At 41.3% G+C, this 72,089-nt stretch overlaps 3 protein-coding genes across 4 annotated transcripts; 2 read left to right on the top strand and 1 right to left on the bottom strand.

Moving 5' to 3' along the window:
* Positions 1 to 33,424: 33,424 nt before the first annotated feature.
* LOC141647903 (putative inactive leucine-rich repeat receptor-like protein kinase At3g03770) lies at positions 33,425 to 50,938 on the top strand. 2 transcript variants are annotated; one of them, XR_012545889.1, is made up of 8 exons: positions 33,425 to 35,183; positions 35,555 to 35,688; positions 35,768 to 36,008; positions 36,097 to 36,290; positions 36,377 to 36,426; positions 36,592 to 36,703; positions 36,835 to 37,276; positions 50,814 to 50,938. XR_012545889.1 is itself a non-coding variant. In XM_074456270.1 (7 exons), exons 1-7 carry the CDS (start codon positions 33,851 to 33,853, stop codon positions 37,084 to 37,086), a joined length of 2,316 nt encoding a protein of 771 aa, XP_074312371.1. In that variant the 5' UTR covers positions 33,601 to 33,850; the 3' UTR covers positions 37,087 to 37,287. The 2 variants fall into 2 exon arrangements, 1 of the variants encoding a protein (XP_074312371.1); XM_074456270.1 differs by lacking the exon at positions 50,814 to 50,938 and having other exon boundaries at positions 33,601 to 35,183; positions 36,835 to 37,287.
* Positions 50,939 to 58,917: 7,979 nt separating this feature from the next.
* LOC141647902 (tetraspanin-6-like) lies at positions 58,918 to 60,367 on the top strand. The gene is made up of 2 exons (XM_074456269.1): positions 58,918 to 59,498; positions 59,831 to 60,367. The coding sequence occupies exons 1-2, from the start codon at positions 59,007 to 59,009 to the stop codon at positions 60,146 to 60,148; spliced, it is 810 nt and encodes a 269-aa protein (XP_074312370.1). The 5' UTR covers positions 58,918 to 59,006; the 3' UTR covers positions 60,149 to 60,367.
* An 875-nt stretch (positions 60,368 to 61,242) lies between these two features.
* Positions 61,243 to 61,812, bottom strand: LOC141649568 (secreted RxLR effector protein 161-like). The gene has a single exon (XM_074458253.1). The coding sequence runs from the start codon at positions 61,810 to 61,812 to the stop codon at positions 61,243 to 61,245; it is 570 nt and encodes a 189-aa protein (XP_074314354.1).
* Between the last annotated feature and the right edge of the window lie 10,277 nt (positions 61,813 to 72,089).

Below are 72,089 nucleotides of genomic sequence, written 5' to 3'. Positions count from 1 at the left end.
AGAATGATAAGGGCAAAGGAAAGATGGAGGAATACCCCAAGTCTTTATTATTATTTACTATTATTATTATTGTAATAAGAAGGTGGGGTTTTTAGAATCCTAGCCTATTTTTATTTTTATTTGGCATTATTATTATTATGTGACGTATTATTATTATTATTAGAAATGAATGAAATAAAAGAGGTTAATTGGTTATGAAACCGTTGTCATCTTCTATTTATCATTCTTGTCGAATTCCAAATGCAATTGCAAATGTCCTTCTATTTACATTTTGAAATTAGTGGGTTGTATCCCGTGAAGGATTGCCTACGTATTCATTTAAAAATGAAATCAAACCCTTGCGCGTAGTTCGAGTAAATGTAAAAGAATAATTGTTCTAAGCAAGAGCTTGAAATCAAACCCTTGCGCGTAGTTTAGTTTATTTGATGATATGAGGATGACGATTTGTCAAAATGCAAGAGTAGAGTGATATTGGCTTATTTCAGCTTGTCCAGGGGCCGTTTATTTAGTGCCACAAGAGCGACACGTGAGGTTACGCGAGGCGCGTTTTTTGTTCCTATTCTAGGCATAATACCATTTTAGTTGGTCAAGGTTTGTTGGGTTGGCAAATTCATTCCCATCTAGGTCTGTGATTCTAACCGTACCCCCTGGAAGTATGGACTTGACTAGAAATGGTCCGGTCCAATTAGGTTTGAATTTTTCCCGTGGATCGACAGGTAAAAGAGCTCTAACTGACTTGAGTACTAAGTCTCTTTCCTTGATGTTCCTTGGTTTGACCCTTTTGTTGAAGGCTCGTTTGATACGTGTTTAATAGGTTTGGACATTATGCAATGCGCGTAGCCTACGTTCATCCAAGAAGATGAATTCTTCGTATCTATCCCTCTTCCAATCGGCTTCCGGGATTTGACTTTCGAGTAGGATACGCAATGATGGTATTTCTAACTCGACTGGTTGTACAGCTTCCATGCCATAGGTCAAATAGAAAGGGGTGGCCCCAGTGGGCGTCCTTACAGATGTGTGATATCCCCACAAAGCAAAGGGTATCTTGCTTGGCCAATCTCGATAGTTGTCAATCATTTTCTTGAGAATTGTGACAACGTTCTTGTTCGCCGCCTCTACCGCGCCATTAGTCTGTGGTCTATATGGCGAAGAGTGGTGATGCCTAATTTTGTACTTGGCTAGCAATTGCTCAGTCTCAGCTTGGAAATGTGATCCACTATCGCTAATGATCTCATGTGGGAAACCGTATCGACAAATGATGTTGTTTTGTATGAACTTTGCCACGTTTTTAGCCGTGAGGCTAGTGTAGGAAGCCGCTTCTACCCATTTGGTGAAATAGTCGATTGCCACTAAGATGAAACAGTGACCTCCTGTTCCGGCTGGAGTTATCTTCCCGATTATGTCAATTCCCCAGGCAGAAAATGGCCAAGGAGATGTCATCATATAGAGCAATGAAGGAGGGACATGTTGTACATTCCCGAAGATTTGGCAGTTGTGGCAATGTCTTACATATTTGATGCAATCGGATTCCATTGTGGTCCAATAATACCCCAAACGTGTGATTTTCTTTGCCATCATGAGCCCACTCATGTGAAGACCGCATTCTCCATCATGGACTTCTTCCATCACTTTCCGCGCTTGTGAATGATCAAGGCAACGTAGGATTACACCAAGAGGTGTTCGTTTGTATAATTCCCCTTGCATGAGAACGTATTGGGAAGCTAGTAGGCGTATAGCACGTTGTCCCCTTTTGTCCATATCCGGTGGATAGGTACCGTTGAGCTTGAAATTTAGGATTGCTTGGAACCATGGTTCTTCTGCGATTTCCTCTTCATCGGTGATTTGGTGGACATAAGCTGGCTCCGACCGTCGTTCGATGCATAAAGGCATTTTCACCATGGCATCTGGCATATTAATCAAAGATGCAAGTTTTGCAAGAGCATCTGTAAATTGATTTTCTTCCCGAGGTAGGTGTAGATAGGTCACGTGATCAAAGAATTGGGCAACTTGGTCTATCCTGGCTTGATAAGGTGCTAGGCTTTCGCTCCAGATTTTCCAAGATCCCGTAACTTGATTGATGACCAGGGATGAATCCCCATGTACTCGGAGGTTTTTAATGCCTAAGCTCACTGCCGCTTGTAGTCCAATGAGACAAGCTTCGTATTCCGCCGCATTATTTGTCACCTTGAAGTCGAGTTTGACAGAGATCGGTGTATGCTCGCCTTCAGGAGAAATGAGCAACACTCCTATTCCAAATCCTCTTAAGTTTGATGCTCCATCAAAGTAAAGGTCCCAAGAGTCTACATCGGTTTGGAGTATATCCTCGTCTGGAAATGACCAAGTATCTATTATTTGTGCATCATTGATGGGATTTTCTGCAAAGAATTCGGCAACGGCGCGCCCTTTTATAACTTTTAGAGGCACGTATTTGAGATCGAACTCTGAGAGCATCAAAGTCCATCTTGCTAGGCGTCCGTTGAGGACGGGTTTCTCAAAGAGATATTTGACTGGATCCATTTTGGAGTATATCTTGACAGAGTAGCTAAGCATGTAGTGGCGTAGCTTCTTCGTTGCCCACACAAGAGCGAGGCATGTCTTTTCGAGTTGTGAGTATTTGCACTCGTACTCCAAGAACTTCTTACTAAGGTAGTAAATAGCCCTTTCTTCCTTTCCTACGGTTTGAGCTAGCATGGCGCCCATGGCTGTTTCGGTTACTGTGAGATACAAACCAAGAGGTTGATCTCGTTGAGGTGGCATGAGCACTGGTGGTTTAGCTAATATCTCCTTGATTCGGTCGAATGCCTTCTGACAGTCATCATCCCACATGGTGTGATCCGTTTTCTTGAGCTTATTGAAGATAGGTTCACAAATCATGGTGAGTTTCGATATGAATCGACTTATATATTGTACTTTTCCCAAGAATCCTCTGACTTCTTTTTCTGTTTGAGGTTGTGGCATTTCGATCAGAGCCTTGATTTTGGAAGGGTCTATTTCTATACCTCGTTGGCTAACGACATATCCTAGGAGTTTGCCAGATGTTACTCTGAATGCGCACTTCTGAGGATTGAGCCTCATATTGTACTTTCGTAGCCTTGCGAAAAATTTGCGAAGGTTCGCAATATGCCCTTCTCTATCCTTGGACTTGACAATCATGTCGTCTAGGTATACCTCAACTTCTTTATGCATCATGTCATGTAGGAGTGTGGTTGCGGTGCGTTGATATGTAGCTCCGACATTGATTAACCCAAACGGCATGACCGTATAGCAATAGGTTCCCCATTGAGTGACAAAGGCGGTCTTATGCATGTCTTCTATGGCCATTTTGAATTGGTTATAACCCGCGTACCCATCCATGAAGGATAGTAACGTGTGGTCTGCGGTATTGTCCACCAATATATCGATATGTGGTAAAGGAAAGTCATCTTTAGGACTTGCTTTGTTTAAGTCTCTAAAATCAACACAAACACGGATTCTTCCATCCTTTTTGGGTACAGGTACTATGTTGGCTACCCAGTCAGAGTACTCAGAATCTTTGATGAACCCGGCCTTGAATTGCTTATCGACTTCTTCCTTAATCTTGAGAGCCCATTCTGTTCTCATTCGACGAAGCTTCTGTTTCACGGGCTTGAAACCTGGCTTAATTGGGATTCTATGTTCGGCGATATCTCTGTCAATCTCTGGCATGTCTTTGTAGGACCAAGCGAAAACGTCTTTGAACTCGTGTAGGAGGTCTATGAAACTGGCCCTTTCGGTGGGGTTCAGGGTAGTCCCTATCCTAAGTTCTTAGGGTTCTAGTTCAGTTCCTACATTGATGGGTTTGGTGTTCTCTATTACTGGTCCCCCTTCCCCCTCTTGTAGTATTTCCTTGGCTACGTAGGGAGGTATCTCAATTGAGTCTGGATCTGGGTCATCCTCAGTATCATCGTAAACAGAATTGCACTCAAGATAACACAAAGAGTAAGCAGAACCTGATTTATTCATATTAAAGTTTGAGAAAAGTTGAAACAAAGAAGTCATCTGATCTGTGGTCAGTGGCAGTAAAGGGACAGTTGTTGGGACATTTCCCTAACTACTGTTACTATTTGAGACTAAGCTAGGAGAAACAAAGGGAATGGGGATGACGACAGGAGGAGACTCCTTAGTGACTTCTCTAGACTCAGACTCTGACTCTGACTCGAATTCATCGTCTTCTGGTTCTCCTGTGAACATCTCTCCTTTTCCAGTGGTGAGCTTGAAGAGTCTTCCTTGATTGTTGGTCCACTTGATTGACTTTCTCCATCCTTTCTGCTGGTTTGCGTTTGCTTCTGTGATTAACGCGGTAGGGTTGAAGTGGTTGTCTAGAAGTATCATGGTAATGATCTCATCCTGCGCAGCTCTAACAAATCGATCTTCTCCAAGCAATAGACTAACAGCTTGTTCGTCCAAGCAAGGTGCTTGACGAGCTTTGACGGTAGGAACCGTTTCTGGAGGAATGAAGTAGCAATCGTGGAAGATCTCGATTCCGGCTAGCTTTATTTCGAGATAGTGCCAAGGTTCGGGAAATCCGTGAAAGAGTTCTAGACTTCCTTCCTTAACAAAGTATCCATTTAGGGTAGGTAGATAGGGTCGCATTTGGACTCCTACGTGCTTACGGTTTTGAACTTGAGCGAGCATCTCGAGAACTTCCTCTTTAGTGGATTTGTAGCCTAGTCCAAGTGGTATTCTTTTTTAGTTGCCTTCCTTGTAGGGTGCGAAGGTGTTTCTTCGGATAGGGTTCAAAGGCATTCCAGGGAAGTATCCCTGGGATTTGAGTATGTGGTTGACCACCAAGTTGGAGTAGGGATCATAGTATAGGGGTGCCAATTCACTTTCTATGACACTTATGCTTTGAAAGCCCCCAAGTTCATATACTGGATCCGCAAGGACTTGATTATTCGACTTCTTTTCGATTATCGCCTTGATGGGTGACGAAGTGATCGTCACCACTTTGTCATTTAGTGGAATTTTGATCTTTTGGTGAAGGGTGGATATTACCGCTTTGGAAGCGTGAATCCAAGGTCTTTCCAGAAGTATGTTGAAGGAAGCTTCAATGTCCACTATTTGGAAGTTAACCTTTTGCTCAATTGGCCCTGTGGCTATGGTTAGGTTGATGAGTCCTACGACCTTTCGTCGTGTACCATCATATGCGCGAACACCTTGATTGGTGGGGGTCCAATCCGACTCTTTCATGCCTAGTTTGTATGTCGTTTTCAGGGGTATGACGTTGACCGCGGAGCCATCATCAACCAAGGTCATTGGCACATTCTTCTTTAAACAAATGACAGTGATGTAAAGAGCCAAGTTGTGACTAGCACCAAAGGGTGGCAAATCTTCATCTAAGAAAGTAATAGGATTACTTAGCTTCGGTGAATCTTGGAAGAGCAAGTTGACTACATCTTCGGGTGTGGAATTATGTGCTACATTTAGTTTGGCCAAAGCTTGCAGTAAAGCTTGGCGATGTGGGAATGAGCTTGCTACTAGTTGCCAGACTGAAAGATCAGCCTTTGTCTTCTGTAATTGCTTGAGCAAATGATCAGTGGAGTCATCTTCGTTATCATTTGGTGTGACAACGTTGGTTGGACCATTTTGAGTAGTACTTTGATATGGGCGCCCCGAACGAGTTAGGTGGTCCACATCTTGGTCTTCACCATTTTCGACTATTTCCTTGACTTGGGAGTGTTCAATGAGATACTCGTCTTCATCATCATCGGCCCATACTCCATTGACCATAGCTAGTTCCCTCATTCTCATGATCTCGTCCTCTAATTGTGTGATTTGGTCGACTAGTTTATCAACCACGGCGACTATTTCTTGCATAGTAGCATTTTGAGAGAAGATTAGTGGCGCATGTTCTTTAGGTGTTGCATTAGGGTTACGTAAAGTCGTCACCACGTTTTCCAATTCCCAAACTTGCCTATCCACACTCCTTGCCCATGCGATGAAGTCAGCGATGGTAGGGGAAATGGTAGAGTAGAATCCTTCATTCTCGATTGCGTGGATTTTATTTTCAACTGGAGAAATGAGGTGTGAACAATCTAAGGTAGATTCTTCACTTGTGATCACTAGAATTCCAAGAGGATTCTGAGTGTTGTTGGGTTTGCCTCCCGGCGGTATTGGTAGTCGACCATCCTCGATCATATCTTGAAGCACATTTTTCAATTTGTAGCATTTTTCCGTGTCATGTCCCTTACCCCTATGATATTCACAGTACGAGTTCTCGTCCCAGAATTTGGATTTCTTTTCTTGTTCGGAAGTAGGTCCTATGGGTTGGAGTTTGCCTTGTTTCATTAGCCTTTTTAGAGCATTGGAGTAAGTGTCCCCAAGATTTGTGAATTTCCTTGGTGGGGTACTCTTCTTGGATGGCTCGAGAAGGTTAACCTCATCGGTCTTGCTAGTGGAGCCGTAAGAACGACTTGTTGAGCCTTGATATCCTCGACCTACCGTTTTGGACAAGAGCCCTTTACGGATGTCATCTTCAATTTTCGTCCCTAGTACGGTTAAGTCCTTGCAAGTTTTGATGTTTTGGTATCTCAAATGGTTGGCATAAATGGGCTTTAAGTTGTCCACGAATTTCTCCACAAGGGTAGCCTCATCTGGGCATTCAACTAGTTGGGCACTAGTCTTCCTCCACCTACTTAGGAAGTCGGTGAAACCTTCTTTGTCATTTTGGGTAAGAACCTCTAGAGTTCGCATGTTAACTTGGATCTCAGCATTATCCGCATATTGCTTAGCAAACTCGATCGCGGCATCTTCCCAAGTAGCGATCTTCTTGTGTTCTAGAGAGTAGAACCATTGCTTTGGGATGGTGTCAAGAGATGAAGTAAAGATCCTCAAGAACATCTCGGGTTTGATGCCTTTGATAGACATGTAATCCTTGAAGGCACGGATATGGTTCAAAGGGTTTTCATGCCCCTTGAATTTAGGGATATCCGTCATGTTGAAGTTAGATGGTAACTTGGAATTTACGGCCTCATACTTGCGATTATTCTCCCTATAAATGTCATCCCCTTTAAGATACATCAATTGCTCCTCTAAGTATTGGAGTCTTTTCTCAGCTACAGTCATTCCCATGGGAGGGTTTTCGTCCCTGAAGTCATTCACGAAGTCATCAACGACTTCACTTTCTCGAGGAGGCAACCTTGCTTCTACGTCATAGATCCGGCCTTCGATGGTGTCAAGGCGATCATACACTTGGTCTTGGGTAACTTGGATTTGAGCTAGCGCAGTTAGGATTCTATCATTACCATCTTGGAGTTGATTGAAGTTCACGTCGCTTGTTTCAGGCATCTTGGAAAACTGGATAAGAGATCGACGACTAATCAAAACACGATCGGCCACTCTAACACACTTACTAAGAAAGAAATGTTTTGACTCGTGAAGTGGGTGTGTGCCACTTGTGTTGGTGAGCTTTTGAAGAAATGACAAAGTTTGAAAAATGTTGGTCCTAGTCAACTATAGTATAGTTGTAGAAGTGGACTCGAAGTGAGGTTTTAAAATGGGATTGGGCCCGAAATTTGACTTGACAAATGGACAGAGTTTTGACTTGGTTTTGCGGTAATCATGGGCCTTTTTCGAAATTTACGTTTTAAAAGGGGTTTTGATTTTACAAAAATCGTCATGGTTTCGTTTAGAAATGGTGATCACGTAAGATACAAACATTTATACAAGCATTATAATGGGATGCTGAGTGCATTTAAAAGGGTTTTAGTTTAAAGGGTGGGTTGTCATACCGAACAATCAAACCCGAAGTCTGTGCAGAGGCTCGTACCAAACAAGAGTAAGGCCGATTCCTAGTCCATTTCCTCAAGTAGTGAAGGTCCTTGATACAAAAAAGAGTAAGCATCATGGTATGGATGACGTCAATCGCTATCCATCCTTAGGCCCAAATAAGAATTAGGACCGTTTAGACGGGACGATTGGTCGAATAGGTTGGGTTGGGTTGGGCCTAGAAAGGCCGAATGAAACGATCTAGGAAGACCGAGTTATGAAAACCGACAATTGTCTTGTACAAACTATTCCCTAACCTTGTTCAAGTTTCACCCTTTTGGCTACACGTAAGTGTATTATCCCCAGCGGAGTCGCCAAACTGTGGACATGGGGGCCACGGGGGCGCTTGGGAAACAATCGTTTGCATTTGTGGAGTCGCCACCAATTTTTATGGGAAATTGGAACCGTTCGAATACCTCGTGTCATGTCAAGACACAAAGTAGTGACATGAACACCAAGAACTCGTTACCCTTAGAATTCTATGTCTAGAATGACTCTCGTGGATGCCAATGAACACGGATGTTCACAGAGATCTGGAGTAAGGGGTGAGGGTACGTATTAGGAAGCTCTTTTGATCGAACACCTAATCCCACCCGCCTCGATAGCGGCCTCTACTAATGATTAGGAAAATTGTCTATACTCGATATATCGTCGATTATATGCATGCAATGCAACATCCAAGTTTTGTTCCTAGCATGTGAAGATTAACTAAGTCGGTGAACAATTAATTTAGCATACAATTGGGTCGAAGTTGGGATTAAGGTTCAATTACATGTGAAAACATACAAATGATACAAAATAATCATAAATAAAAAAAATTACAATAAGAAAAATTACAATAATTACATCGGGTTTAGCGATTTATGTCGAAAATACTTCCAAAATGGATAATTTGAGAAAAAGAATAAAGGAATGAATTAACGAACAAATCAATAGGCGATAATACGGTTAATAGTTAATTATACGTAAACTAATTAATCAAGTCAAGGCAGAACGGAAGTTCAGAGACAGAAGTCAACCTGGAACAGGCGCAGCAGGACTGCGCCTTTTGGAAGAGGCGCAGCAGTTGTTGCGTCTGTTCCAAGGGTGAGTTCTGGCTGTGAAGCCGGAACTGCAAATCGTTAATATTAATTGATGAATTTTAAGGATTTATTATGATAACTAACTCGGATGGAAGTGATTTAATTCATTAATTACATATGAATGAATCATAAAGGCAGTAGAACATGGATGAAACGAATGTGAACGAATTATTTACATGGATGAAAGATTGATTAGTGACATAGGTGAACTAAATAGATTAAACATGACGAATTAATGACGAACTAATGACGAATATGACAATAGACAGATGAAAATATATCAAAGGTCGAATTCCAGAAACTCAATATGAATGAATCGAATCTCTACAACCCGGATTGATTTTAATGACGAAAACCCGCAAATATTGGATTATAAGGGATTTAAGTCGAGATTAATGACTAAATTACACGCGTTAATGAATGATAAATAGGGTACATGTGAAATTATTATGCTATTGTATCAAAGAATTGACGAAAACAAACGAAAACAAATAAAAGCTAACGAATTTACAGAGGACGAAGGAAGAAGAAAGGAAGCAGGAACTACGGCAGCCTCACGAAGAGGCGCAGCAGGTACTGCGCTCCTTCGAAGAGGCGCAGCAGTTGCTGCGTCCTTTCTCCACGGTTATCTTCTGGTAATCCGTAAAAAGGGTTTTAAACGAGGTTTTATAAATCGGTTTTAACAAGTATTTTCGACATAAATCTTACATTAATGGTACACAAAGTAAAGAACAATAAATAAAAGAGAGATTTACACCCTCAGACTTACATGTTTGACGAAATGAGATGAACTAAGTTAACGTTTAGTGATGCTCGACTCGAATGTAACAAAAGTGCCCTCGTAGGAGGAAAACGATTAAGATTAATTAAGTTGATTAATTGTGGAGTTAGTCAAATTGGTCGGTCATGCAAACGAGACTGGTACTCAGAAGGATCCGAGCTTACGTGGTCGAATGTTCAAGCACGTAGACGCCAAAAAGTAAGAACGTAGTCTAGAATGCAAAGGGAGAAGAGAAGGGCGGACACTCGCATGAGAAATATGAGGAGCGAAGGCTCCTATTTATACTAATCACGTGAAGGCATAGGGTTTTCGGAGAGACTTTGGAAGTGAATCTCGAAAAGATATGAAAAAGATACGAAAAATACACGAAAAGGACACGGAAGAGGCGCAGCGATCATCGCGTCTCTTGGAAGAGGCGCAAAGACTGCTGCGCGTCTTTCCCCAGTGGTTTCCTCCTGCGGAAGAAAGATTTCCATGTTTAATTTATGGAATAACGGAATAATCTTATTTTCCTTAATATTTTGTATGAATATTACGGGAAATTGTTCACCAAAGATTAAAAGATTGTGAAATATTTATAAAATATGGAATAGAAATATCCGGAACATTCCAGAACATTCTGACTCGGGATTTAACGGTTATAAGAAAATGAAGATGGTTTTAGGCCCGGACTCCAAATGTACTCTAATTACTGTCAAAACGACCGTATCGGCGCGTAGATGATAACTAAGAGGTAGACATAAATGTTTGAGCAATCACTTGATGATAAACTTGCGAACTATCACAAATCGTTCCGCGTACCAAACATGCGGCCCAATCATCACCGGGTGGTTTGCGGGAGGTGCAGAAATGAGGTATCTACAACGGCGTGGATCCAGGGACGTCCCAGAAGCATGTTGAAATAGCCGTCAATGTCAACTACCTGGAAACTGGTTTGCCTTTCCAGTGGTCCGGTTGCGACGGTTAGAGTGATAAGCCCTGCGACCTTACGACGAGTGCCGTCATAAGCGCGTACTCCTTGATTGGTTGGGACCAAATCAGCTTCTTTGATTCCCAGTTTATGAGCTGTTCTGAGGGGAATGACATTAACCGCGGATCCGTCATCCACAAGAACCATGGACACATTCTTTTTTAGGCACTGTACGGTGATGTACAGGGCCAGGTTGTGGTAGACTCCGAAAGGAGGGATATCCTCATCAGAGAAGATGACCGGGTTGATCAGGTCGGGGACATCCCTTGTCATGTGTGCTACCACTTTTTCACGGGAGGAGGTAGAGGGCACAGTCAGTTTTCCCAAGGCTTGTAGTAGAGCTTGCCGATGCTCGAAGGATGTAGTAATCAGTTGCCAAATCGAAATTTTGGCTTTTGGTTTCTGCACTTGTTTGGGGATCGAATTCTCGGGAGCCTTTGGTTGAGTGTCCATGTCTGGCACAGTTTGGTCATTCGTTGTTGGAATTACTGTCGAATTGTTCGGGTTTTGATAGGGGCGTCCGGACCGGGTAAGATGACCGATCTCCTTTGCCTGTTTCTCTTTGCCTGGGACTATATAGATATCCTCAGCATCATCTCTCCAGATACCATTGACTTCGGGATCCCGAGGGTACCTTGGAGGGGTATTCCTCGGTGGGCGGTTTTTGTGAGGGAAATTTTTATGAGGGTAATTTTTGTGAGGATAATTTTTGTGAGGGTGATTATTGTTGGGGTGATTATTGTGGGGTGCGTGCCAGAATGGTCGTGGGAGTAATCTGTGGGGTAATATCCGTATAATACCCTTAAAAAATAGGACTATAACGCAAATTTTATATGTGATTATTGTCATAAAACAAAATTACAAGAGAAAAACGATAAAGCATAAGAATTAACCTCGGGTCCTTTGAAATGCGGCCTAAGATAGAAATCAACGTAGATTTCCTCCTAATCGTTGCACCCAAGACCGTCTGAGACTATGCCCTTGTGCTAGAATGTATTCTCTAATTGCCTTGCAATATTGAGAGAATTGTTGTGAGTTTTGCTAGATGTGAGATCTAGGTTTTTCAGAGAAAAATGCTCTCAAAAACCCTAGTTTATTTGCAAATGAAATGCTTAGGTTACAAAAGAGAGAGAGCCTCTCTTTTGTTTGTTCATTCGGCCAGCCGTGAGCCATGGGGGGGAAATGGGCTTTCATTTCCTCTTAATTTTAACTCGTGGTCCGGCTCGAAAATGCTAAATGTATATGACGCGATTTTATTATAAATCGTCATCGGTTATCGGTTATTAAAACATCAACTAATAACACGGATTAGTCGAAATATTAATACATGTCCGACAAAGACAATATTGTATAATTAATTCAATATACATCAATTAAATATAATCGTTTATATTTAATTTACGAATTAACCGCTTAATTCGTCTTAGCCATTATTATTTAATCCGTATTAAATAATTATCTCAACATCGCGTTTGACTAATTATTAGTCAATGACTCCGACTAACTGCTTAGTCAACTTTGGCATCAACATGACTGTATTTTCATACCGTCACATCTCTCAAACGTATCCTATAGGTGTGACTTTTAGGGACCAGTTGATCACCGTCATCTGTATGACAATAACGTCAAACTTATCTAGCAAGCCAACCGTTATTGATAAACGTGGACCAACTGATAATAATACAAAAGTATACCCTTTGATCCTTTTAGAGATTTGAATGTTATTGCACTAACTGTAGAGGACACCAGCCCCAACATAATCCTTCCTGGTGAGGGTAGATTTGGGTGCTTGGGGGACCCTCCCTCAGGCGTGGTGTTGGAGGATTGAAAATCAGTCGTCCAGTCGAGTAATTCGTTCGGAGAGACTGGCTATAGCCTCCTCAACTTGTTGGAATATGGCAAGCATGGTTGCGGCGCTGAACACAAATACCCCATCCGAGAGACCCTTCTCCAGGGCATTCACCTCGTCATCAATTGGTAAGATGAGGTGTGAGCAGTCCAAGGTCGGCTCATCATCGGAGATGGCATGGATTCCCAAAGGTTTTGTCTTGTTGTTTGGTTTAGTTGGTGGAGGCAAAGGCAATTCCCCTTTCTCGATCATGTCCTGAATGACGTGTTTGAGCTTGAAACAGGTTTCCGTGTCATGACCCTTCCCTTGGTAGTATTAGCAGTAGGCATTAGGGTTCCAGAAGCGGGATTTCTTAGCATCAGACGGATCCGGGGTGGGTCTGATTGGTTGTAATTTCCCTTGGTCCATAAGCCTTTTTAGGGCGCTTGCATAAGTTGACCCTATGTTGGTGAATACTCTTTGAGGGCACTCATCTTGGTGGTTGGCTCGAGGAGGTTGACCTCGTCAATTTTGTTTGTCTGACCATAAGGGCGAGATCCGGTTGATGTGGATCCCTAGTAGCCTCTACCGGTGGTTTTGGCAGAACACCCTTTCGGAGGTCGTCTTCAATGCGTGTTCCGAGGATTTGCAGATCCTGGAATGTCTTGATGTTTTGGTATCTCAGTAAATTGGCATATACCGGGCGGAGATTGTTGACAAACTTTTCCACCAAAGGTGACTGACTCGGCTTGCTGACCAACTGAGTGCTTACTCTCCTCCAACGAGTTAAGAATTCGGTGAACCCCTCCTTATCATTTTGAGCTAGGACCTCAAGAGTACGGGTATTGGCTTGGATTTCGACATTGTCGGCATATTGCTTAGCAAATTCAACTGCAACCTCATCCCAGGTAGTGAGATTCTTCGGGTCAAGGGAGTAGTACCATTGGCGAGGAATCGGTTCCAAGGATGATGGAAAGATCTGGGTGAAGAGTTCTTGTTTGACCCCTTTTATGGCCATGTAATCCTTGAAGGCTCGAATGTGATTGAGTGGGTCCTCCACTCCGTTGAATTTGGGCATATCAGTCAAGGTAAAGTTGTCGGGTAGTTGATCCCCAACGGGTTCAAACCTTCGATTGTTCTTAAGGTGGATGTTATTACCCCGGGCTAGGAGTTGTTCTTCCAAGAGCTTGAGCCTTTTCTCAGTTTCAGTCAAGGGCGGAGTGTTGTGTTCTCCAGTTTCCTTGATTTCCAGAGTGTCGATACGGGTCTCGACACGGTCCAGGGTGACCTTAAGAGCACTGAGCAGGCTGGCTAGCTGAGCAGTCGTGACATCTCTGTTGTCGTTGTTGTTGGAAGAAGTTGAAGACGGGGCCATGGTTTTGAGGCAGAAAAACGGCTCACATTACAACTCAATCTGACACGGTTCGAAGACTGAACGCAGACAACACAAAGGACGGAACAAAGATCAGACTCAATAAGACGAGGGTGACCATGTGTGGTACCTCGATGCTGACTCGATTTATAACGTGACGGTGTTGACCGGACTTTGACTCGAATCCAACGTAGCAGCGTGACGCTGTTGGATGAGTCTCGTGATGAGACGACTCGTAAGTAAAGACCCACAAGTACGTTTGTTTCGACTCGATAGACACGAGGCGGAATTGCAATGGTGGACTGAAGTTTTGGAAAATAGAGATTTTCAAAAAGATTTGTTTGTTGCTTTATGGACGGCTTCCGAAGATAGGGATCTCCGCAAGTCGGTCAGTTGAAAGGGTCGTCTTAAGTTTGTTTGCAAAAGACGGTTTGAGTTTGAGTCGGCTCGGAAAACAATGTACTGTTTCCCAAGGCGGTTTTTTGAAATTCAAAATTGTATGTTTTGAAAATCGGGTTTTGAAATGTTTGGAAAGGTCTCGGGGACGGTGTGTGGTCCTCGGGATCTCGAAAGTGTCTCGAGAAAAGAGTGTGTGTTTTTCTCGGGTTTTGAAAGAGCCATTGTCGGCGCGAGACGGGTTTAAATCCGTGTCTTGAAGCGGCAATTATAACGGCGTAAAAGGTGTTTTGAAGTGGTTGTAAAAAAACCGAGTTTGAAAATCGTCATTACGACGGCCTAGAAAGGCGTGTTGAAATGGTTATAGAAAACCGGGTTTGAAAATCGTCATTACGATGGCCTAGAAAGGCGTATTTGAAATGGTTGTATAAAACCGGGTTGGAAAATTGTCATTACGACGGCCTAAAAAGGCGTGTTGAAATGGTTGTAGAAAACCGGGTTTGAAAATCGTCATTACGACGGCCTAAAAAGGCGTGTTGAAATGGTTGTAGAAAACCGGATTGGAAAATCGTCATTACGATGGCCTAAAAAGGCGTGTTGAAAAGCAACGGCCGGCGAAAGACCGAGGTTTGAAACGGCCATTAAAACGGCGCAAAAAGGTGTTTTTGAAAGTTTGAAAAATGACACGAAAGGACTTATGATCACATAGAACATAAGCACTCACAGTTTCATTATATTATACGTAATGCTGACACGGGTTTTAGCTTAAAAGGGTGGGTTACACACAAAGCAATCAAACCCCGATTTGCGAGAGGGATACCAATCCAAACAAAATGTGTAAGGAGGGTGCTCTAGCCTCGTGCTCGAAGGTGATGAAATCTCTTTGACGAAACAGAAATGTGTAACGTCAATGATATGCTTGACACAATCGGGATTCGAAACGCGGGAATGAGAAAACTCACGCCGACGTGACGAGCCAATTGGTCGAAAAGGGTTAGGTTATGGGCCCGGACAAGGAACCCGACCGTGACCGTAATATCAATTAATGCATTTCAACCAAGACCTCGTTCGAGTCTCACCATCTAGGGATCACAAAGACACAAGTGTCCTAGTTATCCCCAGCGGAGTCGCCAATCTGTGGACATGGCCCACCTACACGCCAAGCCGATCTGTTGGGGGTATAGCGGTCTTTTGAAAGCCACGCTCGGCGGCGTAAAAATGCTTTCGACCGGATCGTTTTAGATCGGTCGGTTTCTTCTCGGCAAGGGTCTCGAAACGATTAGAGATGTTCGGAGTCGCCACCAAGCATTTGTGGGATGCTTGCAACCCGTTCGAATCCACTTTATACCTCGGTCAAACGAAGGACAAAGCATGGTTTGACATAGGTACTAAAGATAAGGAATCGTGCCTCCTTAGCATCCTATCTCTAGAATGACTCTCGTACGCTCTGGATAAGGTCGTCCACTATCCGAAGTTTCTGAGTAAGAGGTGAAGGTACGTATTGGGAAGCCCTTTAATCAGACTCCCAATCCCGCCCGCGGTAGCGGCCTCTACTGATCGATCATGGTTGGTTGAATGCAAAAGTTGATAAAACGGTTTAAATGCATGAATGCGCATCCGTTGGTTTAAACCTAACATGTGAGAGCTTTCTATATCGGTTAATTTAATCCAAGTATCAAGTATAAGATGTTGAGTTGAATTTAATGTTGATTTGCATGCAAGACGGAAATTAAACATCCATTTACTAAATTAGGTTTATGGTGCATAACGTGATCCATTTGTCTTAGTAAGGCGTTTCGCAAATACGGTGTTTAAATGAGCAAAATAGTCATCTGATCCGTCCTTTATTCGGGTTAACTGAAGTTGGGATCGTCCTAGACTAGTGCTGGAAAGGGAACAGACCCTGCATCAGGCAGCCAGAAGAGGCGCGAGCTTATTGGCGATGCAAGAGGGTCTCATTGTTTTGACAATATTCGATGTCGGGTTCGATTTTGCAAGCTTGACATGAATAGTTTTGAAAATGATTATGAACTAATTGTTATAAGTTCATTTGAATATAATTAGTCAATATTCACCATCGTACTCGGGTTAAAATCCGACATGGTATGTGGAACCAAGGATGACTTTGAATTGGTGACTAATGCATTTGTTTTGAAAATGTAAATAAATGATGAAAGGCTTTAAAATACCCTCCAAAATGTAAAGAAATGAAATAAAAGGTTTTAAAATACCTTTTAAAATGTAATTAAACAAATATTATCACCGAAACACGGATTAAACCGTCATGGTATTAAGAACCAAGGGTGAAAAATGTTTTATAGTTAAAAACTTGTAAAAGTGATTTGAAAATACTTGAAATGGTAAAAACCGATTACAAATATGAAAATGAAAATAAAGGAGATGAAGAGACCAAACACGGTTTGGACTTAAGGCTGGGCAGGGTCCTTTAGGCGCGAGCCTATCTGCTACGTAAGTAGCCTCTGCCTCAACCAAAAGTCCGGTTTAGCTCATTCTTCCCATGTTTTGGACCATGTTATGCATGATTTAGCATGTTATAGTCATGAAACAAATGAAAACATGATAAAAGAAGATTTTTACACCCTCATACTTACATGCTAGGCTTATGGCGAGAAATCGACGTAAGTGTATCAACCCGTTTGGTCGGAAAACTCGGTTTAAAACCATTTTGGTAAGTAAAAAGAATGTTTTGTTAAACTTAGTGATGGTGTAGTGGTCGAGATGGTCGATCAAGTGATGTACTGCACGATGACGGTACCAAACAACGTGTAAGGCTTGTGTTTACGATCGGTAGGTCGTAAACACGTGTCGGATTGTGACTTAGGAAGTCGAGTCGAGAAATTTAAGGGAGAAAAGAGGGGACGGACACTCGCGTAACTCTCAAATGGTGGAATTTGAGGGGTATTTATAGGAAAATGAGTGGTTGTGTGAGTTTTGAGCGACGTGGCCACTTGGGCTGCTCAAAGAGGCGCGAGCCATGTCGCACGTCTTCGAGGTGTCTTGTCACTATCACACGAACGCAATCATGATTTGTTCTATCCTAGGATTTGGATGAACATGTTTGGTATTTGACTATGTAAGATTCCGGGAAATCTTAACATAGAAGCATTTGAATGGTTTGTTTTTTGTGTTTGACTCGGTTTGACTCGTTGTTGGAGTCGGGATTTGAATTTTGAGTCGGTTTTTGGTCCAGTGTCGGTTTTGACTCTAGTTAGTGTCATTGCGACCCCGTCGTCATGTATTAAACACTCCAGGTACTTTTGAAAAGTTTTGAAATGTTTTATTTTCGAAATCATTTTAAGTTTTCCGACGTAAAGTTGTACACAAACTGTCGATCAAACGCTGCGATTCCTAAGCATGTTGTAGTCCGATAATCATCGGGTGTTTGTTGGAATATCAGTAGATACTGGGTATCTACAATATGGGAAAGGTGGAAGTCATCCAAACCTTACCCTATCCCAATAATACTCGAGATATGAAGTCGTTCCTTGGACATTCGGGTTTTTATCGTCGTTTCATTAAAGATTTTTCGAAGATTGATTACCTCATGTGTAGGTTGCTTCATAAGGATGCGGAATTTGTATTTGATGAGGAATGCAAGAAGGCCTTTGACACATTGAAGGAGAAGCTAGTGTCGGCCCCAATCATCCGAGCTCCTAATTGGAATCTCCCCTTTGAGATTATGACGGATGCAAGTGACTATGCTATTAGAGCCGTGTTGGGACAAAAAGAAGACAAAGCTTTCTATGTTATCCAATATGCCCCCTCCCTTCTTAATGATGCTCAAAAGAACTAAACCACAACCGAGAGGGAATTCTTGGCGGTGGTGTACGTCCTTGAGAAATTTCGTTCCTACTTATTGGGAGTTAAAGTAATCGTTTACATCGACCATAAAGCCATCACTCAACTCGTGGGAAAGAAAGATACAAAACCAAGGCTTATGCGGTGGGTCCTCCTCTTGAGTGAGTTCGATATTAAAATAAGGGAAAAGAAGGGATTAGCTAATGTGGGGCCGACCATCTTAGCCGGTTGAATCTTGAACAAAAGCAACTAAAGAGGATGGGAGTAGTGGATGAGAGCCTACCACATGAATCACTTTATGCATTGAAAGCAATGGAACCTTGGTATGCTAATTTGGTAAATTACTTGATGACTAAGAAGTTCCCTACTTCTTTATCATCAAGTCAACGCAACAAGATCAAAGCCGATGCTAGGTTCTCCATTTGGGATGACCCCTATTTATGGAATATGTGCAAAGATCAAGTCATTCACCGTTGTGTGCCGGATGTTGAAATACCCTCAATTCTCAAGCATTGTCACGAGTATGCATATGGAGGTCACTTTGGACCTCAAAGAACGGCAAGGAAGATATTAGAGTGTGGGTTTTATTGGCCCAAAATATTCATGGATGCCCACATCTTCACCAAAACTTGTGATAGATGCCAAAGGTTTGGCAACATCTCAAGGAGGAATGAAATGCCTCAACAACCAATGATATACTTGGAAATTTTCGATGTGTGGGGAATAGATTTTATAAGGCCATTTTCCAACTCCAATGGGTATCTTTACATCCTTCTAGCGGTGAATTATGTATCCAAGTGGGTGGAAGCCATCCCCACAAAAAGTGATGATGCCAAGACGGTGAGTGCCTTTGTCAAAAGCAACATATTCTCAAGGTTCGGATTCCCCAAGGCCATTATTAGTGATAGGGGACGCATTTTTGTAACAAAGTGATTGAGGCGTTGCTTCAAAAATATGGAGTCATCCATAAGATTTCCACGACCTATCACCCACAAACAAACGGCCAAGCGAAAGTATCCAACCGAGAGATTAAGCGAATATTGGAGCGAACGGTCAATCCTGACCGGAAAGATTATATTGGAGCAAAAGACTTGATGATGCTCTATGAGCTTATAGGACGGCCTATAAGACCCCATCGATATGTCCCCATATAGGCTCATTTATGGGAAGGGTTATCACCTCCCCGTAGAAGTTGAACACAAGGCCTATTGGGCGATAAAAGTCTTCAATCAAAATATCGATGAAGCGGGATTGCACCGGAAACTTCAAATTCAAGAGTTAGAAGAGCTTAGGCAAAACGACTATGACAATGCAAGTATATATTTACAAAGAAAAGCACGAACATGGCATGACAAGATGATGACTCGAAGAGTTTTTGAAGAAGGACAAGAGGTGTTGGTCTTCCAAAGCCGTTTTAAGAATTTTTCGGACAAGTTAAGGTCAAGATGGTATGGACCTTACAAAGTTAGACAAGTTTTTCCACATGGAGCGGTGGAGGTGGAAGACCCAACATCGGGAAAAGTGATCAAAGCCAATGGACAAAGATTGAAACACTACAAAAGTTGGATGAGAGAGAAAGTAGAGAGATAAACGCTCTATAATTCTTAGGGTTTTCTTACTGCGCAAGCAATGGCACGCAATCAGAAAAACCACAAAAATCCGCAGATTTCTTCGCAATCAATTCATAAAAACTAAACAAAAACATGTTGATTTACATTTACAATCGAATAATAAAGGTAAATCGCATCAAAGGCAATTGAATTTTTCGTCTCAGGAATTTGAAGATGACTTAGAAGTAATCCTAGAGGAGGAGGAGCTTGATCTAGGGGCGCCTGCGATGGAATGTCCAGAATCTCTGCCGTCGATCAAAATCCCACCGGAGGATGTGGCGGGTGAGATACAATTCTGGTCTTCTTCTGTTTTTTGCTATGTTCTTGGCGCAAACCCTCCGAGCTCTGTTCTTACAGGGTTTGTTAAGAGAGTATGGCAAGCTCAGAGGGTAGATAAGATTTCTTTCCTACCTAATGAGATTTTTCTAGTCAGATTCAAAACTAAAGAACAGCAACAATTTGTTTTTCAAAATGGGCATCTGCTCTTTGATAATAAACCTGTGATTGTCAATTAGTGGACCCCTGAAACTGAGTTGGTTAAGCATGATGTCAAACGTATTCCTCTGTGGATGAAATTGTTTGGTCTGGATGTTAAATTCTCGGGTAATGAATGTCTTAAAAAACTGAGCAGTGCAGTGGGAACATTCATACGCTGTGATGAGAATACCCTGCACAGGAATTTCCTTCGTTTTGCTCGTATCATGATTGAGGTGGAAATTGGCCAGGAATTTCCTACTCGGATTTAGTTTTTGGATGATCAGGGAAAGACCCAGAAGATAAAAGTTGTTTATGACTGGTTACCCTTGATATGTTTCACCAAATGTAAAGGGATGGGCCACCTTGCTGAAAACTGCAGGAATGGTGGTCCTCAACTTATGCCTAGGAAGGTCTGGAAGCCTAAAGTGGTGGCTCAGAAACCTGCCCCAAAGGCTAGGCATCCCCAAAGGTGGTTGCACCACCCCCCCCCCCCCACGAGGAAACCAGTTGTTCCACAAACTCCTGCAAATGTGGTAGCTCAAACTTCTGCTAGTGTAGTGGTTCAAACTCCTGTGATTGTACCACGTACCCCACTGATAGAGAGCTCTATGCCAAGAAGGTTTCTGACCAGAATGATGAGGCATGACAATGGAGAGAAGAGAACCTTCACACCTGGTTGGCTCTCTTTCATGGAATCCCTAACTCAATCATTGTAGAAAACTCGACTGGGATATTGGATCAGAGAGTTGTGGAGAAAGGTGAGACTAGTAAGGCCAAGTCTCAATATGGGTAGTTGTTGTCTATGGAATATTAGAGGCATGAATAACCCTAGCAAGCAAAAAGAAATAAAGCGTTTGTTAGGGCAGAATAATGTAGGTTTGTGTGGTCTGTTAAGGACAAAAATAAAAGTGAATAATGGCAATAATGTAAGGATCAATTTTTGTGATGAATGGTCTGTTTGCACAAACTCTAGCTTGCACAAAGGAGGGAGAATTTGGCTTATGTGGGATCCTTCTTCCTATGATGTTAATATCTTTGACATTCAAGTTTAGAGTATTCATACAAAAGTGTTTGATAAAATGAGGAGAAAAGAGTTCTGGTTCACTGTGGTGTATAGCATGAACAAACTGGATGAAAGAGAACCTCTCTGGGACAGCTAGAGGAAATATCACAGTGGCCTCAATGGACCTTGGCTTGTTGGAGGAGACTTCAATGCTATTATGGCCAGTAATGAGAGGATTGGTGGGGCCCTAATTACCAATGCTGAGATGAGACCTTTATCTCAGGTGACTCATGACTATCAGCTGACTGATTTAAGTGCAAAGGGCTCATTTTACACTTGGAACAACAAGCATGAGTGTGGTACAAAAGTGTATAGTAGGTTGGATAGAACTCTTATAAATGCTGACGGGTTATGTAGCTTTCCTGATAGTTTCACTCACTTCTTACCTGAGGGGATGTGTAATACTACGGTTTTATGTGTCTCTGGGTACTCTATTGAGTGGGCCTTACTCTGTCGAGTAAGGGTGTTTTGATTTACGAAACAGTAGTCTGTCTTTAGGGTACTCGATCGAGTAGCCTTGGTACTCGATCGAGTAAGTGGCACTCGATCGAGTACGTTAGTTACTCGATCGAGTAGGTCGGTTAACGGGCATTATTTTGACAAGTTTTGTTAATAACACGGATTAGTATATAATTCATACCGTCATCTTTGTTAAACACTTTTACAAACCTAATAATCTTAAAAAGGAGATTGAGACTACGTTATTCGCATCATCCGTGTTATTGGCAAATCCCGGAGCTTGAGAGGTCGGATTTCATCATTCTTTGTGTCCTTGTGATCCTTGCGTCGAGGGTAAGATCTACATACCAATTTTATAGCGTTTAATGAACTTTGTTTAAACCCTAATTTGGGGGATTGGGGGTTTTGATGGTTAATTGTGACTGTTAGTAATTATATGATTATGTGAATAGGAGGAGGATTCGTAGAATAGCGTTTTTGAGACAGCTGTTAGATCGTCTGCTGCTTGTGATTGCATTTCAGGTAGGGTTTTCCCTACTCAGTATTAGTTACATGATATGTGTGGTGAATTGAGTTGTATTGTGATTGCTGATTATCTGTCCGTGTTCTTCGGGGCGTGTCCCTGGCTGAGTGGAGTCACTTGCGGGAGTGGCTTTACGCCCATGATTCCCCTTCTATGGAACCCGCCACAGAAGGGATGTGCACATTAATGGACGTGGGTTTATCGCTCGATGGAGATGAGCGGGGATTTGGTGGGTACGGCTGCGGTCGCCCACTGGCGGTGTGGAGTATCTATTGCGATGGGTACTCTGGCAGGACTACACACTTTAGTGTGTAGTCAGTTACGTGGAGATTGCTCATGGAGACCGGGGTTTGATGTGACGATTGTGATGTTTGGTAATTGTTGTATTGTATCTTGTTTTGTGTAATTAGTACTGACCCCGTTTAATTGTTTTAAAAACTGTGGTGATCCATTCGGGGATGGTGAGCAGTTATTGAGCAGGTTTGACTAGAGGCATTTGGGCTAGCTGGGATGTGTCACCATGAGCTAATTAGAGTCTTCCGCTGTCACACTTTAGTTGTTTAAACCTTTGGTTTTTTAGAATATGTATTGTACCTTTTATCAGTTTGGTTTTGGACTTGTATTTTTTTTTTTTTTTTTTTCGATAAAATGTAAGTATATATTAATAAACGGAAACGTAACCATACATCCATCGTTATGGGATAAAACCCATAGTCGGATACAAAGCAACTGTGAGCCCAAGAAAAAGAAAATACAGAGAAGCACCCGGCCCAACTTAAAAGCAATACTCATCAAACAAAATCAGAAAACAAAATCAGGGATAACCCTAATTTAGACAACAAACCCAGATCATCAAACCCCGATTCTCATCATCTTCATCCTATCTCCACGATTTCCTCCTTTTACATCTCCTTCACTTTATCATCTTCATCCTGAAGGTTCTCTCACCTTAATTCATTAGCCTCGTCATAAGAATTCGATCCTGAACCCCTTGAGGTTTGGGTTGGACACCCTTAATTCGAAGCTTCAGATCCATAGTCATCATTTGCATCAGCTTCCTCGGAGTAAGAAGAGTAGCCTCATGCTTGCTAAGGTTACGCTGCTTCCAGATATGGTAGATGACTGCATTATAAATGGCGTTGATAATATTCTTTCCCAGTTGGAGTTTGCCATATTGATTCTCCAATTGAGCGGGTGGTGGTCGCAAATAAGTCCCAACCCAATCTCCCATCAATCAAGTACAGCTCTGCTGTAGGAGCAATCGAAAAAGAGATGATTGATGGATTCAGTCTCCCTTCTGCAAATGCAACAGGTATCCGAGTCACTAATACCCAATCTGAATAATTTTTCATTGATGTTCATATTTCTATGATGATATAGCCAGGCGATAAAACCATGTTTGGGTACAGTTAGGGAATTCCACACTAGCTTAGACCAATCAACCTTATCCCCTTTATTTCTGATCATATCATAGCCCCTAGCAATCGTGTATTCCTGCCCTTGTATATTCGACCACTTATGCTGCTGATAAGACTCATAGAAAAGAGACTTGACCTGGCAAATCTTCCTCCATGCCCAACTAGAGTTGTTGGTAGGAGAGTAGTTCAGCCAGTCCCCTCCCTTTATATAAGTGTGATTGACCCATTTAACCCAAAGATGGTCAGATTTGGATGCAATCCACCAAACTAACTTACCCACTGCAGCTCTGTTCCATAAGATATCATCCTTCAATCCCAACCCCCCTTCATCTTTTGGCTTGCATATTTTTTCCCATGAGACCAGAGGAGACCGTAGATAGTCCACTCCCCCATCCCATGGACTTGTAATCACTTTAAACAGTTTGGCTATTTAAATTATGTTTCTTTATTGTCATTTGATTATCATTGTCTCGGGAAACCAAGATGGTGACGTTCTTATACCTGAGTGGTCCTGTTAAGACACTTGGAGTATGAGGGTGTCACAAAGAGAACAATCAAGACTCTTGAAGATATGTTACGAGCTTGTGTGATGGATTTTGGTGGTAGCTAGGAGCAAAGGTTAGATTTAATCGAGTTTTCCTACAATAACAGCTATCACACTAGTATTGGCATGACGCCATTTGAGGCCTTATATGGGAGGAGATGTAGGAGTCCGATTTGTTGAGACGACAGTGCTGAGGCAGTGGTTTTGGGACCAGAGATGGTACATGAGATGGTTGAGCAGATTAAGATGATCAGGGAAAGGATGAGAGTAGCTCAGGATAGGCAAAAGAGTTATGCAGATCTACATCGCCGGGATGTAGAGTTTCAGGTTGGGGACAAGGTTCTTCTGAAAGTGTCTCCTATGCGTGAAGTCATGAGATTTGGGAAGAAAGGCAAGCTGAGCCAGAAGTTCATAGGACCATATGAGATCTTAAACCGGGTTGGAGAGGTTGTTTACCGTTTGGCTTTACCGTCTTCTTTGGATAGGGTACATAATGTGTTTCATGTATCTCAGCTGCGGAAGTATGTGAGTGATCCGTCACATTTGTTAGAGGCAGAGAACATAGAGCTAGATGAGTCCTTGTCTTACCTTGAGGTGCCTAAGCAGATTCTTGACCGGAAGGTTAGGAAAACTAGAAATGGTGAGACGGTCTTGCTTAAGATTCTTTGGTCTAATCATGAGGTTGAGGAGGCTACATGGGAGGCAGAGGAGTCCATGAGAGAGCGTTATCCGTTTCTTTTTTATCAGGTATGTATGGTTACGGGGACGTAACCTTGTTTCTTTTAGGGGGGGTAGGAGATGATCGCGAAGAGTTTTTGCATCTTTTTATGTTGTTTTAGGGTATAGTTAGTAGTGAGTTGCGTCGGGTTGAGTTTGGGTTGGTAGCATGTGTCGGAGTTTTGTGTTGAGTTTTTTTTTTGGTTGTAGTGTCGGGAGTATGGTATTATGTTTTTATTTTGTTGTGGTTTGAACTTCGGGGACGAAGTTCTTTTTAAGGAGGGAAGACTGTAATACTACGGTTTTATGTGTCTCTGGGTACTCTATCGAGTGGGCCTTACTCTGTCAAGTAAGAGTGTTTTGATTTACGAAACAGTAGTCTGTCTTTAGGGTACTCGATCGAGTAGCCTTGGTACTCGATCGATTAAGTGGCACTCGATCGAGTACGTTAGTTACTCGATCGAGTAGGTCGGTTAACGGGCATTATTTTGACGGGTTTTGTTAATTACACGGATTAGTATATAATTTATACCGTCATCTTTGTTAAACACTTTTACAAACCTAATAATCTTAAAAAGGAGATTGAGACTACGTTATTCGCATCATCCGTGTTATTGGTAAATCCCGGAGCTTGAGAGGTCGGATTTCATCATTCTTTGTGTCCTTGTGATCCTTGCGTCGAGGGTAAGATCTACATACCAATTTTATAGCGTTTAATGAACTTTGTTTAAACCCTAATTTGGGGGATTGAGGGTTTTGATGGTTAATTGTGATTGTTAGTAATTATATATGTGAATAGGAGGAGGATTCGTAGAAGAGCGTTTTTTAGACAGCTGTTAGATCGTCTGCTGCTTGTGATTGCATTTCAGGTAGGGTTTTCCCTACTCAGTATTAGTTACATGATATGTGTGGTGAATTGTGCTGTAGTTAGTATTGTTGATTGTTTCAAACGGTTGTTGAGTTGTATTGTGATTGCTGATTATCTGTCTGTGTTCTTCGGGGCGTGTCCCTGGCTGAGTGGAGTCACTTGCGGGAGTGGCTTCACGCCCATGATTCGCCTTCTAAGGAACCCACCACAGAAGGGATGTGCACATTAATGGATGTGGGTTTATCGCTCGATGGAGATGAGCGGGGATTTGGTGGGTACGGCTGCGGTCCCCCACTGGCGGTGTGGAGTATCTGTTGCGATGGGTACTCTGGCAAGGCTACACACTTTAGTGTGTAGTCAGTTACATGGAGATTGTTCATGGATACCGGGGTTTGATGTGACGATTGTGTTGTTTGGTAATTGTTGTATTGTATCTAGTTTTGTGTAATTAGTACTGACCCCGTTTAATTGTTTTAAAAATTGTGGTGATCCATTCGGGGATGGTGAGCAGTTATTGAGCAGGTTTGACTAGAGGCATTTGGGCTAGCTGGGATGTGTCACCACGAGCTGATTAGAGTCTTCCACTGTCACACTTTAGTTGTTTAGACCTTTGGTTTTTTAAAACATGTATTATACCTTTTATCAGTTTGGTTTTGGACTTGTAATCACTTTAAACAGTTTGGCCATTTAAATTATGTTTCTTTATTGTCATTTGATTATCATTGCCTCGGGAAACCGAGATGGTGACGTTCGTATACCTGAGTGATCCTGGTAAGGCACTTGGAGTATGGAGGTGTCACAGGATGTTTGACCACTGCCCTGGCATTGTAAATTTTGAAATGCAAAGTCAGAGGAGAGGGCAACCTTTTAAATACTTCAACATGTGGTCACTAGGTCCTGGGTATAAGGCAGTTGTGAAATCTGGTTGGGATCAGGTGTATCATGGCTCCCCTATGTACTGTGTGGTAAAGAAGTTGAAGGCTCTAAAATATGGCCTGAAACAACTTAATCGTGAACAGTTTGGGGACATTGAAAACCTCACCCATGTAGCTGAGATATCTCTGGGTAAATTCCAGGAAATTCTTATCCTGGATCCTATGAATCCTGAGATTTATCAGGCTGAAAGAGATTGTGCAAAGGAATTGGAGGAACTGAGACAGGCTAGGGACCAATTTCTGAGACAAAAAGCAAAGATGGATTGGCTGAAGTTGGGAGATGATAATACAACTTTCTTCCATGCTAGTATTAAGAGTAGAAGTGCGAAAAATAGGGTGTTTCAGTTGAAAGATATGACTGGACAGTTGTGTACTAATTCTGAGACAGTCCAAAAAGCTTTTGAAAACTACTACATCTCTCTGCTGGGAACCTCAAAAGCTGTGAGTCCTATTAATAGGAGAATTGTTCAATATGGGAAATGCCTTAATGATGTTCATTGTGAGGCTTTGCTTGCTCCTGTAACTGGTGAGGAGATTAGAGCTGCTATGTTCTCCATTCCTAGGAACAAAGCCCCTGGCCCTGATGGGTACAGTAGCCAGTTTTTTAAAGATAATTGGGAGCTGGTTGGAGGGGACATCATTGATGCTATAAAAAATTTCTTTTGTTTTGGGAAGCTACTTAAACAATGTAATGCCACTACCATCACTCTGGTGCCTAAAGTAAATGTCCCTGAAACTGTACAGCAATTCGGACCTATTGCTTGCTGTAATACAGTGTATAAATGCCTCTCTAAGGTCCTTTGCAATAGAATTAGTAAAGTGTTGCCTGACACTATTAGCCCTTCCCAGGAAGCTTTCATAAAAGGGAGGGATATTGTTGGAAATATCTTAATTTGTCAAGATTTGATCAAGTTGTACAAGAGAAAGAGTTGCTCTCCCAGAGCTATGATGAAAATTGACCTACAAAAAGTCTATGACTCTGTTGAATGGGAGTTTGTGCGTCATATGTTGGAAGCTTTGGGGTTCCCTGAGAAGATTTGCAGATTGGTGATGCAATGCATAACTACCCCTTCTTACTCGATTTCTCTGGATGGGGAGTCTTTTGGTTTTTTCAGGGGTCAAAGGGCGCTCAGGCAGGGGGACCCTCTTTCCCCCCCCCCCCCCCCCCCTCCTATTCACAGTGTGCCTTGAGTATTTGAGTAGGGTGCTTATGGTGGTGCAAAAACATCAGAATTTTAAGTACCATCCTTTGTGCTAGAGGATCCAGTTATCTCACTTATGCTTTGCAGATGACCTCATTCTTTTCTGCAAAGCTGAGAGGGGTTATGTGGAATTGATGATGAAAGCTTTTGTTCTTTTCTCCAGGGCTACTGGACTTGTGATGAATACTAGTAAGTCTAGCATGTATTGCAATGGCATTGATAATCAGGTGCTCAGGGATTTGGAACATATAAGTGGGATGAAGAGAGGAACAGTTCCCTTCACTTACCTTGGGGTCACTGTCTCCCCTAAACGCCTGTCTGTTATGGACTGTAATAGCCTTGTGGACAATGTTGTGGATAGAATTCGTGGGCTTGGCTCCAGAAGGTTGTCTTATGCAGGGAGGACAATCCTGATTCAGTCTATGTTGAGCACTCTCCACAGTTATTGGGCCGGGATCTTTATCCTTTCCAAGACTGTGATTTCAAAGATTGAAGCAATCTGCAGATCCTACCTGTGGCATGGCAATGATCCAAAAGAAAACCCTACCCTTGTCTCCTGGGAAAACACTTACAAACCCATAAGACAGGGAGGGTTGGGGCTTAAACATCTACATTTCTGGAATGTTGCTGTTATAGGGAAGTATGTCTGGTGGGTTGCCCAAAAAGATGACCATTTGTGGGTGAGGTGGGTTCATGCTATTTACATCAAAAATTGTCATTGGATGGACTATGAACCAGGTAGTGGAAGCAGCAGGGCTTGGAGGAAAATTTGCCAAGTTAAGCATATTATTAAACCTTATTTATTATCTTTATCTGGTTTGGAGCAATACACTATCAAAGCAGGGTACCAATGGCTCAAACCTGATGGAAATTTGGTGTCATGGTACCCCTGGATGTTGATTAAGTGGCTTATTCCTAAACCGTCTTTTATAGTCTGGTTGATTGCTCATCAGAAGCTATTGACACAAGACATACTGGTCAGGATGAAGATCATCTCTGAAAACTAGTGCTTCTTATGTGGGTTGCAGGAGGAAAATCTGAACCACCTCTTCCTTGACTGCCTGTTTAGCAGAAAATGTAGTAGCTTGGTATCTGACTGGTGTCGCCTGCTGTTCCCTTTGCAGCATCTCATCAGTTGGTGGATTGGCTTACAATAAGCATCTGCATGTAAAAAGAAAGTTATTGTTGTGATTCTGGCTAGTCTGATGTACCATATCTGGCATAGCAGGAACTGCAGCAGAATTGATGGTTATGTGTTCAGCCCTCAGGTTGTTGCAGCTCGGGTGAAGACTGATGTTAAAAGTCGTCTAGGACAATGTAATATTCGCAGTAAAAATGCCTCAGTCTTAGAATGGGTGGATTTTATTCGATGTAATTGAGTCTATTAGTGCATCACGTATGACTCCAACATGGTTTGTATGGGACTTTTGATTTGATCTAATGAGAACTTACATTTTCCCAAAAAAAAAAAAGATTAAAACACTACTTCAAAAGAATTGAGTTGCATGGTGAAGAGGATCTTGTTGTGGAAGATCTGATTTACCAAGATTAAACCTCTCCAACAAGCACTAAGTCGAGCCATCGACGTTAAATAAACAGCAAAAGTTTGTACATACTCTATCCTTTAGAATAGACTTTACATGCTTTGATAGAATAGTTTCCGCACATTTACCGCTTTCCTAGCTGGTATGTACCTTTCTCATATTTATAAGCATCAAATTCAGAACCTTTTGATGGTTTGTAGAAGTGTGAAGGGAATCGAAAAAATATTCTTTGGAAGCGTGTTAAAGTGGAGATGAGAGTTGAAATGACTCGGAATATCAACTACATGGGTCATATGAGGGAAAGGCACGAAAAAAGGCAAGAAAATTTAACAAGATTAAAACTTGGGACTCGGAGTTGAAGCACGAAATCCAGTCCAAAGCGCAGCATGCGTCTTAAAGCGCAGCCTGCGCAAAAAGGCGCAACCTGCGCACAATTGCGCAACCTGCGCTCTGAGCTGCCATGGGTTGAGTCTTAAGCCTATAACACGAACAATTTACCTTATTCTCTCATAATTTTCGACAACCATTCATCCCAAACACCATTTCCTACCAACCCCAACATCAACTCGTAGTGCTTTAACTACTCCCTCTTTTTAATAAATCAGCCCATTGATTTCTTAAATATATACTACATAATAAATAAAAAGGATAGATACTAATATCGTCTATTTAAGTAATCTCTCTGTCTCATTCATATAAGCAGGGGCGGATCTAGCTATTGGGATATATGGGCTACAACCCAACCTAATTTTAGATATAAAATCAAATAGATTACAATATAGTCACTGATGGAAAGTAGCCTAGATGGTATAAACAAACTAATTGAGGGTTTTTTTATCTAATGCACAGGTTCAACCCTTGTTAGAGCATGTTTTTTTTCTTTTTAAAACATTTATGTATTGAACACTTTTTATCTTTTTGTTTTTTTTTCCACAAACTATATATGCGAACATATTTTCGGTTTTTAACAACTATATGTATTTAATATATTAGTTGTTCATCACACATGTTGCCAAATGTAAATTGTTAGTTGCTCCTTAATTAAATCAATAGTTATGTTTCTTCAAAAAAAAAATCAATAGTTATGAAGGACGATTTTATACTATGAGTCAATCACATTGTATAAAAAGATCATTTATTTATTATCATTAAATGAATATTTTTCTTACAAATATGGACCGTTTCATAGTATGAGACAGTCTTACTCTATAATTTGTACAATTAAATTGTTCGTCACATTACAAAATGTAAACGCGTAGTAATGATGAATAGAAATATGAATTGCATTGTAAAAAAATTTATACGAGCATATAATTTGTAATATTTACTCATGATATCCCGTAGGTTCAATATTGTATCATTCTTAAAGAAAAAATATTTTATACGCACAAATTTACGACTTCGCATAACTAATGACCACCGACTTCGGTCTAGCCCAACATACTTTTAATTCCTGGATCCGCCCCTGCATATAAGTCCATTAAAATTTGAGTTTTGACGTCGAGTAATTAAAATGTAACTTGTAAACTTTAAAAAGTTCGAAAAAATACACGTACACTCAGTTGATTTATGGTTGTACAATGCTATTGTACAATAGGAGGTATAATCGAAGTGATTAAACATGAAGAGATAGATAGTATGAGAAATCTAATTTGCTACTAAATGGAAGAGAGGACAATAAAAAGGGATACTATATCACAAGTTTTAAAAGATCAAACTTCTAAACGACAAAGTGAGTAAATTTATAATTATTATTCTTCTTTTACGTCATCTAAACTCAAATACGCACATTGTGATCCTTCACATTAATTATATCTTTCAGGCATACTTATGCTAGACTGTTTATAATTGTACACTATCCAAATTCTAGATGAAGTTTTATCTTCCATTAGCTTTTTAAGGTTTTCTATTGTTGTCTAACTGTTAGAGAATAAAAATTAATCTTGAGACTCCAACTATCAGCTTAAACTTAGTTTCTAGTTGAGTTGGTTTTTTTGACATTAACCACACATTGCAATCCTTCACATCATATTATCTATACACTCCTATATAATCTTTATAATCCGTCAAAGCTTGTAAGTGAAATACTACTATTAGCCAATTCATAAAAAGTTCGGTAGTTTCATGCACAATAATACAACCCATCTATCAATCGAGTGAAATACTCCTACTTAAAGAAAATTGATTTAATAAAGTTGCTAATAATTTTTTTTCGTTAAATTATATCCAATAATTCTTTTAAATAACTTATTTACAAATACAAAAAGAAGTACTCACAACACAAATTATATGGATATAAATTGAATGAACTCGATCCCAATACAATCATTGTATAATATGCATCTCATATCAGTGCAATGTTCCAAATTATTTGGAATGAAAGGAGTAATGTTTGTGACCAATATAAATTTAATACCATCTTTCTTATTTTAAAACATGACATAGTATCATATAAATTCGAAAAAATTACAAATTTGTAAGTATCTATGAAATAATGCTTTTTTGAAAATGCAAAATATTTTATAAATCAGGAAAAAAAATTATGTTTTAAGTATAATGCTTATACAATAGTATAAATTTGCAGATGAAAGTGAAGTAAAGTAGAACCTGGATCAATTTTTTTTTTGTAATTATAATTTATTATTTTGTAATTTATTCATAGTTTTGTATTGATTTCGTTGAATGTATGTAAATTGCAACATTTATGTAAATTGTAGCATTTTAATGTATGTTTTAACATAAGTAATTGGAATAGGAAATAGGAACATGAATTGAGTTGAGGAGAGAAGGTAATTAATTAGAATAGAAAACGTGACCGGGGGGCGGGGGGAGGGGGGGATTTCTTTTATACTCCCTCCATACCAGACCAATGGTAACATTGACCGTTTTGCCACTATTCATGGTCGTAGGGAATCTTCGATAATATTCTTAATCTATAAGACAAAATATAGTCATGTGAGATCTTGTTTGATTTATCGTCATGAATGCTATAAGAATATCAAATTTTTATAATTTTTAATAATGTGTAACAAAAGATATTTACGTTACAAAACGTGTCTCGACAAGTGTGAAAAAGTCAATGTTACTATTAGTGTGGTATGAAGGGAGTACTATGTAGATTAGTTGATTTTTTATTAAGAGACTGAAAAATGAGATACCAAGTGAGTTGAAGTTAAGGGTAAAGTGGTAAGAATGACGAAAAGTATCGATGCCACAAAGTAAATTGTAGACAACTTTTAGCGATAATTGGCTAAGTAAAACAAAGGCGGGATAATTTTGAAATAAGAGACAAAAACAGTAGACGAGACAAAAAGATAATGTAGAAGGATTAGCAAAAACCTTATCCTATATAGAGTCGTATGTAAGCGTGGATATATTTGGCTCGTTTGTTTTCTTAAGACAAATACTGTCGTCTAAATAGAGATCTATTGTCGAAAGAAAAGCGGTGTTACACTGTTATAGACTTAGGCCCTATTCTTTTGGACTATAACTTATCGAACTGAACTAGACGAATCTGAGCTGAACTGAACTGAATTGACCTAAACTGAAACTGAATTGAACTGAACTGAACTGAACTGAACTTCTAAGCAATACAAAATTAAACTGAAATGAACTGAGCTAATCTAAACTGAGCTGAACTGAAATGAATCAATCTAATTCTATACTGGATTGAATAAACTAAATTTATAAAAAAAATCAAAATTAAGTGCAAAAGAACAAAAGCCTATGGTGAAGCCAGTAAGTTGAAAGCACTTGAGAGAAACTCAACTATTTCCCTCGTGAACTAGAATGAGTTGATGTTACCGCCAAATAAACAAAACTACAAAAGACTCTCAAAAGGTGAATATGACTTCCAGCCTTTTTTTTTAGTAGCTTTATGGGAAATCTACATAATCTATACATCACTAATTTATTAGATTTTTTTTTTTTCTTTTAGCTTTCACGATGTCGATCACATTCTGGCAAATGGTGGTGCTGGATTCACAGGTCTCTCTTACAAATCTGCACTAAAAGAGTCCCCATTTTCTGACACATCCACACACATGTCTCAGAAACTCACCATCATTCATATACTTCAAATAAAAAAAAAAAAAAAAATTATTGGGATGCGTGTTCAAGTATCGGACTCAATTATTAAACAAACCACAATTTATCGTTTTTTCCTACAGTCATATTAGTAAATTGCCCATGTCCATATCTAAGGGTTAGAGTATCGAACGCGAGTATGCAAAGTCGTTTGATGATTTGAAGCAACACTAGTTTTTCAGTCAACATTATTCATTTTGTCATTATCTTCTGCACAGTTTAATAACTTTTGTTTTCTTCAATGATCATACAAACTCTACAGCTAGAATACTTCAGTAAGCATTTCAAATATTTCAATGCAGTTTTTTAACCCAACTAATATCAACATATCACCCTAACACATAGAAACCTGCAAACTTTTAGTTACTGAGATGGCTAAACCCTATAAACCATCAATTTCTCTTTTAATCTTAGTAATTTTGATGGTAACCCAGTTATCAAATCAAGTGGAAGATTCACAGTTACAAGCATTTTTCACCATTCAACAGATTCTTAACTACCCACCAAGCTTAGACAGTGTAGAAAGAACCACTGATTTTTGCAACATTGAACCAAACCCTTATGTAAGCATAGTATGTTATGAAGAAAATATAACTCAAATTCATACTAGAGGAAATGATATGGTTGGTCCAATATCAGGTAATTTCTCCATGGAAGCTTTATTTACTGCTTTTACTGCATTACCCGGGTTAAAGGTGTTATCTTTGGTTTCCTTAGGGTTATGGGGCCCTCTCCCTCATACTATAGCTAATTTATCTTCACTTGAGATATTGAATCTTAGTTCAAATCAATTGAATGGAACTATTCCTGTTGAAATGTTAGCATTGAAAAATCTTCAGACTGTTGTGTTGGATCATAATAACTTGGTTGGAGAAGTGCCATTTTGGGTCGGATCGCTTTCGGGATTAACTATTCTTAGTTTGAAGAATAATTCATTAAGTGGGTTGTTACCAAAATCATTGGCATTGTTACAAAATTTAAGGATTCTTCAGTTGTCAATGAATCAGCTGAATGGTGAAGTGCCTGATCTTCGTAACTTGACGAATCTTCAAGTACTTGATTTAGGGAACAACTCTTTAGGACCAAAGTTTCCTTCTTTACATAACAAGTTGGTCACTTTGGTTCTTAGAAAGAACAGGTTTAAGTTTGGTATGACAGATGATTTGAACTCCTTTTATCAGCTTCAGAAGCTGGATATCTCTGGTAATGAGTACTTAGGGCCATTCCCGTCGTTTTTGCTCTCGTTGCCATTGATTGGGTATCTCAATATTGCTGGGAACAAGTTTCATGGTATGCTTCTAGGGAACATGAGTTGTGGTTCCGAACTGAATTTTGTGGACTTGTCTTATAACTTTTTGACTGGGGATTTGCCTGCTTGTCTGAAATCGGGTGGTAAGAAACGAGTTGTCAGTTATAGAGGAAATTGTTTGTCGAATGGAGGTAAAAGGCAAAGGCAGAAGCCATATACTTTCTGTCTTAATGAAGCGTTAGCTGTGAAGATATTGCCTCATGGAAGGAATGGAAATCGGCCAAGTTCTAAAGTTGTGGTGGCCATGAGCATAGTAGGAGGATCATCTCTTGCAGGACTTCTGGTACTAGGTGTTGGACTTGCATTTTCCAAACATGCCTTTAAGAAACCTCAAACGAGAACCATACTGGAGAAGGCAGCAATTATGAATCCTTCGAAGCTCTTTACAGATGCAAGTAAGAAGTTCCACTCACTCTTTTACTGATTTTTTTTTTCCATAGTTGAGCATTCAAATAAGTTGCTTTTATTATGTTGATGTTGCTATGTTGAGTTTGCAGTGGTGCTTTGCAATTATACATGTCGAAATCTGGCCTAGACTTTGTTTTTACCCTTTGTAACGGGTATGAACACATAAAGATTGACCTGTGACCCGAATGATTCAAAGGCAAAATGACCCGTATTTTGAACCTTACCTGGCATATACCGGTATTATGACCTGAAAAGTGAAAACCAGTCCTGTATTTTGTCACGAGCTGTTCCCGACTAGCCAGACTCGTTGATAGAGACAACATTAAGTGTCGAACATCATTGCAAACTGATTTTGCAGGAGAAATCTGTCAAATGGCAAAGTTAGGACCTCTTGGTCTTCCTGCTTATAGGAACTATCATTTGGATGAAATTAAGGAGGCAACAGCAAACTTCAACATTTCCAATCTAATCGGAGAAGGTTCCCATGGTCGGGTATGTCCCTTTTCGCACCATTTAATAAATTAATGCCACAATTGTTTCTTGCTAAACTTGAGCATTAAATGTTTCTCAGGTATACAAAGGCATAATTGGTAATGATAACGTTGCAGCCATACGCAGCTTAAAACTGAGGAAACGACGTGGAGTTCAAGCATATACTCATCACATTGAGCTTTTATCAAAGCTCAGGCATGTCCACTTGGTCAGTGCTTTAGGACACTGCTTTGAGTATCACCCAGAAGACTCGACTGTAAACAGAGTGTATCTTATCTTTGAGTTTGTGCCAAATGGGACTTTGAGAGATTTCATTGCAGGTACCTTTATATAATTATATAGGATAGTAACATTATTTCTTAACACCTTTGCAAATGGGCTTTATATATGATGTGCATTCATTCATAGGACAAAAGGCTTCCTGGTCGCAGAGAATAGCAGCTGCTGTCGAAGTTGCAAAAGGAATTCAGTTCCTCCAAACGGGGATAATACCGGGGTTATATTCGAACAATATCAAGATTACTGATGTCTTGTTGGATAATAACTTTCATGTGAAACTAAACAGCTATAATCTGCCTTTGTTAGCTGAAAACAAAGAAACGGTTAGCCACGATTACCTTCTTTTAAGTTTTGATCATCCGTTGATGAGAATGTCTAAAATTAACACCATGAACTTTATTTCCTCCAGGTTGATATGGGTCTCACACCCTCTGGATCTAAAGAAAACTGCAGAACGCCGTAAGTACTTAACTTGGGTCTTAAGCTACCTAATATTGTTCCGAGTAATTTTCTGCTCAAAGAGGATGCTATTATGTTTTCTATGTTTCTCACCTTATAACTTCCATTCGTCATCACCTTTAAACGAAAGAAATGATTAATGTAGAATGTTTTTCATGTGTGAAGATCAAATCAACAAGAGAGGAGTGATGTCTATGATTTTGGAGTCATTCTCATGGAACTCATATCCGGAAGAGCAATCATATCACAAAATGAAGTTTCTGTGGTAAAAGATCTAGTAAGTCCTACCCTCTTACACGTGTTTCGCTAATTCCACTTGGTACTCGGAGCTATGTTCAGTGAGTCTGGCGACCTTGAGTAAGGTCTGATAAATAAATGTTAAGTTTTAATATTTCCTGGGTTGTACAGTTTGAAGTGGGCATAAACGCAGACAAGATAGCCCGAAAACAGATTGTAGATGCTTCAATACTCAAGGAATATTCAGACAACTCAGTGAAGATACTAATGGAACTCTGTGTAAGATCAGTCTCCATGGAACAAAACGAGAGACCGTCCATCGATGATGTACTCTGGAATCTGCAGTTTGCAGCCCAGGTGCAAGATTCAGGTCAAGGAGACTGTCCAAGTGACCGATCATCGCCCATTTTCACTTCCCAGTGAGACAACTCTAATGGTTGTTACTGAAGCATTCATCCTTCATATGATGCATAATGCATAAATCCTGAGGTGTATATTGAACACTAGTATAGTACTCCGTAGTATGGTACTTACTATATAACATAGTGTAGAGAAGTGAAGTTGCACAAAGGGGGACAATAAAAGTAGAAATAATTAGCACCTAGCACTATTTGTTGCTGAAGAGTAAAGAACGATTAACACCTAAGAGGGGGAGGGGATGAATTAGGTGTACCTTTTAAAAATTTTATCCTTAACTTGGTTAATTAATTACTTTAAGCTAAGAATATTGAAGTACAAGACTTGAGAAACTTAATTGAATGTAAGTTCACAAGAAGGTTTGAGCGATTCTATGTCACAAAGATATAGGTGACTGTGACACATAACTTGATTAGGTACATGCGAGAAATAGCAAAGTAGAAGAACGTAAAAATAAATGAACAAACAAACGACATTTTAAAAATTGGTTCAGCCTCTACTCCGAGGCCTACGTCCAACCATTATTTTATTGCTTGTTTAGAAATTTACTCAAACTTACTAAACCCCTTACAATGAAAATAACTCGCCAACCTACTCCGGTTGCACTCAAACTTAAAGCTACTCTGCTTCAAGAGTTTATGGGTTCTATCTCAAGGTATTACAGAATCTTGAATCTCAAGAGTTCACTAAATGAACATGGAGATCACAATGAAGATCTAACACGAGAATCATGGAACAAACTCATTATGTCACAAAGATCAAATGACCGATACTTGGAGGTTTTACAGCTTTTTCGAAAACAATTTGAAGACTTTAAAATCAGAAAAACGTTTTGCAAACACTTGAAGAACAAAGCTTTAAATGCACAAATGATTTGCAAAGTTTTTACAATAAATGTTTTGGAAGTCTTGAGAAATAAATGTGACTAAGACACTCTATTTATAGTGGATTTAGTCTTAGGTAAGTACAACTTAGAAAGATTAAATCCAATATTAAAATGATAGCTTTGACTGATGGTAAGTGTTAGACTATAGGCTTGGGGCTTAAGAAATCAGAAAACTTAAGCTACTACACTCAACATGTGACATTTTACCAAAATGGCAAAAAACTTTTCTTACTTTAGAAGTTTGACAAGTCTTCTTTGCCATTTTAGGAAAAGGTGTTTGCACAAATCTAGAGGCTTAGTCAAGTGGGTTTGTGACTCCAAAATTTCAGATTATTTTCAAGCTTTTGAAAATTCAAATGTTTAAGATTTAAAGTTTGCAAAGTTTTGACACTTAAAACATTTGGTCGAAATTCCTCCTCCGTATGATAGTACCAGAAACCACAGTACATCGTACTGTTGCATGGTTTTGCCATTACTTGACTTAAATGAGAATGTTACACTTACTCTTACATTTTTCGACTATGGCTAGGAAAATATCATTGTCTTGACTTCCTTGATTAGCTTGATCATCTTGAATCATTGTTGAAAGTCCATTTGATTGCTTCAATCACTAATCATTTCAACTAAGAGAAAACAATCAAATAACAAAGGGACTTGGCATCATCAACCCAATGTGTTCTAACAAATTCCCCCTTTGATGATGACAAGTCCAAACATGTGTGATATTCCCCCTTAGCCCATGGTTAGTCGGTCTTTGGTTATTTCAACATAAACATAATTTATGAACATGATCAAGGTAGTCGAAAGGTGCAATATGCTTGGCTTAGGTAAAACTTCTAATCATGAAAGTTAAGACATAATTAAGGTGGACGTTAGCCTAAGAGTTAGAAGATCACACATAAGCATGGTTAATTACTTCCCCCTATTGACATCATCAAGGGAGGAGAAAACATGTCCAAAAGTTGAGCAACACGATTTAAACACACACAAATAGTTCAAGCAAGATAAAAAACAAACATCTGAAAGTGCAAAATAGTCTTTAAAACAACAAAGAGCCGAAGTGCAATAAGAGATAAACGGGTTAGGAAGGCATGAGCTTAGAAGGAATTCGGCTTGTTAGCCTCAAGACGTTCAAGTAGATCTTCATTCATAGTGCGAAGATCACCCACCTCATCCCGTAACTTGCCATGTTCTTTGACCAACCGATTGACAATTCCAAGAAGTTCATCCAACTTTGCTAGCACCACACCCAATTCAACAGTAGAACCTGCTGTAGAACCCGACTGATTTTTCCTTTCCAATTTCCCATCCTTAATCTCCAAGTTCATCCGAGAAAGAAGACCCGGTGTCATTTCATCACTCAATTTTTCAATTGCGGGGCTTCCCTTCAACACTAACCCCTCCTTCATAAAAATAATAGAGAGCCACATACCATAAGGGACTACGACATTTTTGTCAAAGTTGCCACTTTGAAATTCAGTGGACATCTCAAGAATTCGGTGAAACATAAGGCGAGGAAGGTTTATGGGTTTGTGTTTGACAATGTGATGAATAAGGAGCATATCAAGGAGAGAGCATCTCCCATGGCTATTGTTGCTAGGGACTAGGTTGCGAAAAACAAGGTTAAAGATGAACCTAATGGGTGCGGTTAGTTCGAGGGCATAGATGTTGGTTGGGCCATTGTCATCATGAGGTCGGTCGAAGAACCTTCATGACATGGGTAGAGGTGACCTCGTCAACTTCACCCCAATCACGTTTGGGAAAGGAGGTAAGCCCGACATCACATATGTCCAGATGGGCAGCAAGTTGGTCGATTGTAAGGACAAAGGGTTTCTGATTTATGTAGGCAGAAAGAGTTCCAGATGCAACGTCTACTTTGACTGTTGCATAGAATTGGATGATTTCTGACAAGTACATGGGACTATACTTGTCCAACAAATTCACCCAACCCTGTGCATACATAGCTTCTTTGAAATATTTGAAAGCAAGAGAGGTGTCATACCAAGATTTCTTATAACGCCTTCCACTGTGGAAGCAACAGATCAGCATACCGTGGCATAGTTTGAGAGTCTCATCCGGAAGATCGAGAGAATTAAGATGGTTGAGGACATCATTTTTGAATGAATCGCCAAAAGGAGCAATGACAAGGTCCATGCATGTGTTGAGAGGAACCTTCTCCTCAATAATCTCATTCTCATCTATACTTGGCAAATCCCGATGATAACGAGGCCGTTTGGGTGCTTTGGTCTTTGAACTGGATCTCCTTTACCTTTGAGTGACCTTGGGTTTTGGAGGAGATGCCTCCGGTGTCACATCATCATCATCACCGAAGATCTCAAGCATCCTTCGCCTGGACCGAGTTCTTGATGCGGGTTTTGAAAATAATGGGTCAAGCCCATCATCAAACACCTCCTTGGCATCACCATGATTCTCAACATAAATTACCTCTTCAACATACGCCGTCTTTGTTGAATCAATTTTCGGATTTTCATCAATTTCTTCAACATTAGGACCGATTTCTCTTTCAACAGTGGAAGCCACAGTTATATCTATTTTACTCATCTCATCCTTCTCCAAACTTTCACTCACTAAATCTTTTAAAAGCACATCATTCTCATCATTCTTTTCCTTATCAACTGCATCATTTTCATCACCACTCTTCTCCTCCTTTTCCTTTTCTTTTGAATCTCTCTCATTCTCTTTTTCTTTATTTAATTTTTCCTCACTTTCTTTTGATTTTTCTTCGTCTCCCTCTGATTTTTCTTCACTTTCATTACCCTCTTTTGATTTCTCACCTTCAAGTTCCCCCTCTTTCATCTCACTTGGTTGATCTTCTTTTTCATTTGTTTCGGCAACATCATTTAATTTTTGAATGCCTTCATCCTTTTTTGTTCCCTTAGAACCGGAGTCTTCTTCATCGGTGTCAAAGTCCATCTCAGCATCTAACTGTAGAGAGATGGGAGGATTCCTACTTCTACCTCCTCTGCCACGACCACCGCCTCTTTTGGCGGTTGTCTTCTTTCGTGCAACGGTTGGCTTGGCAGTGGCAGGGATGGTCTCATTTGTTTTGGCAGCGGTTTTGGGAGCCATTTTCTTTTTTGGCAATATATTTTGGGTTAAATGTATTTCTGAGTTGAAGAACCTCTTTTGAGAACCTTTATTTTGGGGACATTTTAAGAGAGTGGAAAGGGAAAGGGTGTTGACGGTTTGGGAATTCGAAAAAGGTGAGGGTTGTTTTTGTTAATGGGTAATAGGGAGTTTTAGTGTAGGAACATGGAAATAAATGAGGGGTTGGTTTAGTTAACAAGGTGGGTGGACGGTTGAGTGTTGAGAGAGTGAGGCTAGGGTGTAGACTTTAGGTATGATGGGACATAAAGTGATTTTGGAGGCTCAATGCAAAAATTAGCTCAAGTGCACACGGACATTTGTTGATTTTATTTTGTTCGACATTTGCATGCATTCAACCATATTAGCTAAAATTAATTACATGTAAATCCTTCCTCTAATCAATCCTTGGAAAAAGTAATTTAATTTAGCGATATGTCACCTAATAAACCAATTTCCGACCGAAGTCTTTCGAATTGTTCTCTTTCTAACGGTTTTGTAAAAATTTCCGCAATTTGATTTTCCGTTTTACAAAAACTTAGACATATATTACATTTCTCAACTTGATCACGTAGAAAATGATGTCGTATGTCGATGTGTTTAGTTCGTGAGTGTTGTATAGGATTCTTTGATATATTAATTGCACTAGTGTTGTCACAAAATATAGGGGTAGTCTCGAAAATAAGGCCATAATCATGCAATTGTTGACGTACCCAAAGAATTTGTGCACAACATAGAGCGGCACTCACATATTCACTTTCGGCCGTGGACAATGCAACGATGTTTTGCTTCTTAGAAACCCATGAAATGAGACACGGTCCTAGGAATGTAGCAATGCCCGAAGTGCTTTTCCTATCCAATGTATCACCGGCATAGTCCGCATCCGAAAAACCTACAAGATCAAGTTCGTAGTGAGTTGGGTACCAAAGATATAGCCCTTGTGTTCCAATAAAATACCTAAAAATCCGTTTGACGGCTTTGAAATGTGATTCTTTAGGATTTGCTTGGAAACGGGCACAAGCACACACACTAAATTGTATGTCGGGTCGACTAGCGGTTAAGTAGAGTAATGAACCGATCATACCTCGATATACCTTTTCACTAATGCTCTTACCATTTTCGTCCTTGTCAAGCTTGACTTTAGACACCATTGGTGTAGGCATAGGATTAGAATTAGTCAACCCAAACTTACTTAGCATTTCTTTTAAGTAGTTTTGTTGGTGAATCATCGTTCCATTTTCACATTGTTTGATTTGAAGACCAAGAAAGAATCCAAGTTCTCCCATCATACTCATTTCAAATTCCGAAGTCATTAAATCAGAAAAGTACTTATAAAGAACATTGTTAGTTGCTCCAAAAATAATGTCATCGACATATACTTGCACAAGCAACAGTTCATCTCCTTGTGACTTGATAAACAACGTTTTATCCACGGACCCATGTATGAAACCATTTTCCAATAGAAACTTTGAAAGCCTATCATACCAAGCCCTAGGAGCCTGTTTTAAACCATAGAGTACTTTATCAAGTTTAAAAACGTGGTTGGGAAACTCGTTGTTTATAAAGCCCGGAGGTTGTTCAACAAACACTTCTTCATCAAGGTATCCATTTAAAAATGCGGTTTTGATATCCATTTGAAAAAGCTTTATACCTTGAAAAGACGCAAAAGCTACAAGCATTCGTATGGCTTCAAGCCTAGCTACCGGTGCAAAGGTTTCATCGTAATCAATTCCTTCTTGTTGGTTAAACCCTTGCACCACTAGTCTAGCTTTATTCCTTACGATTTCTCCAACATCATCTAGCTTGTTGCGAAAGACCCACCGTGTACCAATTACAGTACGTTGGGAGGGCCTAGGGACAAGATGTCATACCTTGTTCCTTTCGAATTGCTCCAATTCCTCTTGCATTGCTATCATCCCGCATTCATCAGTCAAGGCTACTGTGACATGGTCTGGTTCGATTTGCGAGATGAAAGCATTGTGTGCACAGAAATTTTGGAGCGATGATCTGGTTTTTATTCCAGAGGTTAGGTCACTGGTTAGATTTGATAAAGGATGTGAGCTTTGGTGTTTCCATTTTTTGGGAACAAGTGGGTTAGAGGATTTGGTTTGTTCGTCTGCAATAGTAGAGGAGACTGTTACATGAGGATTGTTTGAAGGAGATGATTGTGGTTCGTTTATAATTGGATTGGGCTGTTCTTCACCATCCTTGCTCCCCCTGGATGAGGTAGCATCATCTTGTGTAGATGGACGATTAGTTCCCCCTGAATTTTGGACATCCTCCTCATGCAACAGTGGCTCCAACTGTTGCTCAGCTTCTTCCACTACTTGATCCATATCATGTCGTGTCATACCAATCTCAAAATCGTCATCATATTCATCAACCTCATCATCAACCTGTGTGTTTGAGACAAAAAGACTAGATTCGTCAAATATTACAGAACGCTTTCTTCCATTTTCATAGTCCTTTTGTTATAAACTTTATAAGCTTTACTATGATCGGAATAACCAACGAAGACTCCTTCATCACTACGAGCATCAAATTTGCCAAGGTTGTCTTTTCCATTATTGTGCACGAAGCATTTACTACCAAAGCATTTTAAATGTGAAAGATTAAGTTTTCTTCCTCGTAGTAGTTCATAAGAAGTTTTCTCAATGATTTTTCTAATCATAACACGGTTGTAAATATAACAAGAAGTGTTTACGGCTTCGGCCCAAAAATTCTTAGCAACTCTAGAGCTAATGAGCATAGTCCTAGCCATATTTTCAAGAGTTCGATTCATTCGTTCCACAACCCCATTTTGTTGTGGGGTTCTTGCGGCCGAAAAATTATGACTAACACCATTCTCATTACAATAAGACTCAAATGACAAGTTCTCAAACTCGGTTCCCTGGTCGGATCTCAATGAGACAAGTTTATAACCAAATTTGTTTTGAACCTTTTTTACCCAAATTAAGAACTCATCAAATGTTTGATCCTTAGAACTTAAGAAGAGAAGCCAAACAAATCTTGTGAAGTCATCTACAATGACACAAATAAAACGACTTCCACCTCTACTCACAACTCGCATGGGACCACATAAATCAATATGAATGAGTTCAAGAGGTAAGGAAGTGCTAACAACCCTTTTGGATTTAAAAGAGCATTTAACTTGTTTTCCTTTAACACAATCATCGCAAAGTGATTTAAATTCAAACTTAATGTTAGGAATGCCGTCAACTAGATCAAGTCTCTTGAGGGTGTTAAGTGTCTTAGCATTTACATGACCAAGTCGTTTGTGCCAAAGCTAAGGGTCGTTCTTTTGAACACTCATTCATGATAGTGATTGGCCCGACAATGAATATAAGTTAGTCACGTAGACATCTTTGACACGTTTACCTTCAAGTATGAGTTCTCTAGTTTTTCCATTGATGATTCTACATTCACTAGCAAGAAATTTAACAATATTACCTCGATCACATAGTTGTGAAATGCTCAAGAGATTGTGTTTCAAACCGTTGACAAGCAACACTTTGTCCACGCATAATGACTTTGACTTACCAACTTGTCCAATACCAATTATTTCACCTTTCTTATTGTCGCCAAAAGTCACCATGCCATCATCGTAGGCTTCTAGCGAGAGGAATTGGTTTTCATCTCCCGTCATGTGACGAGAGCATCCACTGTCTAAGTACCAATTGCTGCTGCCCCTCACTAATGCCTATAAGAAATCAAACATTTAGTTTAGGAACCCAAACAAGTTTGGGCTCCTTTTTGACAACGACCTTTTTGACTTCCTCTTTCTTGATTCACACTTGTTTAGCCTTTTTAGTGTTTCTTTCTAAGTCACGGACTCTTTTTTCACAACCATTAAACTCATGACCTGTTTTGCCACAATAGTTACAAATGATGTACTCAGGAAGACCAGCATACTTTCTTCTTCGGAAGTCAGTTGTTATTAGTTTTAACAACGGGTCACACATGCACAACCGTTGTTAATAATTTGGCGCAAAATTGGCGCAAAGTTAGTGAAAAGTAATCACAACGGTTACTTTTTTAACCCGTTGTTAAAACATATTTCACAAAGGGTGTTTTTTTACAACCGTTGTTAAAACATATTTCACAACGGTTGTTGTTTAATAACCGTTGTCAATACCTTCCATACTATAAACCACACAAACAGAAGTCTGCTGCAGCCACAAAACACAACCCTTAATACACAAACACAAACACAACAGACAAACAAACATAAAACACACACTTTCTCTTTCTCTCTTTCTCTCTTTCTCATCGTCGCTTTATCTTCTCGCCGTCACTGTTGATTTCATCGTCTCTTACGTTCTGTATTTATCAGGTAAATCTCGCCGTCACTGTTAGTTTCATCGTCATTATTTTCTTTTTCTATTTATTTCTTTTGCATGTATGTGTTTTTATCGACCATTATGTTATTTGTTTAAGTATTGTTCGCATAATTAGTTAGTAAAACAATGAAGAAGCAAGATGAAGAAGCAAGATAAACATAATTAATATATATATATATATATATTTATAAATACATAAATTTTTAAAAAAAAATTACATATATAAAAATGCAATTCTTATATTTTCATAGAGGATCTTATTCTGCTCTATCGTATCCGTCCTCTCCTCCTTGGCTATTTGGAGGTTCCGTTCAGCAGATTGCTATATCGTCATATAGCCGCAATCTGCTGCTGCTTTGCTCCGTCAAGCCATCTTCTTTGGCGTGCTTCAGTGCGGATCGAGCATCCGCAAGGTAGCTCCTGAAACTTTCCTCAATATGGAGGAACCGACGGATGAAGCTGTTGTTGTTCTCGATCATGGTAAGAGTCTTAAGGATGAAATCATTCATTTTGTTGAAGTTTTTTGGAGTTTATTTTGAAAGATTAAGTAGAGTTTGTTTTAGCAGTTAGGGTTTGGAGATGTATATATTGAGATAATGGAAATGTTAGTTGAGATAATGCAATGTATTTATACTAAGCAATGTGTGGGTTGAGTTGTTTTTTAATTAATATATATGTTAGGAAGTTGTGCCATAATCATCATCATTTCTCTAAATGCTGCTTCAAATCTTATTACTAACCCTTCTCATTCCATATTGTCCGTTCATATGCACAGTGATGTCAGTAATAATGCATGCATCGGAATTCTAACGGGCCGTAATTATGCATGCATCTAGTAATATTTAATTTAATTTTTTTTTATTTTTTAAGAACAAACAACAACGGTTATTTACAAACAACCCGTTGTCTTTAGTTATAACAACGGTTTTGTATATTAAAACCCGTTGTTATAACTTTCCCCCCAAAATTGAGTCACACTTTCCACAACGGGTTTTTATACTTAAAACCGTTGTTAATATTTTTAACAACGGTTTCTTTAAGAAAACCAACCGTTGTTAAAACCTTTTACAACGGACGCTTTAACAACGTCCGCTTTTTTATATAACAACGGTTTTTGACCGTTGTTATAGCCTGTATTTGTAGTAGTGTACTGTTGCATTTGAAACCAAGTCCAGCATTCTTTACAGCTTTTTCATATTCTTGTGATTGTTTCAAGAGAAATTCCAAAACATTCTGACTTCCTTCCCATTTTAAGTAGAACATCTTAGCCTCATCTAGCTCTTTAGTCAATGTTTCGATTTTAGCAAGATGATTAAGATTCAATTTACCTAAATTGTCGAAAGCTTGTTTTGCAAGTCTTGCTTCATCACTAAGTAACATCCCGATTTGTTCCAATTGTTTATTATCCCTTTGACACAATTTGAGGTCAGCTAGAAGAGTGTCACGTTCCTTTGTCAAAGAAGACACTAATTTCGTGAGAGTATCTATTTCTTTTCTCGACTCAGATGCCACAGTAGAGACTTCTATGGCATGAGTCTGTTCAGCCCTTTTTACCATCTCAATTTGAGCAAGAAGGTCATCATTTGATTTTTGAGCTCGTTCTAAGGCACTTTTGACATGACTAGACTCGTCATTTAAAATTTCAGCAATCTTAACAAGATCATCCTTTTCGTTGTTACGAGTTGCTAAGTCAATCAAAAGTTGGTCACGTTCTTGGGTTAGTGACGACACATTTCCTTTGTTAGAACTGGATGCAACAGAGCAGGGATCTGTTGCACCGGTTTCATCGACTTTGTTGGCTAAAAACAAATTTTGTTTTCGAAACTTTTTGATTTCTTTCTCAAGACTCAATATGGAACTAGGTTGATCATTCTCATTTAGACTTTCTTTTAGGACTACATTTTCCTCAGCTATGTCCTCAATTTCGATTTGCATAGCTTCCAACTTATTAGTTTGGACACGACATTTATCAATAAATTGATCTAGGAGGAGACAAACTTTGTCTTTAGAGAAAGATCGAACCTTTTTCTTGAGCTTAATTACCTCATGGTCTGAATCAGATTCTGATGAGTCCGCGGAGTGAGCCATAAGACACTTGATGTCTTCTTTCTTTGATGATTTGGAAGCACCTTTTGAGGAACTAGACGAAATTCTAAGTTTGGCGTCAAATTCATCCTCAAGGACATCGTCCTCTTCAGAATCAGACATGCCCCAAATAGCAGTCATTACTTTGTTTTTGTAATCACGTTTTGCAAAGTCACGTTTTTCCTTAGATTTGATATCGTTCCACTTTGGGCATTCTTTGATTTGGTGACCTTTGTCACCACATTTAAAGCAACCAACAGTGGAGTTAGATCTTCTCTTAGGAAAACGGCGTTTACTAGAGTTGTTGCCATACCTTTGAGAGTTTCGACCATTTATCATGTCAACAATGTTTTTAGTGAACATTGCAAACTCATCATCTTCATCCTCCTCATCACTTGAGAGAGCATTAAGAGCGAGTCCTTTTCCTTTAGAGCTTTCACTAGAATGCTTCATGAGAGTTAACTCATGAGCCATAAGTGAGCCCATAAGTTCATCAAGGGTGAGCAAAGAAAGGTCCTTAGCTTCCTCAATAGCCGTAACCTTCGGTTGCCACTTTTCAGTTAGGCTACGAAGGATTTTACGGACTAAATCCTCGGATTGAAAACTCCTACCTAAACTCTTAAGGTCATTAACAATACTAGAAAAACGTGAAGACAAACTATTAATTGACTCATCTCGTTCCATATTGAACATCTCATATTGTTGCATGAGAAGATCAATACGGTATTTCTTGACTTGTGACGTTCCCTCATAAGCAAGGCTTAGGGTGTCCCAAATCTCTTTGGCCGAAGCACATCCAGATATACGATTAATCTCTTGGTCACCGATACCATATTGAAGAATGGACATGGCCTTAGAGTTTTTCTCGATTTTCTTATAGTCGGCCTCAACATACTTATCCTCACTTTTCAAGGTACTAATGCCATCAGCATTAGTCACTTCGATTTTGAGGGGACCCTTTTGAATGATTAACCAACATTCATAGTCCGCACTTTTGACATAGTGCTCCATGCGATGTTTCCACCAGGCATAGTTTTCTCCCTTGAAAATGGGATATTTAGTGTGTTTTGAATCGTCCATAACTATAGGATCAACTCTTTGGATTTAAACAATATAAAGAGCACGAGGCTCTGATACCAATTGAAGAGTTAAGAACGATTAACACCTAAGAGAGGGAAGGGGTGAATTAGGTGTACCTTTTAAAAAATTTATCCTTAACTTGGTTAATTAATTACTTTAAGCTAAGAATATTGAAGTACAAGTGTAACACCCCGGTCCAAACCGGGTCGGGAGCGGTTACTTATGATAGCTCACCAGGCTGTGTACATGGCCCACAAATCAACACGGGTCCTTTATAGCGCATTTTTATCCTCACTCATGCGCATCCCGGAAACCTTCCCAGGAGGTCACCCATCCTAAGACTACTCCCAGCCAAGCACGCTTAACTTTGGAGTTCTTTCGCATGGATGACCATAAAAGAAAGTGCACTTTGTTGATATGAGTAGTACATTCAATCCCTTTAAGCACTAGTCATTTAAGCCTACCACTGGACCTCTTCCATTACCGTGGGGTGTTACAGTCACCCCCACTTGAAGAACGCAACGTCCTCGTTGCGCCTGGGAGCATAACCGCTAACCCAGAATCCTCCCCCGCTAGGTGTGTGATCACAATGGAGCGTATAACTACTGCCTCCAGGAGCGTATAACAACTGCCTCCGATCACCATACGGTCGCAGGGTTGCTCTGATACCACTTGTAACACCCCGGTCCAAACCGGGTCGGGAGCGGTTACTTATGTTAGCTCACCAGGCTGTGTACATGGCCCACAAATCAACACGGGTCCGTTATAGCGCATTTTTGTCCTCACTCATGCGCATCCCGGAAACCTTCCCAGGAGGTCACCCATCCTAAGACTACTCCCAGCCAAGCACGCTTAACTTTGGAGTTCTTTCGCATGGATGAACATAAAAGAAATTGTACTTTGTTGATATGAGTAGTACATTCAATCCCTTTAAGCACTAGTCATTTAAGCTTATCACTGGACCTCTTCAATTACCGTGGGGTGTTACAACAAGACTTGAGAAACTTAATTGAATGTAAGTTCACAAGAACGTACAACAGTTCTATGTCACAGTATAGGTGACTGTGACACAGAACTTGATTAGGTACATGCGAGAAATAGCAAAGTAGAAGAACGTAAAAGTAAATGAACAAACAAACGACATTTTAAAAATTGGTTCAGCCTCTACTCCGAGGCCTACTTCCAACCGTTATTTTATTGCTTGTTTAGAAATTTACTCAAACTTACTAAACCCCTTACAATGAAAATAACTCGCCAACCTACTCCGGTTGCACTCAAACTTAAAGCTACTCCGCTTCAAGAGTTTATGGGTTCTATCTCAAGGTGTTACAGAATCTTGAATCTCAAGAGTTCACTAAATGAACATGGAGATCACAATGAAGATCTAACACGAGAATCATGGAACAAACTCATTATGTCACAAAGATCTGAACTGATACTTGGAGGTTTTACAGCTTTTTCGAAAACAATTTGAAGACTTTAAAATCAGAAAAACGTTTTGCAAACACTTGAAGAACAAAGCTTTAAATGCACAAATGATTTGCAAAGTTTTTACAATAAATGTTTTGGAAGTCTTGAGAAATAAATGTGACTAAGACACTCTATTTATAGTGGATTTAGTCTTAGGTAAGTACAACTTAGAAAGATTAAATCCAATATTAAAATGATAGCTTTGACTGATGGTAAGTGTTAGACTATAGGCTTGGGGCTTAAGAAATCAGAAAACTTAAGCTACTACACTCAACATGTGACATTTTACCAAAATGGCAAAACACTTTTCTTACTTTAGAAGTTTGACAAGTCTTCTTTGCCATTTTAGGAAAAGGTGTTTGCACAAATCTAGAGGCTTAGTCAAGTGGGTTTGTAACTCCAAAATTTCAAATTATTTTCAAGCTTTTGAAAATTCAAATATTTAAGATTTAAAGTTTGCAAAGTTTTGACACTTAAAACATTTGGTCGAAATTCCTCCTCCGTATGATAGTACCAGAAACCACATTACAGCGTACTGTTGCATGGTTTTGCCATTACTTGACTTAAATGAGAATGTTACACTTACTCTTACATTTTTCGACTAAGGCTAGGAAAATATCATTGTCTTGACTTCCTTGATTAGCTTGATCATCTTGAATCATTGTTGAAAGTCCATTTGATTGCTTCAATCACTAATCATTTCAACTAAGAGCAAACAATCAAATAACAAAGGGACTTGGCATCATCAACCCAATGTGTTCTAACAGTTGCCCTACTCATTAACTCTCAATTTTCGAGTTTGGTAATCTAGTGGCGGGGTATTAACTGTTTGGAAAGTGTATGTAAACTCGGTGCAGGAGTCATATATGGTAAATTTTATTTCGACTCCAAATACGTGTCTAAAGGCGCATACGCAAGATCAATGAAGGTTTTTTTTTTTTTTTTGACAACGATAAGGAGAATAGCTTACAAAGTACTACCAACTACAATGCAAGCTACTCGACTAAGTAGCACCAGAACATTGACAACCAAATCTAGCACTACAAAGCCATACCTAAGGCATACATAGAGAATATTGAAGCCTAAAAATACAGCATAAAAATAAACAAGATATGCGATGATAGGATAGATGGGGGCGGAGGAAAAGCTACGAACAACCGATCCATCTTCACAAGTACGCTTGACTTCCAGAATACATCGACGCAAGCCAGCAATAGAGTGACGAAGACAAGGTGTACTTCCGCTCTTGCGAAAAGAACGAAGAAAGACAAAGAGATGAGCGAGACAACGAAGCCTGCCATCGGCGGAGATAAGACTCCTACACCTCAGAAACCGAACCCTATGGCCAAAAGACCAACACATCAAGGAAGCCACCATACAAAGAAGAGAGGGCAGAGGTAGTCCATTAACCAACATCCAGTCAGAAGAGGCCGTAAGATAACATCCTCTGTCGAACCCCATCCACAACTTACAACTAAAAACCCCGTTGATGAATAAGGGACAGGACAACCATAAACAAGGGGAGGTTATTATTGAGAAAAACAGGAAAATACGCAAGCAATAAAAAAGATGAACCATCAATTAGAAGCGGAAACCACCACATCCGAACCAACCAACAACACATCCAACACCCCGACACCACCCTACCCACCCGCCTCTAACACAACACTTCCAAACCCAAGCTGCCAAATCTTCCTCCGACAACAGAAAAAAATACGGCACAGCAAACAAGCCAAACCAGCAACACACGGCCCAACAAAGCCACCGAGAAACCAGAAAAGCCGGAGAACAACCAAACCCCCCAGGACCGTCGGCAAGCAAAAAAAACCCCAGCCGAGAGGACAACACAAGTGACCCAGAAACACCGAACAAGACACAACGATACCCGATTTACCACACAACACCTCCCAGGACCACCGCCTCATGAACACCAAGAACAAAACATAAAAACCGGACAGAAACTAGAGGAAAAGGACAAGGGATCGATAGGTGGGGGGAATGGGGGGATCACCATATCTGACCCAAAACTCGACCATAAAGAAAAACACCAAAGGACAAGACGGTTGAGCTATGCTCAATCAACACAGACACTTAACCCAAGCAGACCAACACAGAGGTGGGGGGAATGGGGGGATCACCTCTGGTGCAACAAAATTTGTTGCATTGTGATTCATTTTTAAGCCAAAAGAAACAGTCCAAGTAACAGTTCACAATTGAATGCATTTCATCGCTTTTTGAAGTGTCATTACAGCAAGCCTAACTTCCAAGCTCTATATCTCAAGTTTTACTCATGCAAATACGATGATTCTTATGTCATTGGAAAGCTTGGGATCTTAGGCAAACCATGGATTTTGAATCATCTCCATATCAGGTATATAGCTTGAGTTATGGCCAATGCAAACAGACTACGCATTATTGGACAGCCCATGACCTATGTGAACTAAACGTTGAATAACTCAAGATTTACTTCATATTTTAGGGTGATTATTTTTTGAGGTGAAAGTTAACTTCATTAGCTTTCCAATGAGCTATCATAGGCCTTAACATTCATCCGGAGCTATGAGATATGGCTTCTAAAAGATGCATCTGAATTCCTGAGTTGTTCTCCAACCCGGTTTTGGTCCGTCTTCTGTTTTGAGGTCCAGGAGCTTTGCAAATGCCAAAGTCATGAAACCAAAGCCTAGAATGAATAATTTAGAGAGTTTGGAGCAACTTTATCTAGGGTCATTGGTCCTAAAAATGCAGGTTTAAAGAAGTAGCTTAAGAACACATTTTGTCTATCAGAAATTGGGCTGTTTTAGAGAATGGGAGAAATGTCGCTTTCAACTTCCTTCTTTTGGCTAAACAAGGGCTGGGCACGACTAGGGACTCCTCCTAACCTCTTGTGCTTGAATATTTGCAGCTGCCAAGGTCCCTTCACCAAGGTCTTACACATCTAAATTGACCTTATGCAAGCAAACAAAACTGAATTTAGCTTTATTACTTTATGCTTTATTGTTTTCTAGTCTTTATATTCAGTTTGTGTAAGATAAAATAGCTGTTATTTTGTGCTTTTGTAAGGCCCTTTCGTGGCCCTTAGATGTATGTATGATGGATGGACAAGATTGTATTGCTTGGTCTATATAAACCAAGAAAACCTAATGAGAAAATCAGATTATGTTGAGTTAAAATTATGAGTTTGAAAACTGAGTTTTCTACTTCTTTTCTTCTTGCTTAGTGCGGAAAACCCCTCATTACTTAGTGTTTGAGGAGGAATTTAGTTCATGCTTAGTGATCTTGAACGAGATTCCGAGTCTTGAGCCTGCTTAGTGATCTAGCTCAAGTCATATCCTTGGTTACTTGCATTGTTTTCGTGTCCATTTCAGTCACAAAAACAACCCATTTTCGAGTCTAATTCTGTCCAAAATCGAGTCTTAAGAGTTTTACTCCAAATTGGTTATCAGAGCTTTGGTTGAGTGTTCATCTTTCCTAACTACATCTAAAACTACAAAAACAACCCAATGAGTGAAGAGAGGTTTTCAAAGCTTTGGTTTGTTTCTAGAAAAAAACAGTTTTACTTAAGTTGTTGTGATTCTGATTTTTCATGGGTAAATCAGTAGCTATTGGTGTTGTACCCTATGTTCCATGCTCAAAGATGAAACCTTGTGATCTTGGTTCCATTTCCAAGTCATTAGAAGCAGCTATGATGAAGTTGCAAGCTCTAACAAAAGGGTATGAAGGTGATGTGCATACAAGGAGTGCAACAAGCACCCATGGGGTTCCAAGGGAACCAAAACCTCCTGATTTGTATCAAGGAGAACACCTCCTGCCCTATGAGTGTTCTAATTCCTCTCCTACCCTTAGAAGCAAAGGTAACACACCATTACTTCCTTCCTTTAATGGTGAAAGCAGTAGAGCATTTGTGTCTTGGTTGTTTGATGTTGAATGCTATTTCGAGAACAAGTGTTTTTATGATAAAGAGAAGTGTAAACTGGTTGTGTCTTCTTTAAAGGGTGTTGCTTTGTTGTGGTATAATACTCTTACATTTTCAAGGAGGATGGAAGGGAAGGGTAGAATATGTTCTTGGTTTAAACTTGAAAGGAACATGAGATTAAAGTTTCTACCTTCTTCTACCATGGATAATTTATTGGCTGAACTTAAGACCCTTAAACAAAATTCCTTGAGTGTTTATGAGTATTCTAGATTATTTGAGGAATTACACTTTGTGTGTGACAATGAAGTAAGTTCTTTTCTAAAGGGAATCAGATTTTACAATGGCTTGAAATCTGAAATTGCTAGGAGGATTAAATTAGAAATGATGCATTCATATGGTGAATTGCTTGAGTTGGCTTTGTGTGTGGAGAAGAGCTTAGCAAGGCCTGAAAACAATGAGGTTTTAGCTAAAAGGGAATGTTTAGGGTTAACCAAAACAGTTGGGATAGAGGAGAGTTTAGACCAAGGAATTGTCATGCCATGCTTAAATATTGCTTGTCCTAAATCTAAGCCCCTTGAGCCAAAGGTCATGAGCACTTATGCTGAAATGAATAGCTCATGTAGTGCTATCTTTGAGAGCCCATATCTTGAAACTAAAAACCCCTTCAACTTATCACATGAACCTACTAGTGAGGAGGAGAGTAGCCATACCCTTTCCTATGGGACCATCAATGACCAAGCTACTGATTTGGGGCCTAGAGAAGTGATTGTCGACAAAAGACTACTTAACCCTCAAACCATGGAGTTTGGACAGTCCATGGTCATGTTTAATGGTGGAACTTGTTCGGATTCAAGCAAGGGTAAAGCAAGAAGAGAGTCTTGGGTTGTTCCACACTCAAGTGTACCAAATCGACCTCCTACATCATCATCATGGCTTTTGCTTCAAAGCCAACATCTTGGAAGGTATAACTTGTCACAAATCAGCTCCTCACTTTCATTTTTATATGTTGATAAGGTTACAAGTTAGTCATGTTCAATTGGGTGCGATTTCATACATGTTAGTCAAGGAATCCAAGCATGTGAATGCTAACATGTCTAAACTGTTTTGGAGTAATGAGTTGATTCATTTTGAGAAGTTTAGAGGCTTGAAGTATATTTCTTGGGTGTTGTTGATGTTTCTAAGTAGGGTTGCTATTTTTGAGATTGTCATTCCTATTTTCTCATGGTGGAAGCTATTTGTCAACAATGAAATTGGTTCGTTTAACACCTACTGTCCAATTCTGAAATTCTGGTGTTTTGGATTGAATGTTGTTCAAATTCATTGTGAGGGCTTGTTAGGATTGTTTGGAACATCAAGGAGAGGTTCTTTACATGTTGTAGATGGAGTCCATGCTCATTTTGGGAGGATTGTGTTGATATTAAAACACCAAAACAGGAGCAGCCCCTTGAAAGCATTGATAAGCTCCAATAATAATGTTGTTCCTATTTTGGGGTTGGATTTAAATGAGTATATGTTGCTGGTCATTCAAGATGATGTAGTTGTTGTTGAGCTTAGAGTAAAGGCTCCTTGGCCTTGGGATGAAGGATACATGAGCTCAATTGAAGGTAAAACAAAAAGGAACACAAGTAAAATCAATGAGCCTTGTATTAGCACACAAATTTCAGAACCAAATGTGAGGGTTTCAATCCTAAGCCTTGAACAATCCACCCCAATCAAAGAGGAGTTGAAGCATAGTGAGCCATCATATTTTGGGAATGGTATAACCCCTCTCTTGCCATACATAATTCTGGTCTATGATCCGGGAAGAAGTCATGAGAATCCATCTCTTAAAGTTGCGCTTGATCTTTTGATGAATAAGAGGACACGAACCTTGCCAACAAGTCTCTATATTTTGATCCAACAGAATTTGAGGGCAAATTCTTTTGAATAAAGGGAGTTTGCAACAAAATTTGTTGCATTGTGATTCATTTTTAAGCCAAAAGAAACAGTCAAGTAACATTCACAATTGAATGCATTTCATCGCTTTTTGAAGTGTCATTACAAAGAAGCCTAACTGCCAAGCTCTATATCTCAAGTTTTACTCATGCAAATACGATGATTCTTATGTCATTGGAAAGCTTGGGATCTTAGGCAAACCATGGATTTTGAATCATCTCCATATCAGGTATATAGCTTGAGTTATGGCCAATGCAAACAGACTACGCATTATTGGACAGCCCATGACCTATGTGAACTAAACGTTGAATAACTCAAGATTTACTTCATATTTTAGGGTGATTATTTTTTGAGGTGAAAGTTAACTTCATTAGCTTTCCAATGAGCTATCATAGGCCTTAACATTCATCCGGAGCTATGAGATATGTCTTCTAAAAGATGCATCTGAATTCCTGAGTTGTTCTCCAACCCGGTTTTGGTCCGTCTTCTGTTTTGAGGTCCAGGAGCTTTGCAAATGCCAAAGTCATGAAACCAAAGCCTAGAATGGATAATTTAGAGAGTTTGGAGCAACTTTATCTAGGGTCATTGGTCCTAAAAATGCAGGTTTAAAGAAGTAGCTTAAGAACACATTTTGTCTATCAGAAATTGGGCTGTTTTAGAGAATGGGAGAAATGTCGCTTTCAACATCCTTCTTTTGGCTAAACAAGGGCTGGGCACGACTAGGGACTCCTCCTAACCTCTTGTGCTTGAATATTTGCAGCTGCCAAGGTCCCTTCACCATGGTCTTACACATCTAAATTGACCTTATGCAAGCAAACAAAACTGAATTTAGCTTTATTACTTTATGCTTTATGCTTTATTATTTTCTAGTCTTTATATTCAGTTTGTGTAAGATAAAATAGCTGTTATTTTGTGCTTTTGTAAGGCCCTTTCGTGGCCCTTAGATGTATGTATGATGGATGGACAAGATTGTATTGCTTAGTCTATATAAACCAAGAAAACCTAATGAGAAAATCAGATTATGTTGAGTTAAAATTATGAGTTTGAAAACTGAGTTTTCTACTTCTTTTCTTCTTGCTTAGTGCGGAAAACCCCTCATTACTTAGTGTTTGAGGAGGAATTTAGTTCATGCTTAGTGATCTTGAACGAGATTCCGAGTCTTGAGCCTGCTTAGTGATCTAGCTCAAGTCATATCCTTGGTTACTTGCATTGTTTTCGTGTCCATTTCAGTCACAAAAACAACCCATTTTCGAGTCTAATTCTGTCCAAAATCGAGTCTTAAGAGTTTTACTCCATCTGGGATGGGAACCGAGACGATGGTGACAGGACAAGGGGTCGGCTGGCCGGGACCGACCGAGAAAGACCTTACCGGAAAAAGCCAGGGGAAGGGACAAAGGGGTTGCAAGCAAGACTTCGACGACAGGACAGGGGAACGGAAGGACGGACGATTCAGATATCTACAGGGAGGGAGACCAACGCCGCCGATTGACCACTAAAGCAGAACCACCGGCCGTCACAGAAAGAGGAGGAAGATCGAAGACAAGTAGTCGGAAAAAACAAAGGGAGAGGCAAGATCATTCGCCGGAGTTAGGCCGAGGAAATAGCCTAACTCCGGCGAAGGGTAGGGCGAGATCAAGGGGGAGGTGAGTGGTTAGGGGAGGCGGCGGCTCAAAGTGGAGTATTAGGGTTTTTTTCCTTTTAGAGAGGGGGAAAGTTAGAGAGAGAGAGCGTTTGTAAGATCAATGAAGTTAATGCACCAATTTTAAAATAAAGTTTTCCTCGCTCTTCTTTCATGAGGTATGACCAAAAAGGGTTAAAGTAATATGAACCCTATACATATTTTTGTTTAAAGCCAAAAACCAATGACTAATCATCGGAAAGGGATAATTATACGCGTAAGTAGAAGTGGACTCGTAAACGATCGAAAGAAATCTTGGATTCTTGGGTCAAGACTCAAGACAAAGATGGGGAATTATACAAAACCACTAGTTTCTTTTTTCTTTTGGCAGTATATCCAAATAAAGTTCATTACTTCATGAATCGTGAGTTTCACTACCCATATTTTCTACGTCCGGTCATCATAATTTTAAATGTACTATTAATAATTTAAAAGGTAAGGTAATAAATAATGAATTTTTTTTCTTAATAGGGGTTTAAATCCAAAATATTTACAAAAAATGGTGCTCCTTCCAAACAATTTATAAGAAATGGGTTCACCTCATCATAAAGGTTAGATTTTTTATATTTTTAATAAAACACAACATCTCGTTGTCTCATACAGTCACATAAACATGTTTGACAACTATCCTTATTTGTCACGATAATGCAATAGACTACATTTACTATTTGAACGTTGATTCTGTACCCAAAAAAAAAAAACTATTTGAACGTTGATTGAGGTTCGAGTATCATATGTGCTACAAAAGATTAATTTTCATATTATTTATTTGAAGGTTCAAACAGATTTTTTGAAGTAGTGGACCTCTTAAACTCATTTGACGATCCTACATACCTATGACTCTATGAGTAGATGGTCTTTGAGTAGTTTACTAGAGTACTTGTCTATATTGTGTTCATAAACAGCAGGACGCGTATTTCTGGCTTCATACCTTCTTTAATAAAGACAATTACTCATATTAGATTTGTGAAACTAAACCGTATAATGATATTGACGATTGGGTAAATAAAGTATATTAAAAAATTCTTATGCTTTTTGTCACTTGAGAAACGAATTGTGTAAAACAAAATCTTGAAAAAAAGTAGGGAGTAAACAATTGTGCACACACTTGGTAGTTCCTTCGTAGTTAAGGGTATAAAAAATGTATAATAATTTATTCAATCAACACAACATTATTGCTCCTACAGTCCTATATATAAAAGCTATGTTTGGTGATCATGGAAAAGCACTATCCACTAGCTACCCAACAAACAAAGTGTACCTTCATTCATTTGGCTTCCCTTATCACATCACATATAACACCAAACCACAAAGCCAATTCTAAAGAAAAATCCAACAACTTTCATATACACACAACATATAACTAGCTCCTATCGTATTTAATAGACACTGAGCTAATGTTATTGTAACGACTACTCGATATTAGTCGTAATCATGTACCGGAAGAGTAACACGATAATAGGGTTCTTAAACTTATTTACACTCCTAATGTCAATCCCTATAATTGGTTCAGGATTTTACATGGCAAAAAACAGCTCTACATGTCAGAATTTCTTACAAACTCCACTTCTAGTACTAGGTTTCCTAGTTCTAATAGTATCATTAGTAGGTTTCATAGGAGCATGCTGTCACGTGACACGGGCACTTTGGTTGTACTTGATCATAATGCTGATATTAATTGTGGTTTTGATGATAGTCACGGTGTTTGGGTTCGTGGTGACGGGTCAAGGTGGCGGTGCTCCGGTACCTGGAAGAGTGTATAAGGAGTATCATTTACAGGATTACTCAAATTGGTTAAGGAATAGAGTTAAGACCGATACGAATTGGGATAGTATTAAAGGGTGCATTCTTGGGTCTAAGACTTGTGGGAAGGTTGTTGGTTGGACTCCTTTTGATTATATGAGGAATGATATGGCTCCACTTCAGGTAAAGGCCTCATTATGCTCCAAATTATATTTCTCACATTTTTAAGTTTGCCCTGCCAAATTTCCCAAAATATATACTCGTATACTTTATGGCGGAGCTAGGGATAGCTAATAGGGGTGGCGATCAAACAGTAGGATGAAAATTTCTCAGTTTTTAGTTAAAATTTCCGAGCTTTATTTTTAGGTTCATTCCATTATACCATTAACTATTCGCCCATTTGAAATTTTGGATGTCGCTGAGTTCAAATCCTGGCTCCGGCAAATAATTTGATGTGCATATCGGTCTATATTAAGTATGTGATTATAATGGTGATGAGTTTAATTTGTATGTAGTCAGGATGCTGTAAACCACCGACGTCATGCGTATACGGGCAAACAGTGATAATGGGCCAAGATCCGGATTGCTATAAATGGAACAATGACCCGAGTGTGTTATGTTATGCTTGTGACTCTTGCAAGGCTGGAGTACTTGAAACCATAAAACGAGATTGGCACAAACTCTCTGTTCTCAATGTAATTGTTCTTGTGTTGCTCATTGCCCTCTACTCCATTGGCTGTTGTGCGTTCCAAAATACACGTCGGGTCGAATCCACCTTTCCATTTGGGCTCAACCGCATGGGTAAAGTCCGAACTGGATGGGATTTTTGGTGAGTTTGGTATCGATTGGTTACTCGAAGCAGGAAATCGAGTACTATCTGGTGGCGCTGTATCATTATGTCACCTAGTTCTCCAACTTGTGACAAAACTCTCAGAACAAAGAACTGTAAAAATAGATTTATGTATGTGTGACTTTTTGTTTGTCTGATCTTCATAGTTCATAGTAGTTCATACGGTTTTCTAAAGAATTATTGAAGAAACAACTTTATAAATTATTTGAAGTAGATATATATGGTGGCCGGTGCCCCGTGTGGAAGGAGATAAGAGCTTTGGTAGTTGACTAGTTGGTACTGATAGTGCTAACCTTACCGGTCAGTGGTCACCAAACTTGAAATCTACTATAGAATAATATTAAAAGACAAGCATTTTTATTTTCTACCTTATGATAAATACCACATAACAAGCATATAAAATTACCAAAAGAATCCTCAGAAATAAATTAAAATTCCTTACTAATTGTCATTCTATATTTTGTAACATATAAATCGGTAAGTTAAAATTAATTAGTAGGTTGTTTAAGTTAAAGTTGCCGATGGAAGAATCTCCCGCGAAATAAAGCTTACATTACTTATATATTAAATGCCCATTTCTATTAAAAAGTTTATCTATTTCTATTAATTAAGTACGCAAATTGAATATTCCAATCAAGCCGATCCTTATGCGAAATACAAGAGTTACGAGTCATTCCCCGAATGTAAACCTGAAACATAGATTAATAATTTGCTACCCTCCAAAATTATAGAGTATAATATCTTCAGAGCATAAGTTTTTTTTTTCGTGGGCAAAGTATCAAAAAACAAGTTAACTTGTTGGTAAAGGAGAGAGTAAATAATATAAAGAGATAATTGTTTAATATTTTGATGCATATTGCAAGTAAATTAGAGGCCTTTATATAACCTTACATATGACATTTTAACGTAGAAACTAAATATATAAAATAAATACTTCTACGTTTCTATCATAAACTAAATAACTTATTCTCAACATTAACACACTAACTCATAATATCAATAACTCACCTTTATACTAACGCATTATTATTGTAATAACTTATTAATTTGAAGCATTATTCAACACACCCCCTTGCTTCAAAGCTTGCAAACACCCATCTGTGATCGGAAATCGTCAACTTTTGCTATTGAAAGTGACTTCGTTAAAATATCCGCTATTTGTTGATTTGTTCCACAAAACTTGAGCTCGATCATTCCTTTTGCAACCATGTCACGAATGAAATGATGTCGAATATCAATGTGCTTAGTTCTGCTGTGAAAAACGGCATTTTTTGTCAGTGATATTGCCGCTTTATTGTCACAGTAAATAATTGTAGGAGACTTTTGCTCATGAAGGAGACCTTTTAGCAACCGTCTAAGCCAAATAGCTTGACATGTAGCTGAAGAAATTGCCGCATACTCTGCTTCAGATGAGGATAAGGCTACCGTCTCTTGCTTCTTTGAACTCCATGAAATAGCTCCCGAACCAAGAGTAAAAACATAACCCGAAGTGCTTTTTCGATCATCAAGACAACCGGCCCAATCACTATCTGTGTATCCGACTAACTTGAAGTCTGATACTTTTGAATAGAAAATTCCATATTCGGTAGTGCCGGCTACATACTTCAAAATTCTTCTAACTGCTCTAAGATGTTGTTGATGGGGCATATTCTACACCCGCTGACCGAGTCAACATATTGAGCAAGGTCAAAGATATCCAAAGCAAGTCAACACCTTGGACAGCCTAGCCGACGCAGCCTGTCGGCCTGTCCCTCGAGGCCTGGCAACTAGCCAGCCGGGAGACAAATCCGCGTACTCACATCCAAGACCCCTCGGCATGGAGTCAACAGGGCCCGCCGGCCTGCCATGGATCCCTCGGCCGAGGGTAGAATGCATCTTTCCACCGCTCCGCCACTTGGCCACTTGGCCACTACGTGACAAAAGGTGAAAGTCTATAAATACTCCACTTCTCTCAACGAGAAAAGGATCCGCAAATAATCAATTAAACATACTAATCTGGTATAAACTCCCTTATCTCTCTACAATATACTTTGTGCCAAGTAACACACAACTTAATCCCTTTAAGTTTACTGACTTGAGCGTCGGAGTGAGTTCGCTCGGTACCAAGCCGAGCCCTCAGTTTGTTCATCGTTTCAGGAGAGGCCGAAAGGAAGAGTCAAGCAAAGTCTTCATTCTACAAGCTTACGTGGTAACAAATCGCTCGGAACTACACCCGAACAATTGGCGCCGTCTCGTGGGAGCCATACTAAAAGCTAGTCAAATCCCTTACAAAAAAAAAAAAAAAACACAAAACAAAACCCACCCAACAAGCTAAGAAGATGTCGAAACAACAAGAAGCAATTGTGACCGACGAAATCGCATTCTATCGGATGACACACCACAACTCGAGATTGGGCGATCCCCCACCGGCCGAGTAATTCAACCGGCGTACGGGATGCCAATAATACTGTAAACACCGCTGTTCGCACGGCCATGTCACCGTCATGGGACATGTGGTCGATGCAAATCAAATCGGTTGCTCCCGGACCGATGGGTAATACGCCGATCACCCCCGCCGCAACGACGGTGACGGGGCAAAGACACCCGCAGGTAACCAGGGCCCATAAAGTGACTCCGATCAACTTGACCGGAGCAATACAAGGAGCTGAGCATGCAAGGACACCGGCAGTGCCCGTGGTGTCAGTGGTTGACCAAAGTCCTTCCCCACCTCGCGGGAGGACAGCGTCGTCGCGGCAACAACGAGGCCACCCCCGAAGAAACGAAGAAAGGAGCCCGACTCACCGTCGGTCGGATAACAAGGAGCCCTTCCCGCTACGGGAGAGAAGCCGGACTAGGAATGCGAGGAGCCGATCGCCGCGTGTCATTCGGCACGTGGTCAGACAGCCCCTCCATGACTACGTTCTCGAAGTCCCGGTGCCGACCAAGCTGAAGCTGCCGTCCCTGTCATACAAAGGGGACAGTGACCCAACCGACCACGCCGAGGTTTTCGAGTCTTACATGTCGGTATGGGAGCAGCCTGATGAGATATGGTGCCGAGTCTTTCCAACAACCCTGCACGAGATGGCCCAGAGTTGGTACAAAGGGCTACCTAATGGTTCGGTGTACTGTTATGCCGACCTCAGGGATAATTTCATAGCCCAGTACGCTTGCAACAAGCGAAGGGCCGTGGAGACATCGGATCTCCTGACTATCCGACAGGGGGACGACGAGTCCCTCCGGAGCTACGTCAAGAGGTTCGACGCTAAGGTTCAGCAGATTCGTGAGCTAAACCCCGAACTGGCGGCCTTCGCACTGATGAAAGGCCTGCCGAGGGGCGATTTCAAAAATGAGCTCATCAAGTGCGAAGACCTCAATCTAGCCTCCGCCAGAAAGATGGCCGACCGAGCCATAAAGGTGGAGGACTACCACAAGACCTGGGTAGGCCACAGCGAAGCTGGGCAACCAGAGAGGAGGAGCCGCCGGGAGAACACTGACGAAGGTCGCCGTGACAATAATCGGTCACGACCTGAAAGATCTAACAGGAAACAGAACTCGGCGGGCGCCGGGGGGAGTTCGGGACCATACACCCAAAAGCGGTACCACGGTCTCACCCCCTGGTCAAATCACCGGCCGAGGTCTTTGCCCTGAGCAAGAATGAGAGGCAGAAGTGGTCAAGGCCCCTCAAGACAAAGGCGGAGGGCGACGCAAGCCAATTTTGCGATTACCACGGCCAGCCCGGCCATAAGACCGACGACTGTCGGCATTTGAAGAACGCCATCGAGGAGCTGATCCGAAAGGGGGCCCTCAGCAAGTATGTAGCTAGGCCCCCGGAATCAAGCTCCGACGGGGCGAATAGGAAATCGGTGTTCCAGAGGATAGGAGTGATCCAGGTGGTTATCGGAGGTAACGAGAACGAAGGGTCAGCTAATGGGCACAAACGGCACCTAAATGAGCTTTACCAAGCCATCAACTTTGTGCCCACCACAGCGATCCCCGCTTCCACCGTCCCCGATATAACCATCGAAAAGAAAGACTATGAAGGAGTCGTAGCCCCACACAAATGACCTACCCGGTGGTCCACCTTGACATAGCCAACCACTTGGTTAAGAGGTGCCTAGTTGATACAGGCGCCTACACAAACATCATGTTCAGGGAATGCTTCCTCAATCTCGGTCTGAAGATTGAGGACCTGAGCCCCTGTACCAACCCACTATACAGCTTCTCGGGGGCCGGCCTGGTACCCCTGGGATCAATCAAGTTGCCGGTGATGTTTGGCCAGGAGGATACGGCCAAAAATGTTTGGTCTGAGTTCGTGGTCATTGATGGTTCGTCGGCCTACAACGTTCTTATAGGCCGAGTCACTTTGAGCGAGGCCGATGCTGTAATGTCCATCCGGGCCCTGACATTGATGTATGTCTCGGACCGGGGGGAGGCACAAAAGCTCGTCTCAAAGGACGGGAAAGACGAAATTGTCAATGTCCAAATATCTCGCGCAGGGTGTAACATGCGCCTCTCAAAGTGGCGAGGAAATCGAGAAGGGGAAGAGCCCATCCTTACGACAGGAGGGTGATCCGATGAGTACCAACAACGTCGGCATGGTCGAGGGGGCCGAGACCGAGCAAGTGGAAATTGACCCAGACGCACCGTAATCGCTTGGTGTCGGCCGGAGCCAAAGTTCGAGCCGATCTCCTGGACTGCCGAGGAAGAACAAAGACGTCTTCGCGTACTCAGCCGCCGAGATGCCAGGAGTGAGCCGAGAGGTGATCGTTCACAAGCTGAACGTGCTCTCCAACGCTCGCCCTGTCAAACAGAAGATGAGGAACTCCTCGGCCGAGAAAGATGAGGCCATCAAGGCCGAGGTAGACAAACTATTAGAGGCAGGCTATATCATGCCTTGTACTTACCCCGAGTGGCTAGCAAATGTTGTAATGGTGAGGAAGTCATCGGGGGGTGGAGGATGTGTGTGGATTTTACAAATCTTAATAAAGCATGTCCTAAAGATTGTTATCCCTTGCCTCGAATAGATAGTTTAATAGACGCAACGGCAGGCTACACTATACTGAGCCTGCTCGACGCCTTCTCAGGGTACCATCAGGTATTCATGGCCGAAGAAGACATGCCTAAGTGCGCATTCATCACCATACACGGCACATACATGTATAAAATGATGCCGTTCGGTTTGAAAAACGCTGGCGCAACTTACACTAGGCTGGTGGACAAAGTGTTTCAAGATAAAAAAGGGCGAAACATCGAGGCTTATGTCGACGATGCTATTGTAAAAAGCAAGTCTGACGGCGAGCACTTGGCCGACTTGAGCGAAATGTTTTGTTCACTAAGGAAATACAAGATGAAACTTAACCCAATGAAATGCAACTTCGGTGTCCGGGCAGGTAAGTTCCTCGGCGTGCTTGTCAGTGCCAGGGGAATTGATGCCAATCCAGAGAAAGTCCAAGCAATACTGGACCTACCGGAGCCGAAGAATCGAAAAGAGGTTATGATGTTGACCGGGAGGATGGCGGCTCTCGCCCGTTTCATCTCTCGGTCAGCCGACAAGAGCACCCCATTCTTCAAAGTGTTGAAAGGGAATAAAGACTTCAGCTGGGGGGAGGAACAGAGCACAGCTTTCAGGCAACTGAAAGCTCATCTTCAAACTCTCCCTACCCTGTCCAGGCCGATCTTTGGGAGACGCTATATCTATACATAGCGATTACCTCGGCCACGGTCGGTCTGTAATCGTCGAGAAGAAGACAAGCAGCAACACCCAATCTACTTTGTCAGCCACACATTGTTGCCCGCCGAAAGAAATTACCCAATGATTGAAAAAGCAGCCTTTGCTGTCGTCGTTGCCGCAAGGAAACTGAAACCTTACTTCGACGCACATCCCGTGACGGTCTTAACCGACCAACCTTTGGAGAAAGCATTGGAAAAATTTGAACAATCCGGCAGGCTCATCAAATGGGCAGTAGAGCTATCCGGCTTCGGCATTAAATACAAACCGAGGCCCTCGATAAAGGGACAGGCACTTGCAGATTTCCTGGCCGAGTGCACATATCAAGAAGAGCCAAACCCCGGAGTATGGGAAGTATACACCGACGGGTCCTCCACGGCGAACAATTTCAAGCTCAGGCAGCGCATCCTTATCATCAGCCCAAACGGGGACGAGTTTGAGTACGCCTTGAAATTTACCTTCTCGGCCTCAAACAACGAATCCGAATACGAGGCGGTGATAATCGGAGTCGAGCTAGCTAGAGTCACGGAGCGAACACATTGTGTTGAAGACAGACTCACTATTGGTTACTAACCAAATCAGAGGAGAGTATGAGGCTCGGGACGACGGGATGGTAAGATACCTGGAAAGGGTAAAAGCTGACACGGCTAAATTGAAATCTTTCCAAATCCAATGCGTCCCCAGGTCTGAGAACAACCGAGCCGACGCTCTCTCAAAACTTGCCAGTTCGAGCATCAAGAATGTCAGCCGGACCGTGCTCGTGTATATCAAGAATGTTAAAAGCATCATTGAGATCGTCGGCATGGTAGGCAACATAGAAACCGAGACGACGTGGATGACTCCAATAATGAAATTCAAACTTACAAATGAGTTACCGGAGGACCGCAGTCTCTCCTAGAAGATAAGAAGGATCGCCGCAAGGTACTTGGTGTTTGAAGGAGAGTTGTATAGAAGGTCCGTAATAAGGCCACTTCTGAAATGTGTCGGCCCAGCCGACGCAGAGCTCATACTGACAGAGATTCACGAAGGCATCTGTGGACATCACATGGGGGCAAGAACACTAGCCCACAAAGCTCTCCGAGCCGGCTACTTCTGGCCTACCATGCTTGAGGATTCCAGAGCTAAGACCAAGAAGTGTAAAAATTGTCAGATGCATGCTCCGGTGATACATGCACCTTCCCGAGACCTGCAACCGGTGCTTAGTCCCCTTCCTTTTGCACAGTGGGGGATGGATTTATTGGGGCCATTTCCAACGGCCTCCGGAGGAAGAAAGTACCTGATTGTCGCCGTCGACTACTTCACCAAATGGGTCGAAGCTGTCGCGGTACCTGCCAAGACGATGGCGACCGTAAGAAAGGTAATCTGGGAGAACGTCATAACTCGATTTGGGTTACCCCAAGTCATGGTGTTTGACCACGGCCGAGAGTTTTGGAGTGACATAGTGATGAACTGGCTAGAAGAGCTCGGTATCAAGTTTGCATACTCCTCCGTCTGCCACCCTCAGAGCAACGGGCAGGCAGAGGCAGCTAATAAAACAATCCTAAACGGGCTGAAAAAGAAAGTTGAAGATCTGAAGGGAAGGTGGGCTGATGAACTACTCGGCGTCCTATGGTCCCTTAGAACCATGGAGAAAGAAGCAACGGGGTACAGTCCATTCCACCTAGTCTATGGGTCTGAAGCCGTACTGCCAATCGAAGCATCGGTGCCGATATTCAGAAGGCAAATCTTTGACCCAGTCGAGAATGAGGAAGGCCTGAGAGTCTCCCTAGACCTGGTCGAAGAAAGCCGAGACACGGCACGGCTTAACTTGGCAGTATATCAAAATCGAATGAGAAGAGCATACAACCGAAGGGTCCACAAAAGAGACTTAAGAGTAGGAGATCTAGTCCTAAGAAAGTCAGCCACAACCAACAAAGGAAACATCCATGGCAAAATGACGGCCAACTGGGAAGGACCCTACAAAGTGGTTGAAGAAATGAGGCCGGGTACATACCGGCTGACAGACATGGAGGGAGTGCCTCTAATGACCCACTGGAACACCGACAATCTTAGAAAATACTTCGTATAGCGGCGGAGGTGTCCGAAACCGTTGTGGGCACCCCAACGCTTGATTGTATCTAATGAAGAATGTTCCAAGTTTCCTATCAAAATGAAGTGTCCCTCCCATAGTCATACCAAGATATTTACAACAGCAGTCAAAACGTAAACTCGATCACCTCGGCCAAGGCCGGGAGTGACGGGGGAAACGCGACTTGCCCCACAGCAGTTGATTCAACATGCTTAGGAACGTATAAGTACGGTTGAGAAGCACAAATCGGACGCCTCGGCATAGCCGAGAGTGAAAGAGGAAGCGATCAACACGTCTACAGATACGAACGCTGTCGCGCCGTAACCCCGATTGCCTCGGCCAGACCGAGAGTGACGGGGACACAACGACCGATACGCTAACATGTTCACAACGGCGGTTGGGAAACGCAAATCTGACCGCCTCGGGCGGTGGAGGAAGCGACCGACACGCAAACATGTTTAAAAACGTTAAGTACAGTTGAGGTACGCATTCTAACTGTCTCGGCCAAAGCCGAAGGTGGAAACAGAAAAGAAGCGCTCAATTAATAACGTAAGAAGACAACTCAGATGAAAATGAGAAAAAGACCTCGGCCAAGCCAGAGGCAAAATAAACAAATTCTTATTAAAAATGTTTACAGATAATACAAAGAAGAAGTCGACGGCCGTCCCCATAGGGATAGCCTAAACACTACCTACCAAAGTTTACAAAAAAGAAGAAACAACAAAAGGGTACAAACATAAGACATGAAGTGCCAAAAAAATGGCAGGGAGGAAAGGCTTAATAATTGGCCCCCGAACAGCTGAAGCTATCCGAAATGCCGGGTGAACCTGGTGACGACCGCCCGTCTCCCTATGCCTGTTGCTGCTCGCCACCGGCGACATCAGCAGCATCATCTTTGGTGGGCGACCCAGAATCTGACTTGGCAGCTTCAGCTTCAGCTGCCTTTGCCATCTCAGCTTCCTCCTTGGCCGCCTTCGCCTTTTCAGCATGGGCCGCCTTCTCCGCAGCCTCCTCTTTCTCCCTCTTCACCTTTGCCTCCTCCGCAGCCTTCGCCTCCGCGGCCTTCGCCTTAGCATCAAGCTTATCATCAAACTGCTCGTCAAATCTTTGCCACGGGAAGGAGCCTTCAGGAAAGAGCTCTCCGATCACTTCCCTGGCGGCTTCTTCGACCAGGTCCCGGTATTGGGCGCACATGTTAGGGAGGACGATGCTTTGGAGCGTCTCAATGTCCTCCTCCCTCTGGGTGAGGATTGCCTTTGTGTTCCTGTGTGACTTCGACTGAAGCCGATACATAGACTTCCATTCTTCCCTCTTCTTAACAGTGAAGAAGTCGAAGCGCCTGAAGCTTGTCACGCTTCTCCCGGCAGCCTTAGCGGCATCGCCCCGCAGCCTCAACCCCCGCTCTCTCGAAGAACTCGCCTTTCGGCGTCCTCCCTAAGTTTTCGCTCGAAGGACCGCCTTTTCAGCCTCAACCTTGGCCCTCTCGGCTTCCTTCTTCGCAGAACGAGCTCAAGCTGAGCCGCTCAAGGCGAGGGGCGCCTTCGCCATGACCTTTTCTTGCTCCATAATATGAGCACCGCCATATCACCCACTTCGCCAAGACATCTTTCTAATCTGGGCGGGGGAAGGCTTCTGGGAGGAGGAGACGACGGCGGCATCTTTATCACCCGTCTGCGCAGTCGCTTCTCAATACGCCGTTCGATGGGGACCGGTGACGGCGGCGGTTGATCTACAAAAAATTCGGACAAAGCATCCATGTCAACGTTCATTGACATGCCGGAGAGCCCGTCATCGTGAACGCCTAATGAACCAGCTAAATCAACCATAGGTTAGATCTGTACCAGTGCTTGGCCTTCTTGGCCGGAGGACCCATTTCTTTGCGGCCTCGGTAGCGATGGCAAATGCAAATGCGCCTCTCTTTTCTCTTACGTAAGAGAGGAGATTCCTCTGCCACGGTGACCTCCTCATCGATAATATCGACGACCACCACCGTCTCCTTTTGGACTTCAGGGATTGGAGGTGGAACTGAAGTTAACGCCGTCGCCGCCGAAGACGTTGCTTTTCGCTTTCGGCGCGGCACGTTACCGGCAACCTTCGCCTGGGTCGCCATCACATCTAGGGCCTTCAACTGCTGATCCATGAGGTCGTTTGGCGCCGGTCTGCGATCACGTGTATCGGCCTTCGGATGCAACTCAACAACTTTCTTGTCCTTGTCAAGTCCCATCTTCTTGAGGATTTCCTCGGACAGATCCGGGCCAAAACGGTCTGTAAAAGAAACAAAGCAAGAGTTAAATAAAAGAAATAAATCAAGGTTCAAAAACAGAAACATTAAAAGCAGAGATGGGCCTCACACCGACCCCACTCACCCTGTTCGAGGGCCGGTATGAGGCCGACGTGGCAGAGCGGCTCATCTTGAAGAATGATCTGCGTCGGGGGCATCCATCCTTTCGGCGTCCCATCCTTCTCAGCCTCAAATAGCTTCATTGCCCGCCGTTCGTACGCATTAAGATGAACCTTCAAGGCGTCCATCTTAAGCTTATGCCGGGAGACATATTTCTCACGCTCCCCTTTGCTCTCGCACCGCAAATTGACGCGGTGCTGGAAGGACCGAGGCAGTGGATAATCCCCTGGAACCTCAACATATACCCACCGTGCCTTCCAGTCCTTGCAGGAAGTAAGCTTGGAGACGATGATATAACCTGGCTCGGTCTGTATGCTATACTACCCCTTGCCACCTTGGACATTCAGTCGAAGGTGATGAAGCCGGCGGAATAGGTTCACCGTTGGGGCCTCCCCCTTAAACTGGCATAGCCACACAAAGCCAACAATCGTCCCGATGGCCAACGGATGCGGTATGCCCACAGCGCGTTCATTGCTTTAATTATGGCAAAGAACGTATGCATTGAGAGGAAACCGGAGCCCATACTCCAGGTGTCTCATGTATACGCCGATACAACCCGGGGGAGGGCAACAGACGGCCTGACCCTCTTTAGGAATAACAATCCTATACTCCCTGCCGAAGGAGAAATGATGTTCGAAAAATTCAGCACTAGAACAACTGGCGAACTTGTTGGTCCAAGCACGATCAGGGCCGATCTTACAGGCGTCGCCGTGATCCAAGAGATGCGGCCTCTCCTCATCAGAATGAGTCCTTTCCTCATCATCACCATCATCATCAACATCATCACCGTCATCATCACCGTCATCATCATCCGAGAAATCCTCCAAATACGATCGTCAACCTCGGGAGAAGGAGACCGGGGCCCCGGACCTTATCGGGATGGCGGCCAGCACCTCCTCTTCTCAAAGCGCGACGGGGAACCCCGGCGCAGGATTACTAGGTCCGCATCATCGCGAGAAGACATGACAACGAATATTTAATAAGAAAAAAAGATTGAAGAATTTGTTTGATTACCTTGGAAGGAAATGTTACACCGAGTAACGCTTCGAGAAATTAGAAAGAGAAAGGAACTCTGCGAAAGAAAAGCTAAACAAGAGAAATTTTTTTTTTTTGAAAATAAAATGTGGAAGGCCAAAATGAGGGGCTAACTGCCCTATTTATAGAGCAAAGCCCACTCAATCCGACCAATCAGAGCAAAGCCCATGAGGCGTCAACCAATCAACGCCGAGCCATGTGTCAAGCATACAGCCATGGAATGTCAATCGACAAACAGTTACAAAACTTCTTCAACACGCTCCTTGACAGAATGCCAATCGACGTATCTTCTTCAACACGCTCCTTGGTATCTACTTGCCAAACGGCCCGCTGATTCAACCAAGCTTGGCAAAGACCGGTGGGGCAATCAAAAGCACACGACACTCACAACCTCGGTCTCGGCCAGCGCCATTTTCTTTTCCACATTTGATGCCCTTTACACATCCATGTGGAGGGGGATACTGATGCGGCCTAAGCGAGAACCAAGCCGAGGTAGAAGAAGCCGGGCGGAAATTTTTACTTGCGCAGAATACGCTCAACACTCATCGAAGATCCATACCACGGCATAGACTACGCTGGGGCAAATTGATGAGGCATATTCTTGCACCCGCTGACCGAGTCAACATATTGAGCAAGGTCAAAGATATCCAAAGCAAGTCAACACCTTGGACAGCCTAGCCGACGCAGCCTGTCGGCCTGTCCCTTGGGTCTCG

This window comes from Silene latifolia, chromosome 3, assembly GCF_048544455.1.
Source record: "Silene latifolia isolate original U9 population chromosome 3, ASM4854445v1, whole genome shotgun sequence".
NCBI classification, from domain to species: Eukaryota; Viridiplantae; Streptophyta; class Magnoliopsida; order Caryophyllales; family Caryophyllaceae; genus Silene; species Silene latifolia.
The sequence above is the reverse complement of the archived record's forward strand: the minus strand, read 5'-3'. Positions and strand labels throughout refer to the sequence as shown.

Bases quoted from the DNA above. Each gene is read 5' to 3' on its own strand.
- LOC141649568 (XM_074458253.1), bottom strand. From the start codon at position 61,812: ATGCCCCATCAACAACATCTTAGAGCAGTTAGAAGAATTTTGAAGTAT.
- LOC141647902 (XM_074456269.1), top strand. From the start codon at position 59,007: ATGTACCGGAAGAGTAACACGATAATAGGGTTCTTAAACTTATTTACA. The intron at 59,499-59,830 runs GTAAAGGCCTCA...ATTTGTATGTAG, and splicing joins ATGATATGGCTCCACTTCAG to TCAGGATGCTGTAAACCACC.
- LOC141647903 (XM_074456270.1), top strand. From the start codon at position 33,851: ATGGCTAAACCCTATAAACCATCAATTTCTCTTTTAATCTTAGTAATT. The intron at 35,689-35,767 runs GTATGTCCCTTT...AATGTTTCTCAG, and splicing joins GAGAAGGTTCCCATGGTCGG to GTATACAAAGGCATAATTGG. The intron at 36,009-36,096 runs GTACCTTTATAT...ATTCATTCATAG, and splicing joins TTTGAGAGATTTCATTGCAG to GACAAAAGGCTTCCTGGTCG.